The following is a 72,089-nucleotide window of genomic DNA, read 5'->3' on the forward strand; positions in this document are numbered from 1 at the left end:
ATGTTCAGTTCTATTTTTCATTGGGGGTCCGGGAGAGTAATAACCAAATGAAACCAGATGAGGTGCACACCTCCAGCCTCCCGCTCTCGCTCCCTCTCTCCTTCCACTTTCTTTTCCCCCTAGTTCTCTGCAAGCCACCATCCCACCCCCCCCCCACCCCCCACCCCCCAATCTCCCACCTCTAGTACATCCTAGTCAGAAGGTGTAATCTGATGCTTGGTCAGGAAAGTGAGTAAATAAAGCTTTTCCCTGGATGGGATGTGAGAAAAGGGAGTCATCAGAAATGCTACAGGTCCATTGTATAAAGATGAGGCCTGCCCCGCAGCTTCTGCACCTCTTCATAGAAAACTATGTCAGAATGGTCACAAACGTCTCCGCACCCCATACGCCCTCTGAGAATAGGCATGGCTGAAAGAACTGCACGTACATAGCAAAGGCCCGGGCTGAGCACAGTGTCTGCATGCTGCTGCCTGACTACACACATGGTGATTAAAACCCCCAGTGGATCAGACCTTTCTTGGTACTTGCCCCCAACTTCCATTTCTTCCCCTAAGGCAGAATTAATTATTCATGTATGCCCCTATAATATTGTCCATAGAACATTGCCCATGTCGCGATGGGCCATAACTGGTGCATAATGTCTTCCTTGACAATTTCTAAGCAAGTCTGGGACTCAGCTTTGTTCACCTAAGATTGCCGGGGCAAACAGCACGGCACTGGTGTTTCATAGTGGGTGCTCAGCCAGTGGTGGCCGAGTGAATGAATGCTATGTCCAACAGAGAAAGATGCCAGGTTTTTACACTGCCATTTGCATCATGTGTATTTTCATTTTGCTGTCTTCAAATTGTGTGATAAAAGTAGAAAACATTCTGTGATGGTGACAGAATTCCATATTCTGTATTCCAGAAAATATGTAATGATAGCAAAACATTGAGCGTGTTTAACCATTTTTACTTCAGGAGCTTGGCAAGATGGCTACATGTGAGGTTTCTTTTTGGAGGGGGGTAGTGAAGAATTTAATATATCCTCTGCAGGATTCCCCTTTTTTCCCTGATGGAAAAAAAATATATAGCTTTTACTTATTTATCTCTAACCTTTGTAGTGCTCTATTTTTTCAGCTGGTTCTTCCTATCCAGGTTCAGGGTCTAAATAGGGGGTTGTCCAAGGTTAGCTAAAGCCCTGGATGAGAATGAGTGTTGGCATCTGTTCCTGCGATTATTTATTCTGGGGCTATGCCAGGTCTCTGGGGATTGGAAAGATTCCCTATCTGAAGCTACTTGGCTACAAAAACCCTTCCTCTAGCCTTTGCCAACTAAAACACAGTATGAGCAAATGTTGTGTGGCAACTGGGTATAAACACAACAGTTGGAAGCTTCAGAAAGAAGTTTGGATTTCCTGGTTAAGTGTATTCAATGTTAAAACAACAATAACAGTGTTAAAAACACATTTGGGGATTGTTAGAATGCCTTACCCACTGATTCTCATTATTACTGCTAGAGACTCACTGAGTGCACTGATTTCTCCAAAACGTGTTTCCTTAGGGGCTGTGTCAGACGCTGTCTATACAGACAGGGTAAGGTGAAGGAATGGATAAAAATTAGCTCCCAAATTAAGGCAGATGCAACATTTCTTACCTATGCTAGTGTGGGACAGTGCAAAGGGTATGAAAGAGAACTGGATTCTTCTTCTGGCTGGCATACCTTAAAAGCTCAGGCAAATAACATGTCTGGGCCACAGTTTCCTTAAGGGTAAAATGGGCAGGTCACTCTAGTAATCTCTGAAGTGTCTTCTAGCACTGTAGCTTGGTGGGCATTTCTGACCTCTAAAATTGACCAAGTGTCATCACCCCATTATATCTTAGTAGAGAGAGCAAAGGCTCTTAATTTTTAAATCATAGCTTTTGCGTATTGGCATGAGGACACAGGACTGCACGAGTTTTTCACCCAGGGACTGCCCAGTGGTAGAAGGATCCTACCTTAAATTTCCTGAACCTAGGCTCCACTTGGCTTCTCTGCAGGAGGGAATGATTGTTTTGCCCAGAGAGTGCGTTATTGACATTTATCAGATAAAAGAATGGACAAGAGATGAGAAGAGAGAGGAGGATAAGGGAAAAGAGGAAGATTAAAGGGTAACTGGTTCTGAAAATGAAGAAGACTGAGGTCAGGGTCGATATTTAATTGGTATGCACAGGTACAGCCTCTTATTAAAAGCTAAAGTACTTCTGTGCTGGTTTGTAAGTAGTCATTGCCACAAGTCCCCTGAGTGCCCCATTGCCATGCCAGCTGTCCCTGGCACTTAGTTATTCTGCCTCTCCAATGGGACCCTTTCAGGACCTGTCCTAGGATCCAGCAAATGTAGGGTTGACTCCTCGCACTGCAGGGGGCCTCTGGACTTTACCAAAGGATTACCTCTGTCGCAGTTACTACTGATTGGTCAGCACCAGTTGTTAATAATATCATTTCGGGTTGAAAGCATTGTACATTTGCATTGTGATACTGGGCTTCTGTGAATGATGGAAGAGCATGCAATGAAGGAGTCAATGGAAGGAGAAAAAAGCAGAAACTGCCCGAGGGAGGTGAACCAAAGCAGATATACAAGAGATGAGCAGTAGAAGTTACTCATCGCAGCTATCAGTGTCCAATGCAGCTACTGTGTCACCTAAAAATACCTTCTTGCTTTCTGATCTAGCAGTAGGAGAGAAAGGAGGAAAGAGGGCACAGAGGAGATAGGTAGGAAGGACCAGCTGCCCACAGAGATACAGAGGTGAGATTGGTCAGGACCTGACTTCAAACATACCTAGTGGTCCTCAATAGATGTTGGGGTGTGTGACTCCCCCTTGGGACTCACCTGGGAGGCTCAGGTGGGCTGGCGGAGCTCAGTTACAGGAAACATTTGTATCAGTTGGTCTAGCTGGCAGTGGAGTTGGGTAGGGGCAGCACTCGTAATTGCAATAATCATTTCAGCTCTCTACATGCCTCATCTTACTCAGTCCTCACAAGACTTCTGAGAAGTAGGTACTGTCATGATTCCCATTTTACAAGCGAGGAATCCAAAACATTAAGATAATTTATCTAATGGCTGTAACTAATAAGGAAGGGGGTCAGGATTCAAATGCAACTGTATTTTCCTCCAACGCCTGGATTCTTAGCCACTACTCCATTGGCTTGCAGGGAGATAATCTGGCCATTTGTAATTCAGAAGCTGCTCAGATCTGAGAGGGATCCACGGTGCCATCACCAAGCCAGACCCCCAACCAAGTAAAATCATATAGTAATGACCACTAATGGGCCATTTTCCACATTGCCAGAGACCTTTGTCCAAGCGACATCATTTAGTATTTGTGATTTAAGCATAGGATGTGCCATATACACACAATGGACTGGACTTTCTCAGGATTTCAATAAGCAAAATAGGAACTATTCCCCACTGTCAGGGAGTGAGCTTGAAAGATTAGATATATTGTTCTTACTCTAACCCTACCTTTACCTCTGTGGATAAAAAGGAGCACTTTCCAGATGCAATTCAGATTTATGGGTAGCATAAAGCCAGTTACTCCAAAATACGATTTGCCTTTATCATCTGCTCCAGCTTTTAAGTATTCCTAGCTCTTTACCTATGTTTATCCATCACCCTAGTTTGGTAAGCACCACCCAAGCATGCTGTCAAGCACACAGCCCTTTAGAAATCAAGTAATCGAAGTAAATGTAATTCTCCTAACATCAACTAGAATAATAAGATCTGAAAGGTCATAATGGTAGCAGACATGCTTTGAATAATTGCCATAGATGCAGCACTGTGATTGAGTCAACTAAACCGGTATCAGTTAGGGTCCTAGGGAAAAGAAACTGTTTCATTTTCTTGTATGTTCTAAAGCACCTTTAAATTTGGGTTTGGTTCTCAGGCACACTGTGTTATCATTACCTGCCTTACGCAAAGACACAGAAGGAAAAGAAACTTCAAAAGTAGAGGAAATTAATTTAATTTCTGCGTCTATTGTGGTCTCATGCTTCTGTCATAGGAAAACCATAAATTTCCAACATGCATGTTGTGTCCATTTCCTTTAAGCACATCCAAGTAGACAAACATTAGAATGCATATCAGTGTAGCTGTTAGGTTACAAACCAGACAAAATATGTAACAATTTTATATATTTTATATGTATAACAATTACATAGGTTTTTATTGTAAGTAGATAATTTAATTTTACTGTTTTTTACTTTTTAAATTACAAAATAGTTGATATATATCACTTCTTGGCCTTTTGGCTAAGATCAAGTATAAAACAGTTGATACAAAAAAAATACATATGATGTAGGCTAGAAAGCAAAATAAAGTGAGCATCAGTGTAGCTGTCACAGAGTTTAAGAAATAGGACACTGTCAATCGCATTAAAGTCCTGTACGTCTCTCCTCAATCCCATCCCTTTTCTTTCTTGGTGAACAAGACAGGAAACTTACATTCTAATTGAGGAAGGCAGATAATAAAGAAATGAAGTAGAAAATGTTCCATAAGTAAAGTGTTTTACAAAGGATTAAAGAGATGCCATTTAAGCTGAGATCTGAATGAAAAACAGGGAGTCAGACATGAAAATAAGGTGGAAAAGCATTCCAGGTCAAAGCATGAGAAAGCGCCCAGACCCTAGGACAAAAACAGGCTTGGCAGTAAAAGGCCAGCCAGGTGGTTGGAATTTAGGGAGGTGCAGTTGAGGTAGTCACAATTAAGAAAGGTTCTTATAAATCGGGGTAAATAGTTTAGAATTTGTTCTAAGAGCAACAGGCTACTATTGGGGGAGGAGGAGTTAAGCAGGGAAGTAACATGACCTGATTTATGTTTCACAGATACCTGTGGTTGTTATTTAAGGAATGGAGACAAGGAGTAGACTGTAAGCAGGAAACTGCCAGGACCAGAACTGGTAGTAATGGACACAATTCAGATTTGTAATGTATTTAGGAATGGAGTCTACAAACCTTGTTGATGCCCCATATGTGCGGAATAAAGGAAAGAGAAGGTGATGTTGATATTTTTAACTTGAGCAACTGAATGGATTATAGTACATTTTAAGAACTGGAAAAGAATGTAGAGGCAAGGAAATTTTGAGATATGTAAATCACAAGTTTTCTTTGGCTATGCAAACTTTGAAAGACACCTATAAGATAATCACATTTGGCAATTGACCATACAAGTCCTTGCATGATTGTTCAAAGTGAGTCTCATTCCTTATATAACATAGTCGAGAGTACTGTGATCAGGATACATTATGTGGTTGGTAAATTTTCTTAGCCATTTCCTTGAAGTCTTATTTCCAATTGCTATCTGCTTACTAACTACTCAGTCATTCACCAAATGTTTCCAAACACTCATTATGTGGATGAACATACTGCTGGCAACTAGCCCATTGCAGGATATAGTTGGTGCTCTACAAATATTTGTACATAATTAAATGGATGGATGAATGAAGGAATGAATAGGCTTATATTCTATTGAAGCTTGAGTTTTCAAGGAGTGGATAGTCTAGTGCAGGAAATAAGTGATATATTTTAATAATTAAAAGGCAAAATAGGACAGGTCACAGTGGCTCAGCAGGCAGAGTTCTCACCTGTCATGCCAGAGACCTGGGTTCATTTCTCAGTGCCTGCCCATGTGAAAAAACGGCAAATTAAGAAGTGGTGAGTTGAACAGGAAGGATACTATTAATGATTTGTGGGAGTTCAAGGAAGTAAGTGGATTCAGGAAAGGCTTCATTAGAAATGTGGTATATTCACATGATGGAATACTATACAGTAATAGTAATGAACAAAGTAAAACTACACTTAACAGTGTGCATAAATAACAGACATGTAGTATTGAGCAAAATAAGCCTTTAAAGGAGTACACACCATCTGATTCCATTTAGATAAAATTCAAGAAAATAAGAACTAGTCTATGGTGTTAGCAGTCAGGACAATGGTTCCCTTGTATGATAGTTTGAAACTGTTGTGTGCCCTAGAAAAGCCATGTTTTTGAATCTTGATTCTATACTGTTGGGTGGGATCTTTTTGATTAAGTTGTTAGTATGGAGATGTGACCCACCCAGTTGTGCATGGTACATTTTGATTGGGTGTTTTCCATGGAGATGTCTCTACCCATTCAAGGTGGGTCCCTTACTGGAACCTTTTAAGAGAGGACCATTTTGGAAAAAGCTTCAAAGCTGACACAGAAAGAGACATTTGGAGATGCAGAAAGCAAATGCCCCTGGGGAAGCTGTTTGAAACCAGAAGCCAAGGGACCAGCAGATGCCAGCCATGTTTCTTCCCAGATAAGTCTTTCTTGAGTCAAGGTATCTCCCTCTGGATGCCTCATTTTGGATGTTTTTATGGCCTTAGAACTGTAAACTTGTAACTTAATAAATTCCCTTTATAAAAGCCAATTTCTGGTATATTGTATTTCCAGCAGCATTAACAAACTAAAACACTCTGTGTAGGGGGTTAGTGACTGGTAGGGAGCCTAAGAGAAATTCTGGGAATTCTGGTCATGTTTTGTTTTACGTTATGTGATTTTTATGAGTGTGTTCACTTTCTGAAAATTCATTGATCTGCACACTTAAGATTTGTGAACCATTTTAATGAATTTTATGTCACGAATTAGGAAGGATCTGAGATTTTACCCTTCTTGCAAGTCAGCCCCAGTTTTATGGTTGTAGGCAGAAACATGATAACACTGGGTTAAGACAAAGGAATAGGCCACTTATAGCCCAGCAAAGCAGCATGAGCTTCATGTCCACTCGGGCTCCCATTACTTCTCCTTCCCCAAGTCCCCCAGGTGGATGCTGCACATTGCAGTGAGTTTGCATCACAGCTGTGGAACCCCAAGCTTAAGGAGCCTGAATCTTCCATCATGGCAATAAACAAACTGGCCCTATCTTGGGATTGGAGGAAAACATTATCTTGTTTATACTGGACAGTAAACAAGTCTGTCCTCTACTCAGGAGGTTGACACTATCTTCCAAGGCTTTTCTTGATACAAACGTCCTTGAAAAGACAGTCTAGAACAAAAGTTGTCAGGGCCTCTTTGCTTGTAAGACCTGAAAAATGCAAGAAACCCCAGAGAGTTGTCTCCCGATGTGGTATACTTCCATCAAAAGTTTGCATTAAAATGAAGTGGTATTTTACGTAGGTCTTACTTGGGCATGATGAGATTGAAGAAAAGTGATTTTTATGTAAGAACAGTGAGCAGTTGAGTTTGAGTAGAGTATAGGGTTGTCCCTACCTGAGGAGATTTCCAACATGGGAAGGTGAGTAAAATGAAACTCAAATTGTCAATTTTACTGTCTTTTTTACTGCTCAGATAAAGGTTTGTAGAAGGTAAAAAAAATCATATTAAAGAATGAAACAAGATTTTAAGGAATCATCTGTGGATCTCATTTATCCTTTTCTCTACTCCACAACTGTGCAAAAGTTTTGATTATTTAGAGCTGAGATTTAGAAAATGTTTTCATCATAATATGTGCACAGTTCAGAAGATTTTATTTTGAAAGTAACTAAGAAATGCAGAAAATAATAAACTCATATGCTTTTAAAAGATTTTTACTTCCATAATTGAAATTTTTAAACCAAAATTATATTGATCCCAATTAGCTTTACTTTGAAACACAAATCTCTAAATTTATCTTGTGTTTACAATAAAGCTAGATGACACAATAACATTTAAGCAGAAATGTGATGTACTTGATGTTAGTATTTCTTTAACATTTTCTCTCTGAACCATCCATTTTTATGCTACCTGGGTAAGAATGTGGAAGTGAATATTAAAATCCCATATCCATATTTTGGTGCTGATGCTGCATTTTCACATTTTATGATCTATCTTGAGCTGTTTGATTGAATGGCAGTCTGCTGCTTAATCAAGAGCCACGTGTTATTGTATATAAGTGCATGTATTATAAAAGTGAATGTAAAATTAATTTCAGGATATATATGTTTAATTACACAGCCTTGTGTTACATATCTGAATCAAATTGTGCATTGCCTTTTAATAGCTTGAAAAAGTTTGGAATTAATTTAAGCAATGAAGCTTGGGATCTTCTTAAGGAGGCTTTTCTCAGATCTTAACTCAGTTTTTGAAGTTGGGTCCTTTGTGTTTTCTTCCAGTTTAGCCCTTGAGGTTGGGAAGTAAAGGGATTTTTAAAATATATATATATATATTTTTTTTTTACATGGGCAGGCACCGGGAATCTAACCCGGGTCCTCTGGCATGGCAGGTGAGCATTCTTGCCTGCAGAGCCACCGGGGCCCACCCTTAATATATATTTTTATTGTGAACCTTAGCAAACAAACATTCGTAACATTCAAACATTCTATACATATTGAACAATCAATGGTTCACAATATCATCACATAGTTATGTACGTAAATGGATATTACATCTATTAAAAGTTTGTTATGCACCAGGCAATCGGATAGATGTTTTACATGTATCACCTCATTTTAAAACCTAACAAATATCCATAAAGTTAGTGTAATCATTCCTATTTTATTGATGAATAAACAAAGGGTAAATTACTTGTGAACACTCAATGAGTAAGTGGTGGAATCAGGACTTGAATCCAGAGCTGTACAACTCCATGCTAAAATTATTTTTCAAAATAAGACTTTCATATTGGGTGGAAACAAAAAACTGGAAGGATAATGTATACCATTAGGTTGGCAATGATGGGATTAGAGGTCATTTTTAATTTTTCGCTTTGCCATTTTGTATTTTCTGAATTACTGAAAATATGTAAACATGTCCCTTTAAATGTGGCATAGGACTTGAAGTGACCTTGAGAAGTCATTCAAATTGTTACTATTAATGCCAAGGGTGCCACTGGGCTGTATCCATATGAAGCCTCTTGGCAGGGGAAGCTTGGTCCTGGTGAGCTTCTGGAAGTCAGAACTGTGAAGTTATTCCTGGGGCCTGTGGGTCATAGGCTCATAGCATGCCTCTCCCAGGGACAGCAAAGGGCAAAAATTTGGTCCAAAAAGGAACCAATTCAGGGTTTCATTCCAAGCTGGAAGGATTCTGATGGGTGGACTTCAAGTGGGTTGAGCGTTACTAGGTCATGTAAGCAAACCCCACTCCCCACCACCACACTTTAAAAACTCACTCCAATAGTTCATGAAAATCATCTGGAGTCATTTCACTTACTTCTCTAATGAAGGATAGGCTTGCTGTCATTTAATATTTACTCATTTACTTTATATATATCCTTGTAATAGATCATTTGGATCAAGATTCGAGTGATCATTTTCCCCTTATACATGTCATTTTTCTTAATATTTCTGTAGTTAGGTTTAATTTTCCATATGAAGGCATTGAGATAGAAAGACCAGCTGAATGAGTGTTGCAGATGCTGTGCTGGGCTGCCCAGGTTCCCCCTTTTGGACCCGGGCATCATTTCCCTCAGTTGCCAGGAGCATCATCTGCTGGCAGTTCACAACTGAGACCCTCCAAGGTTCCACGCCTTCCTCAGGGGCAGCCCACAGTGGAGGCCTGGACTGTAAGTGGGTACAAAGCCTGGTCCCCTGCTTCAACCTGGGGAAATTTCTGAAGGGCCACCACACTCCAAACTACCCCATAGGATTAGCTGAGGCTTCTGTTTGCAACCTCACCACAGTTCAATTTCTCCTACCCAGTGCTGTTTGCCTCTGTCCCTTAAAAGTGTTACTTTCTAGAGCACTCACTGACCAGCCCTCTGCTTGTGAAGCTGTCACAGAGTTTCTTTCCCAGAACCGACCTCAGACAGAAGGCTACCACCTTCATCTGCAAGCCTGAATCTCCTATGTACTCGGCTTCACCATTCTCCCACTGGTGACCATAGCAGAGCATCTAGAGGTGAATATCACATTAACTGCACCAAGCACATCAGATTCCCAGGTGGCTCTGCCTTCTTCTTCTTTTTTTCTGGGTGTGGCATTTATTCTTTAAATAACCTCCAGTTGTTAGTTTCCTGATGAAGCCTCATTATTCTGACATGTAAATAAATAATTGATGAGCCAGTGAAGGAGAGAATCTCTGTCATTACAGGAATCCAGGTGTAAATGAATCGGGGGATCCAGTTGGTAAAATCCACTCACAGGGAAAACATTAACATTTTAACACAAATGTAGGTGACCTGATTTTTAAAAAAGATTGTTATTAGAGAAATTGTGGGTTTTTTTGTTTTTAATGTCTCCCTTCTTGAAGGGCCCAAGTAAGGAGTTAGTCACACAGATTCACACAGCGAATTTGCTCAGAAAGGGTCTACAAACTCTATTCTCTAAGCCCTGGAGTCAAGAGCCGTACTGCGTGGTAACTTCACCTTGTCAGCAGTTTCTATGGGGTGTGAATACAGGGGAGACTGTTGTGAACCCAAGCTCAAAGACCCTGGGACTGATTTCTTGGACTCTGGAGGTCATGGGGGGCTGGTATTGACAGGTCACAGCTGAGCGTTTTCTGCAGTGGGGGCAAAGTGCAGTAGCAATGGTGAAACAGAGCTCTGCAGTTTAGGACAGACATCATTTCTTAGATGACCCTCTATCATCCAGCACCTGTCTTTTGGCTTGGGTGCCACCATTAGTCACAGACAAGGATAATGTGGAACTGAAATAGACCCACCTGCTCTGACTTGAATTTGCAAACACCACTGTGAAGCTCACAAACACTGACTAAGTTAAAAGGATGAGACGGCCTGAGAGGACCCCACAGAGAAACATGCTCTCTCCTTGTAACAAGTCTCTTTCTGGAAAAATATTCCAGAATTAATTGCAGTTGGAAAATTTGGTCTTGTCATCATGTTTAGCAAAGATTCTGGAATTTAACTGTCCATGTGGGGAAATTCTTTTCTTTAACCTCACAATGAGTTATTTTCCTCAGCCCTCCAATGACTGTTACACATTTTCTGGACCTCCCGGCCCCAGAACTCTCTCTAGCCACACAATCTGCTACTCACCAGCCACTCTAATATAAAAGAATGATTGACTTAAGTGCAAAGACTCCAGGAGAAATATCTCTAAATATTTTCCTGGGAGGTGAGTTCCTATCATGCTGAACTTGTTTCTTGACTTCTCTCTTTGGTGTTCAAAAAGGCACAATATGAGGTAATTTCTTTCAATCAGTAACTTAGCCGCATGGGAGTGAACTTTGTAGTTAGCTCCTCTGGTAAGGAAGGATGCAATGCTGTTTAAAACCAGACCGTCAAAATAAGCTTTTGAACAATCTAAAAAGTCAACCAGTAACTCTTATGTTAGCAATATTTATGTCAAAATTGAAACACACAACCATCTAACTTACTAGATATCCCACTATTTTGGCTATTAGAAAGCTCACAGCCAAATTTAATGTTTAATTACAATAAAATACTTATATTTTTGTGATAAAATTCCTCAACCCAATATACCATCATTCTACCTGCCCAGCACACAACAGCTATATAATTAAAAAAAATATTTTTAGGAATATTCCCGGAGTACAAAACAGAAAGCAAAGAAACATTCTGGAAACTTCAACTATTTCTGTCTTGTTCCAATATTTTAAGGCTGATGGGAGGAGGCAGGTTGGCCATAAGCACATAGTAAGTGGGCAGCAAAGAGAGGGACGATGTTCGGTTTAGCATCTCTCCAAAGACCAAGAATTTGGTGTTAAATGATTGAATATGATTATATATATCCAACATAGAAAAGATAAGAGTCTGTTTGATGTGAAATCTATTTTCCAAAACTGAATAGCTCAGAGTCTCAAGCAGTTCCATCAGACAAATTGTGTCCTCAATCTTCTTTGAACTGCTGGGTTTAAATCAAATTTAGATATAAAAGGTTTCATTTTACATAACCTATGTTTAAAGCTTCTATTGAGTCTTCAAAATGATTTGCTGCAATGCATGTGCGTTTGGTATGAGTCCAACTTCTTAACCTGTCTGTAGTTTCAGTGATAAAAGTTCACATAACTTAAATAATATGCCAACATCGAAAGCCCTCGGGCTAGTTATCGATCTTCTCCATATCTTCTGAATGTTCGGGTAAGATGAACTGAACCTTTATAAAAACTGACATTAATTGGTATGATTCTTTATATCAATACCTCAATCAATTTTAAAATATTCTGCCATACTCTGCATATGTTGGAATCTGAGATAAGGGAATATATCTGTCAAGATAATATAGGTTCTTGTGTGGTAAAAATATAACCTTACATCCCAGTGACTTAACACAATGAAGGTTTATTTCTTATTCATGTTAAGCTCAGTGTGAGTCTTCAGGGTAGCTGCCCTCCATGCTGTGACACAGAGATCTAGACTGTTTGCATCTTAGCTTAGAGCTCCACCATCTCAACACGTACTCTTCTCTGTATCATGGCAGGAAGAAAGAAAGCCAGAGAGTTGCACACAGCTCTCAAATGCTGCAGCCCAGAAGTGAAATGTGCTTATGGCGCCTTGCCCAGGTCCAATCACACGGGAGCACATGGATACTCAGTGAGCAGGAAATGTCTCTGTCTCAGGGGATGTTTAGCATTCTGAGGGAATGTGTAAACTTTTTGCATCTGATTCTATGAAATTGTAGGTTCTGTTAATGTCACTGTTTCATAAAAAGATCTTATTTACAGTATCATGTCTATATAACATCCATGTTTCAAATTATAAATATAAAAACAAGACTGTATGCTTGTTTCATAAACTACCTCTCCCTGCCTTGCTTTTCATAAGTGTTTCTTGTTGTGTGGATGCTAAGATTATTTTGGGGTTAAGGTATTGTTTTATTGGTTGTGTTGTAAGAGTCAAATCTGCACCCCTTAGGCAGGAAATCGAATTTTACTCCAATCAGAGGCTATTCATGGGAACATGTCCCAGAATCCTAACAATTGTTTGAGGAAGATGCAATTCTCTTCCTTCAAAGGGAAACCAGTGCTGAGAGGAGTTGCCCAGGGAGGCAGTTTGGTGAGAATGTTTTTCTCAAAGTGGGTGAGACTCCTATCTCCTGTGTGATGAGAAGAAGGATGGCAATAAGCAGATGAAGGATTGGGTAGTGCAGATCCCAGGTAAGGGGCTACTAGGGTGTATGACCCTTAGGAGTAAGAATATAAGACTAAGGGATAGGATAGGCATAGGGCCTATGACCTTGGTTTTTATATAAATTGTTGGAGAAGCCTCTGAAAATTTCAGCTAGTCTCAGAGCTCTCAGAGGAACCAAAAGCTTGGTTTACCATTGGTCCATCTTTTAGAAAAGAGGCAAAAAGTCTTGTTAGTTTGAGTGAAGGCTGGAATAAAAGAAACAAGAAAACCTCAATGGAAGATGACATTCTGAGAGACAAAGGCAGGACTCAGGTCATTGAGTACAGCTAGATACATCTAAGAGAGTGGACAAGAGGTGAGATTGGAGAGATGAATAGTGGCAAGATCATAGATTTGCTTCCATAGTCAGCATTCAGATATTGTGGGATCAAAACAGACAACACAGGGATAGATTTTCCTCTTGGAAAGATCAGCTGAGAAGCTATTATAGCAATGCCATCTAGAAATGATGATTTCGTGAAGTATGGCTGTGGTGGAGAGAGAGATGAACTATTTAGAGATAGTCTCTATGGGATTTGGTGAGTTATTGAGTGATGAGAGTGAGTGGAATGTAAGTGAGTTGGGGATCACTTCTAGGTTTCAAGCAGAATGATGCACTATAATCCCTGGGAGAGAGCAAAAGCAAGCTGAATGTGAAAAAGGTAATGGGTCTGTTCCATGCCTGGTGAGTTTGAGATATTTATAACATAGAATAGATACTCAATAATTATTCCTTTCATGTGTGAGTATTCTTCACTCCTTCAGAAAGAAAGGTGATGCCCATTTTTCAATATCTGGAACTTACACAGGAGGAATCATGAGGCTTTCAGAGTAGTGTCATTTATCCATTAGAAATTAAGACCATAAGGCCCAATTTTCATATTCAAAGTTGTCCTCTACTAAGAGTTGGAGGCACTAATTAGCGCTCATACCTTAAAGCTGAGTTCTGCCCCTTGGGTTAGACCTGCTGGTGTTGACGGCTTGAATCACAGCCAAGTTCCCTAGACTCTTTGGACTCTGGCCTTTTACTAGCATCCAAAAGCTGGGGTAGACCTCTAACCTTCCCCTAATGAGCAGATCTTATGCACAGTCCCAGCCAGCCTCTCTTCTGACCCACCCAAGGTCCCACAGCACAGGAAAGTCATCAGACTGGCTTCCTTCAGCAGTGATGCAGACACTGCCTCTGGGCATTCACACACAATCACTTTTCATGGTTGGAAATCATTCCTTCTGAAGTAATGTCCATCAAGTACATTAGGACTATCAAAATATATTGCTGTTCTTCTCCAGATTTCAGTGAGACACCTAATTCAGTGCTTGGTACATGAAATGTGCTCAGTCGATGTTTGTTGATTGAATAGAATGAGTGGTAAATAAATTAAACTGGAGACCACTGAAAAAACAAAGCTCTTTCTGCCGTGGATACACCATGGCTCACGTGCTTCTGGTTTCTCAATAGTCCCTACTCCAATGACACGTAAACCTCATTTACTGATGAACGCAAATTTAGTGGTGAACACAATTTTCACTAAGCTTTGGCTGGAAATAGCCAAATTCATCTTCTTTCTGTCATTTAAGACTTCCACATGCATGTATCAGAGGAGACACTGATAGGTCAAAGCCCATCTTTGTGACACAACTTCCCCCAAAATGGTATGATAAAGCTTCTTTTTATGGGTATAGAAAACAGCAGGAAAAGGAATAACACATTTTTAATTAGAAACATTCCTATTTACTTTTAATTTAATTCAGCTGCCCAGCAGCCATGATCAGATTTGCATCATGATGTATCTTTAATGCTATCCATTTTCATAAATGCAAACTTTCCTGAATATGGTTCTGACGGATCCTGACATTTTAAAATATGTCCTATTGTCCTTTTCTGTGCGGTAGACCAAGCATAGAGTGTTCACTCTTATATCACTGTCACCATACTATCAGACCAGATGGCTACTTCATCACAGAATCAAGAATTAGGGATAATTTATGCTGTTCCTTGCTCTAGAATGTGAAAATAGAAAGCATTTGCTGCACACGTACACATGAAAAGCAGCTCAATCCTGCAGCAACAGTCTCATCAAAGGGCATTTGGTGCTGTGACTGCACTGCCTTCAGGGACCGATTTCTTTCCAGGAGCCGTGAGCTCGCAGGTCACGGAGAAAACTGTTGAAGCATGCGAGTTGATGCTTCAACCCTCGTAACCAAATTAAGCCTCTGCCTCTTTGTTAAGGAAAACAAGTTGCAATAAAACAGTTCTAAAATGGGAAAGATTATATCTGAGCCCTCCATTGTTCATATTCAAGGATTTCTCCCCTTCCTAGGGAAAAAAAAAAATACGAATGTTGGCTTAATATTCAGAGCAGTTGTTTTTGTGTCTGAACATTAAATGTTAGAAACGGAAGAGCTATTTATCCTCAGCCTGCTGAAGAGAACAGTGGAAATTTCTCTTTATTGGTCTATAAATAAACAAAGTCTGAACACACCCTTTATTGGGAGAAGCCACAGCAACTCATTACACAGACCAACTGGCTCATCAGAATTCCTTTATTTGATATTGTCACAAGCATGCAGATGGTGACATAGACAAAAGATCGTCTTTTCAAACAATAAAGCATATTTAACCATAGAACTAACTAATATTTCCTATGTGAAAGAAAAATGCATATAAAATCATACGTGTTTCTATTTAACAGGTGTTATTGTTGAGGAAACGCTAGGTGAATCAGTGAAGTATCATTTACTACAAACTCTAAAGAGTCAAATCAAATGATTGCGGTTTCTTTGTTGTATAATCACTTACATCAACAAAGGGATGATTCTCACTCTGAGTATTTTATATGTGGAGCATTTGGGCTTTGTCTAACAAGTACCCCCAAACAACTGTTTAATTCAGTAAAAAACAAGACAAAACACAATCACTCCCCAAAATATCAGTTAAGATGCCTGCTGGAATTCTACAGAACGAAGATCTGTTCACATGAATGTTTTTATATATATCAATTATTTGTGGTGGTGAGCATGTAGAACGGCCATTGAAAGTGTCTCAATCAAATGGGTAATATAATCCGTCCTTTCTACTTGAATCTGTATAATATGTTCATGTATATTAACTTTTTAAGATCAGATATTCTGCAAAAACAGACAGCTACACTAGGGAAATTTAATTGTGTAGGCAAAATTAAAAGCCTATCAGTGTGAAAAGTGAGAATAGACAGAAAGCTTAACGAATTGGAAAGAATAACAGGCTGCTAGCAATAATCACCTTCTCTTTCCAAAGAAGGAACAGAATCTGCCTGTTCCCTTGTATGTTATTTGAGGCTTATCCTCATCTTAATGATGATACCCCTTCATCAATATCTTGGATTATTACCAGTGTCTGGGAGAAATTTTATTGGCTGCTGCAGTTCATTGAGAATTAATTGATATGACACACTTACTCTACATGAACTTGGAAAAAAGTCTATCGAGTGAGTGATTTAATTCCTTTTATGTTAATTATAAATTATGCCAGGAAACACTATTACGGATGGACCTGTTTCCAGCTCTCGGATTGCATGTGTGAGCAGTTTGTACTTCTGACACGTTCTGGATACCCTGACTTTGACCGACTAACCCCTTATGAAAGGCATTCATTTGGCATTCTCACCAATATTTGCAATGTGGCATGTTCTTAGACTAATTAGGCCAGGAAGAAGCAGCAAAATGGCCCACTTATCTTTATTTGCAATTTAACCAACATTATGAGAGACAATCTCCAAAGTGTATAGTTTAAAATTTCTTGCACCGTGTGTATTTTTAAATCATCTCATGTTTCGTAAAACTGAAAAAAATAAGTGGGTGGGGGAGCCTGTCCCAAATCAAACCCAAAATGAAAGATTACCTTAGAAAGAAAATATAAAGAGCTACTGGTTGCACATTAAGACGGCATCCTGCAGACTTCTTTATTTTCATTTCCTGTTCTATATTGCTGATGAGTAGATTCCTCTCCATTCTCCCTGCCGGTGAGCGTGCACTATTACTTTTATTAAAAGAAGTCCATCAGAATAGGGGTAGTTGTCATGCAGGAGCAGTAACTCACATAATGGGAGATGGCATTTCTTTCTACTCGTGCTGGTCCGCTGGTTCTAATAGCAACCTGGAGCTCAATTTCCTCCTCGAGAACATTGCATTTCATGTGGAATGTCAATTATTAAAATGCAGTGTCCCGTGTCTTACTTCTCACTAGATGAATTCATTTGCAAAACTTGCTAATCTATGCAAATGATTCTTAACCTATAACTGCCTGGAATCTATTTCACCTTTTCTAGCTTTTGGCAGCTCGGAACCTAGATGAGGGAAGGAAATCCATTAAGGCAGCATTTGTCAGTTCTGTCATCATCATATTGGTTATCAAGTTGTTTAAAAACAAAATAAAACACCAAAACCAGATAAAATGTGTTATTAAGTGGAAGCCGACAGCTGGAGCTAAAATATCTAGAGATTAAATTAAAGATAAACCCGGATGAGAGGATCTGATACCTGCATCTCCTGACACTTCTGAGTAATGTTAGAAGCTAATGACCTCTTCTCTGAGAGAAACTAACTGGTTAATAACCCAAGGAGGGTCTATGAGCCAGTGACTAAGATAGATACAGGTAACAGTGAGATAAGAAATTTCTTTTGGGAGTAAAAACCAAACTGGCCTGGGTTTTAATCAATACAAAGCACAAAAGGAACGGTATAAATATTATTTTTAGTCATGGTTACCCATGAAAGACAAGGCAGCAAAAGAGGGGTGTTTGTTAAAAGGGGCTTGCGTATACCTTGTGGGTTTGTGTGGATGTGCAGATACGTGGTGTGTAAGTGGGCCTGCCTGATGCTTCTGTGTCTGAATGTGTGTTCCCGCACATCCATCCAAGTTTGAAGCTTTCCTTTGAATGAGTTGGGTTTTGGATGTGCCTATGTTGATGGCACCATATTTTAATCTACAGTTAAGAAAAGGCATTCTGCAATTTTTACTCCATGGGCCTCGATTTAATGTCTGTTTTTATGAACGGAGTTGAAAGATAGTTTTCTGCAAGCCTTGGAGCTGTTTTTCTTTTTCCTTTTTTGAGTTCAGGGGAAGGATTTCATTCCTGGCCTGGCTCTTGAATCCGCAGGAAATGGATACATCGTTTTTATTTGATGTTCTTCATTCCGGCAAGTTTATGAAAACCAATGAGCAGTTTAAGTTAGATTAGCTAGGGAGCAGCTGATTACACCCTCTGTGTGTGTGTGTGTGAGTGCACGTGCATGTGTGCATGTGCACGTGAGAGAGAGGAAGATGCTGTTCGGGTGAGCTCTAAGATGAGCTCTACAGCCTGGGCCACCGATACAGCATCTATCAAGAAACCCCTTCAGGCCCCTGCATCCCACAACCCACCCTCCCCTGTCCTTGGAAATGCCTTTTGCCTGGCTCCGCGTGGACTCCACCTATCCGCATTTGTGCTACACAAACAGTCCCTGTCATCTTTTCTTCTAGCTGCCGTAATTTTCCTCTTTAAGCGTCCCAGTAGTTACAAAGTAGGGACATTTGTTGTGGATACTGGAATGGTTTCTCCCAACTCCACAATGGATTCCAATTAAAAGGAACAAAGGAATCTGCCATTTGTAAAATCGGCGATTACCACTCCAAGGGGCCGGTCCAAACTTCAGAAGAAGAATAAGAGAGGACATGTTTCGTCACTTGCTTTGCTCCCAGTTCTTCAAAACTACCTCTTTAAATCTACTGAGGAAGATATTGCTTCTGGCCCACAGGATGCCAAAATGACTTGATTTATTTATGCAGCGCTTGGCAGCCCATAGTCCAGATTGTGGCTGAAGCTGAATTTTATGAGCCTTCCCCTAGAGAGTATATTTTAAAATTACAGTAAAAATATATGTTTTGAAAATCTTAGCCATGTTTGGCCCAGACTCAAGCCCCAAGAAAGATGGTGATTGGTCAAGAAAGATGGTGATTGGTCTAAAGAATTAATAATGGTAAGAACTCAGCAGGTAAAAATTTTTTTCTGAGAGTTTAGGAACGTGTTAAGACTTCATTTGGGAAAAGAAAAAATAGTATTCAAATCTGAATGCTTTGATGTTCTTGAATATGACCTTTTCTGTTTGTAGCATCTCATCTGGTTATTGAACCTGCTGGGCTCCTATTATGATCCAGGAAGTATTCTAGGCCAGAGGACCGTGGTGAAAGAGCAGAAACTGTCCCTTCTCTTCTGGAGCTCCAGAGGAGGGAGATGGATGGTAAATAGGTAAATAAATACTAGATGTACAGAATAGTTTCAAATCATGTCCCATGTAATATGGAGAGGCTTTGGAAGAGGGGACTAGTTAGACTTTGGGCAATCAGTGTGGGCCTCTTGGAGGAGGTGACCTGTGAGCTGAAACCATCTGAGATACTGTCAGTTTGCATGTTTGCCTGAAAGGATAACTTCTCTAACACCAAGTACGAAAAGTATAGGATCTACCCAAACAAGGCAAGTTTACTTCTGCAAAGATAGAGGTCAAATGAAAAATATGATATCAAACTCAAATGAAAGGATTTAGGACAGGAGACAAGAGTTGAAGACTAAGGTGGTTGGGCAGTGTGAGTGGTTCTAGAAGCAGCTTTGTAGTTCAGCATTGTGGATTTAAACTTTGTGTTGTCAGTGATTAATTGTGTAAGACAACCCGAGTTTATAAGGTTGGAAATAAGGCCAAAAGTGCAGGGTTTTTATCAAGAGGTAATAAAAAGTGATGCAGCAAGGCTAAGAACTTAAAATCCTGGTCAGTCTTTATTGAGAATTATTAATAGTAATACCTCATACTCTCATGCCACTTTATACTTTTTTTTTTTACATTCACATTTTTTATACCCACTGATTTCCACAACAACCCAATAAGGTATTACAGTCCTCTATATTAGATGAAGAAAGCAAGTCACAGAAATGCCATACAGCTTAAAAACGATGCTACTGTTTCCTCCACCACAGTTAACGATTTGCTTATAGATGCAGGCACATCAGGGTTTTAAAGAAACATTCACACACTGCCCTTGGAGCCGGTTGAAAAGTGAAGACTTCTGGTAGTCCTTAATTTTGTTTTTAGCATTAGCATTTTTAAGTGGAGTTATGTCTTCAAAGTGTGCAAATAGCCAATTAAATTAGCAAAATTTTAGGGGGAATGCTGGAGCTGGTCGCATCTACCAAAAAAGAAAGACACTTAAAGCCCTGGTTTGTGTGGAGTCAAGGAGACAATGACTCAGATGACTAAACTGATTGACTGTTGAAAGACATAGACTGGCTCTTATTGCAGATACAGTGGAGACAGATTCTTTTTCACTTAAATAAATACTGAAAAGTAAAGGTTAAAGGTAGGCCTGGGATTGTGTCTAAATTTAGGCTGGATGCTATCAGAGGCCTCCTTGTAACTGTTAAAAAGCATAGCCAGGAACAACCACTCAAGCTGAGGCTCACATGTTAGCAATTATAATCTAGACGTTGCTTAAGAATTGCTGGCCAAGAAATGAAAAATTAATAATTCAAATTAAATGCACTTAAATCTTATTAATATCTCTTTTTGGTAAACAAAGGCCTTTTATCAAAACATAAATTTTTAAGAAATTCATTACTTATAAAGGACTAGATGTAATTGTTATCATGTAACATTAATTGAGTGTCAAAAGCATTTAAATTAATTTATTGGGTACTAATAATGTACAAGGATATTGCATCGAACGTTAGACACTTTTCTGCCTATTGAATTTCCAATCATAATTCAACAGACAGACCCAACTCAACACTTTTAAGCTGACATGAATCTATCACCAGTAAACTTACTATTAGTCATCTTTCTTAAACAACAATATTTATTGTATAGCTTCCCCGCAATGCATTCCTTTTAAGTGAGATTGCTTTATGACAGAAATATGTGGGCATATGAGTGCTTTTCATTCAAGGTACTTAAGCATAAATTGAAATAAGGATTAAGGTAATTTTGTTGCCCCAAAATATTGAGGGGGAGAAGATTCAGTCATTTCCTACTAGTCATGCACACAACTACACACCATACTGAGCTGGTCTTGAGGGAAAACTTGAGTATGGGCAGACTCTCTTCTTATGAAGAATCCTCTTGCCTCATTCCAGCACATTACACTGTGCTCCTGCAGTATAATGATGGATTCTGGACCCACTCATGCTATGGCTCCCACCCTGAGGTCATCTTGGGCAGGCCCAGGTCCATTTGCATTCTGGCAGAAGTAACCTCAATTCGAGCTGCAGTCGGCTTGGTTTCATTGGATTTCTGGATCTCCTGGGACTTCACAAAAGATCTTCCCCATACAGAGGCAATAGCCTTTGGTTCCTGTTCTACTCTTTGGGACAACACTGAATTATTCTCATTCCTCTTGCACATGATGCTGGTTTCTTTGGTTATTTTAGAAACCTTAAGTGGAAGAACCAGCGGTGCCAGGAGTTCTAAACAGGTGGAGCCAGGAGTTCTAGGCAGGCGATTTCACAGCATGAAAGCAGAGGTCTACCTCTGGAGTAGGTAAGAGCTGGATTTGAATGTCAGCCTCACCACTTTCTGTGTGAACTTAGGCAGTTATTACACCATGCTTTGAGCATCAACGTCCCTATTTGTAAAATAAGGCCTACTTCATAGGATATTGTGAGAATTAAATGGGAAAAATGGAAAAAGAACACAACAGAAAATGTCTAGTAAGTGCTTAAAACTGAGAACTCTCTTACCTCTCGACTCTTGAGGACCTTCCCTTATAAACATACCCTGAGCTTATGCATCCTTGCATCTCACAGATACACAAAGCGGATTTTATACCTCAGTTTCCTCAGGCTACATATTTCATCTGAAATTTCTAAGCGCTTCACTAAGACAGTGGAGTCTTCCTCTAATGCCATCCTGGAATATCTTGCTGTAGACATTTTATAAATGGAAGAGGATAGAAACAGTATTCACTCCCCTGAAATGGGGTTTAAGTTGAACTCACCTACCTTGTAATATAGCATATGGCTTAATGGGAAATGGGGCCTCCACATATTATCCTCCAAGGTGATATTAAATTCCATTTTGCAGTTAGGATTTAGCTTGGATTTCTTGCATACTAAGGCTGCATTCGAAAAGTAAAATATTCGGCTAACAGTCACTGAGTTCTGTTGAATGTCATGGAAATAATTGAATTGATTTAATTAATTCATTATTTTCCCCTCATGGACAGGGCAGTTCTGCCACTTTCACAGGAACAGAGGTTTGGTTCCTTTTAATTAATGTGACTTCTTAGAGGCAGGATTCTGAACAGACTGTGAGTCCTATAGCACAGTCTATTTTCCTAACAGCTATCTAGACAGGATCAGTGTTACTTGAAGAGTTATACAATGGAAGAGGGGGGAGTTATAGGTAATCCCTTCTTCTGTACTAGCTTGAAATAAAAATTAAATGGGCCTTGAGCGCTTGTGAATTGCAGTGTTTCATTGGGGCCATGGAACACTAAGTGAGGCTCAGAAACAGGGTGTTAATTCAGGCCTAATCATTTAATTCCACTCTAGTATGTGCCGTATTTATTGCCCTCCTGGATCTGTTTTCTATGGCCTGATAAAGAGACAGTGAATCTCTGAAGCTCAGTCAGGGACCGTTTTATTTATATCGTTAGTTAGTCCAATAAAAGCACTGGCTTCAGTTTCCTGCTGTTATTTTCTGTTTTGTAGCCCTGTCATTAACTATGAAAATGCTGATGGGGTTTTCATCTCCTAGGCTGGGGTTGCTTTGCGGTTGAAAGGGGGCTTGTAAGGAGAGTGTGAACTTTCCCTTAAGTGTGTTGGTGTTGTGCAAACTTACCGACATCTCTTAGGGTGAATTTATGCATTTCAAAGCTGTGATTCTGTTTGTAAAACCAGACATCTCTTTAAATTGTTTAAGCAAGCTAAGTGCTGCTCTCCCCAAAGTGAAAATAATTCTAGTTTCACGCAGAAGGAAGCGGACTGTATCTGTAAAGTTGCTTATGTGTGTCAAGGAAAGGAGACGTGATGAAAAGCAACAACAAACCCATGCAATCAGGTCTCACTGCAGATCCTCAAACTATATATAGGTACATGGCTAGTTTATTGATTGTTTTCCTAACCATCTCTGAAGTGTTATGGAGAGGACCAGAAAAAGAAAATGATAGTGGAAAACAAATTTATAGAGGTCACTTAAATTAATGATACGGCAATCAGAAGATAATACAGGTGTATTAACATAACTTACTGTGTAATTACTACTGTTTCCAATGGAGTTAATGTGTAGTTATCCATGTAATAAGAGACATTATCTCATAGAAGATATGCAATTAGTCCACGTCACTGGTGTGTAGTGCGCGAATGAAGCAAATCATCACTGTTGTCTCAATGCTAAGAGGTTAGGGCATTGTGAGGACTGATGGGCCTCTTTGTTCAGACAGATAACTTTTTTTAAGTTTATCTAAAAGCTGTTATATTCAGCAAGAACATGTGAAAAGTATCAGTGGCTTCCAAACCTATGCAGGTATTTAGATATTTAGTCAGCATTACAGGTTTTTGTATCAGGGAAATGTGGTTGAATTTATGAGAACTAATTTGCCTGAAAGTGTACACATTGATAATCAAATGTTATCATAGTCTCACTGAAAGATAAGAAATGAATATTCATTCATTCTGACAACAAAGATTGGTTGACCGCCTCTAAGGAACAGGGACAGCTTAAAATTTAGGTCATGCCTATGGATGATCCTAGGAATCTTGCCTGTTCCAATATGGCAGAAAGATGTGGCCTCTTTCTCTAAGCCAACTTGGCAGGTTAACTCTCGGACCCTCCACTACATGGGACATGACTCCCAGGGGCGTAACTCTCTGGCAACATGCAACAGAAATCCTGAGATAAGCCGGGACCAGGCTTCATGGGAATGAGAAAGCCTTCTTGACCAAAAGGGGGAAGAGAGAAATAAGACAAAATAAAGTATCCGTGGCTGAGGGATTTCAGAATCCTGCAGGTTATTCTTACGCATTATATAGATAATCCCTTTTTGGTTTATGGTGTATCGGAGTAGCTAGAGGGAAGTGTCTGCAACTGCAAACTGTTCCAATAGCCTTGATTCTTGGAGACTGTATAATCATACAGCTTTTACAATGTGACTGAGTGATTGTGAAGGGGCATCAGATTGGGTCTGATGCTCCTTTTATCCAGAGTATGGACAGATGAGTAAAATGAAATAAGAATAAAAATAAATAAATAATGGGAGATAAAGGATAAAAATTAGGTAGATTGAAATACTGTGGGTCAGTGAGAGGGGAGTGTAAGGGGTATGGGTTGTATAAGTTCTTTTTCCTTCTTTTTATTTGTTTGGTTTTTTTTTTTTGAAGTGATACAAATGTTCTAAAAATTATCATCATGAAGAATATACAACTATGTGATGATATTGTGAGCCTTGAGTGCATAATATGGTTGGACTGTATGCGTGTGGACATTTCTCATTAAAAATATTTTTTAAAAACCCTAAACTTATAAGAAAATATAACAAAATAAATGGAATCAAATTGCATGACTAAAAAGAAAGACAGATAGAAATGGCAAAAAGCTGAATCAAATGAACAAATCTGTCTTATTCTCCTACATACAGAGAGATATACCCCTGAGTTGTGGGACATCATTATTTCAGTATTTACAAAGTCCTCTTTTGCTCTACCCCAATACCGTCTTCCTTAGCACGGGGGAGAGGGCATGGTGCTGTGATTGGAGATATCTGAAAATAACCACGATAACACTTAACCCTTTAGAATTTGCAAATCCCTTTCTTATACATAATCATATTTGACTCTTCCAAACAACCTTGTGAAGAAGGTAGGCCAGGTAGTTCCATTTTTTTTTCCCCAGGTATTTCCATTTTACAGATGCTGTGAGTCTCAAAGAGCTCATGTGACAAGCTCATGTGTGGTAGTCAGGTCTTCTCATTGCTAGTCAAGTCCAATTCCACAAATACAAATTGAAAGAAGCTATGTAAAAGAACAAATGGCCCCTCTCACGTCCTTGCCTTTTCTAACTTTGCATGTTTCTGGGGTAAGATTCTTTGTATAAATATGTGGATTTTAGAGAGGGAAGAAGCTGAAATGATAAAAAAAAAATACTTCAAAGAAGATATGGGGTGCGAACATGGAGGAAGTCTGGGGAGATTGATAAAGACATTTGAGGCTGATGGAGTGGAGGGGAAAGGGAGAGGGCTGGAGAGTTCAGGATACTGAAGGCCTGCAAGTAGCCCATATGCCAGGCCCAGCACAAGGAAGAAGTGGGAAGAAATGGTATTCGGTACCCAGATGGCAGAGGCCTCCAATGGAGACTCAAGAAGGAAATAAAGAGCCACTGAGAGTTTTGGTAAGTTTTTGTGAGGATTATTCTAGTCGTATGCAAGAAAAAGTAGCTATCGTTGGCAAAGACACAAGTTAGGAGAGCACAGCAAACGTCCAAGAATGAGGGAGAACCTAGTACTGCTCAAGAAAGTGTACCGCAAGGATTTAATAATTCTCTGTTGAATTAGAAAAATTATTTTCAAATGTTGTAAAACACTCAGTAAATCAGTTGCAGCTGCTCCCTGTTCCTGAGAAATGGCCCCAAATTAAACCTGGTTCTCAGTAGATATGTACAGTAAACTCAGGCAATCATCTATAATCCAGGGCAATACCCTATACTTAATAGGTGCTCAACAAAATTTTTTTATAATATTCATGAAAATATTATCCAAATCAAGCAAGAAAAAAATCATATTCCTCTGGATACCTACCTTTCTCAGATTTGTGTTAAAAATATGATTTATAAGCATGCTTCAACTCTTCCAGGTTATTTTAAATGAACAGATGTCGATAGATGCTAAGTTTAGAAGTGAGTAAAGAATTTTTTTTTTTCCTTTATGATCTGAGAGACATGGAACACAAAAGAATAAATTCAGTATCTTGAATTGAGTCTAGAATCTTTATTATGGATGATTCCATAAAACTTTGATAACTTCTAAGGGCCACATTTTTAATTAATTACATGGTTTTAAATTTGCAAACTTCAGTATTCCTAGACAGCCTTGAGCAAAAGTATGAACTAAGACAAATTAGCCTTTTAGAAATTCCCAATTCTTCGGTATAATTTATCACACTGAGTGGGTAAATTTGATAAACAGGAGTCTTAACATCTCTGGGTCTCAGTTTTCTCATCTGGGGAATCGGTATGATAATAATAAGGCCTACTCTCACGGATAAACTTACAAATGCTAATTACTATTCTCATTCATTCCCTAGTCCCTTCTGTGTGCCCCAGCTTGCTGTCGCATCCAGTACTCTCCTAATAAGTTCTGGGTAGCACTTCATTCTCCCCTCGCCCACATTAAAAATGACCAGTCTTGAGTTCTAACTCGATGACTCAGGGCACTCATTTTGGCTAAGTTGACCCTAATTTTGGCTAAGTTGACCCTACTGCATGCCAAAGTGTTAATGAATGTTAATATATCTATTTATCAACCTTCTCCGACACTTTTTTTGCATTTTAACAGGGTTTAAAAGCATTACACCAAACAGTGAAATGGTGTTCATTTTTGGTTCCTCAGTTGGCTAGTAAAGAAAATTCTGGTGGAGGAGAGGGAAGGAGGACTTAAATCACACCTTCACCTAAGGCAGACTCGGGAGAGCCTGTCTTCCCCCAGCTACATCTGCGGCCCCATAATCAACAATGATATGGCTGCTCTAGCCACAGGCTTATTTCCCATACCCTGGGGCTGCCCAGGTCAGTCCTATACTCCAGAAGCACTTTTCTGGTTAATAAAATATGTCACCCTGGGTTCAGCAGCTGTGTGTCCTCTATGCTTTATAGCAAAGGGCTGCATCCTGGCATCTAATGTTCCAGCTACAGTAAGGACTCACGGTGTCCTCCACCTGCATTTACAAACACGGACATTTAATCCACAGCCGGGCTTCCCATTGCTGCAGAGAGCTGCACAGCAAACCTGTGTGATAGGCTCTTTCCACTCAAACCAATTGTGGCACTTGCTTCCCTCCACGCTTGGAGTCTACCTACAGCTGTGCTTACTGAAGTGAGACTGTAATTTGCTACAGCATGCCAGAGTATTAATAGACAATTATTTATTGCAAATCTGAACCATTTATACTGTTTACTGGCTGACACAATGTAAAATTTTGATCCAAATGTTAATGTGTCCATGACATTGCATAATTCTGTTCCATGCCACGGTTTTTCTCTTCTAAATGAATCGAATTTGCAGTACAAGGAAATGGCATTTTTAATGGATGAATGATTTACAGCCTCAAACTTATAAGGCTATTATTTGTGTAACTAAGGGAGAATAGACTAATTGCAATAACACAGCAAATTAGACAAATTTAGGATTGTACTGGGAACAAATTCATAGGGAGAAAATGAATATACCTTGCAAGGTTCCTAAAGGGTAACTGAATAAATCTCACTTTAGCTTTACAGGGCAATTGTATTTTGGGGGGAAATCAGGTACTTCTGAGGCCAAACAGACTTATAAATATTCAATTGAGTAGAACATAGATAAAAATTACCTCTTCATAAAGAACCATATGTGGTGGAGAGAGCACTTCCAATTCTCCAAATGTTTACTGAAATTGCCTACACAAATGTTTTCGGCAGTTGGGTGAAAACAAAGAGCTTTTATAGTTATGTGGTTTTCACAGAAAAGACACCAATTTTAGCATATTTACCTTCTATTTGTTGAGCAGCACATTTCCGAGAAAGAATGATTTCCTAATGGAGATCTTCATGATTTTTTGAAATAAAAAATATGCAACAGCAAGAATATTATTTCTTTCTTTCTGCAGTATTCCTCTTCTGTTATTTATATTGATCCCTGTTATTCTGTTACCTCTGCCCGCAGAGAGATTGTTAAGATACAAAGTGCCTCAACACAGCTCTTATCACATCTCTGAGAACAACACCCAGTGTATAAGCACAAGGTCTTTCAAAGTGAAGATTCCTTCAGTATTTTAATCCATGCATCACCCACAAATTAGTGATGAGAGAAGAATGTTTACTGTGTGTGTGCGTGTGTGTGTGTGAGTGGTTTAAGGGTAAGTCTGTGCATCTTTTCCAATTATATGCAAAATGTCCTCCCCAAACGGCAGTAGCCTCTTTCTCGCAGGCCTTCGGGATCACTTCCTGGTTTTTCTTTCCTGCTTCCTGCCACCAATTATATCCTTCCAGTTCATTTTGGAGAATTTAGCTGGTCTTTCTAAAATGTCTTCTTACCCTTCCCCTGCTGAAAATTATCCCCAGAATGGTCAGGATAAAATGCAACATGTAAACATTGAACCTCCTCCTGGATGCCTCTCTACCTCCCCTCTTACTGGTCCCCTCTTCTCCTCCCTGCTTCTCCCCACAGAAGATCCCTCACCCTACACAAGAACACGAAGCTCCAGATGAATTATAATAATTGGAACAGGCCATGGACTTATCTTGTATCTGGCAGCCTTTGTACATCCTTCTTCCCTCTGCTTATGATGCCTCCCTGTTCTCTTTACTTGGCTCTTACTAATGCGTCAGGAATAGTTCAGATGACATCTTCTTGGGAAGACCTTGCTTACCCTATCATAGCATTTCCATGCCTAGTGGAAAGTCCTGAAGCTCCTGGAGGGCACAACTTGTCTTTTGGACTTGGACACAGAGTAAATGCTTCATAAATAAATGAAATGTCCAGTGAATATCTATTTTGTCCCAGGCACTGAACAAGGCCCTTTGAAGGACTCAAAAATGGTTTGTCAAGTGGTCCCTTCTCTCAAATATAATGATAGCTTTTAATTCAGTAGGGGTGATATAAGAAACACAGAAACAACAAAGCTTAGTCTGATAAGGGCCACAAGGAAACTGAAACTTGCTATAGGGTTTCAGAAAATTGAGACTCATTAAAAAGAAATCATTATCTTCTCTTTGTTCTCTCCCTTGCTATCTCTCACTTTGAAGACAAGCAGACCTGAAATTAAATCCTCATTCAGCCACTTATTAACTGTGTGATCTTGGACAATTTACTTTATTGAAGCTTCAAATGATTCACTGTAAAATAAAGATAATATTTACTTTACAGGGTGCTGCGAAAGTTAGGTGAGATTGTGCAAAGGGCCAAGTGCAGAGAAAAGTTTCCGCAAATAGTTCTGGGAATATTATGTCAAGACAATGTGCTACTTGGCCTCTCAGACCCATTCACTGTACATCAAGGTATTAGAGTTCAGTAGCTCTCATTTCACCTATTGAGAAGTCTTAGCTCTATATAGAAAGTAGTTTTTTTTCTCAAATTAGACCAGAGTACATGCAGGTCCTTCCAATATTGATTGTAAATTAACACTTGGAAGTCCTGCCTTGCTATCAATGAGCTATAATTTGGGTCTTTTTGAAATTATAAGGATCCAAGGATAGAAACCATAGCTTCTGTAGGTAGTCAATGACTTTTTGTTGGCTTTGAATTGGAGAACTATGAACATCTGATTTATTTATTCAGTTCTTGGATAGACCCTCTCACTATATCCATCCTTTCTTCCACAGATTTCCACCTACAATGGAGAAATGTCAGGGCAAATGGAAAGCAGGATCCAACTCTAGCAATTTAGACAAGTAGTGGTTGAAATTATATCAGACTTTGGTATTAATTTTATGGCCAATGCCAGGTTAAATGACCATATGCCATTGCTATAACTTACAAGATAAACAAAGCCAAGGCTACTGTCCATTATTTTAACAGTGGAAACAGGTGTATAGAGTGCTTGAGAATTGAGGTTGCAGTATTAGACTGATAAAGTTGTGTGATTTTGTTCAAATTACTTACCTTTTTAAAGTCCAGATTTTTTAACCATACATGGGGATTATAAAACCTATTTCATAAGATTGTTTGGAAGGTCAAATGATGTCATGTATATATATATATTTTTTTATTAATTAACGGAAAAAAAGAAATTAACCCAACATTTAGAAATCATACCATTCTACATATGCAATCAGTAATTCTTAACATCATCACATAGATGCATTATCATCGTTTCTTAGTACATTTGCATCGGTTTAGAAGAACTAGCAACACAACAGAAAAAGATATAGAATGTTAATATAGAGAAAAGAAATAAAAGTAATAATAATAGTAAAAAACAAACAAACAAACAAACAAAAAAAAGCCTATAGCTCAGATGCAGCTTCATTCAGTGTTTTAACATGATTACTTTACAATTAGGTATTATTGTGCTGTCCATTTTTGAGTTTTTGTATCTAGTCCTGTTGCACAGTCTGTATCCCTTCAGCTCCAATTACCCATTATCTTACCCTGTTTCTAACTCCTGCTGGACTCTGTTACCAATGACATATTCCAAGTTTATTCTCAAATGTCTGTTCACATCAGTGGGACCATACAGTATTTGTCCTTTAGTTTTGGCTGGACTCACTCAGCATAATGTTCTCTAGGTCCATCCATGTTATTACATGCTTCATAAGTTTTTCCTGTCTTAAAGCTGCATAATATTCCATCATATGTATATACCACAGTTTGTTTAGTCATTCTTCTGTTGATGGACATTTTGGCTATTTCCATCTCTTTGCAATTGTAAATAACGCTGCTATAAACATTGGTGTGCAATTGTCCGTTTGTGTCTTTGCCCTTAAGTCCTTTGAGTAGATACCCAGCAATGGTATTGCTGGGTCGTATGGCAATTCTATATTCAGCTTTTTGAGGAACCGCCAAACTGCCTTCCACAGTGGTTGCACCATTTGACATTCCCACCAACAGTGGATAAGTGTGCCTCTTTCTCCGCATCCTCTCCAGCACTTGTCATTTTCTGTTTTGTTGATAATGGTCATTCTGGTGGGTGTGAGATGATATCTCATTGTGGTTTTGATTTGCATTTCTCTAATGGCCAGGGACATTGAGCATCTCTTCATGTGCTTTTTAGCCATTTGTATTTCCTCTTCTGGTAGGTGTCTGTTCAAGTCTTTTTCCCATTTTGTAATTGGGTTGGCTGTCTTTTTGTTGTTGAGTTGAACAGTCTCTTTATAAATTCTGGATACTAGACCTTTATCTGATATGTCGTTTCCAAATATTGTCTCCCATTGTGTAGGCTGTCTTTCTACTTCCTTGATGAAGTTCTTTGATACACAAAAGTGTTTAATTTTGAGGAGCTCCCATTTATTTATTTCCTTCTTCAGTGCTCTTGCTTTAGGTTTAAGGTCCATAAAACCGCCTCCAATTGTAAGTTTCATAAGATATCTCCCTACATTTTCCTCTAACTGTTTTATGGTCTTAGACCTAATGTTTAGATCTTTGATCCATTTTGAGTTCACTTTTGTATAGGGTGTGAGAGATGGGTCTTCTTTCATTCTTTTGCATATGGATATCCAGTTCTCTAGGCACCATTTATTGAAGAGACTGTTCTGTCCCCGGTGACTTGGCTTGACTGCCTTATCAAAGATCAAATGTCCATAGATGAGAGGGTCTATATCTGAGCACTCTATTAGATTCCATTGGTCGATATATCTATCTTTATGCCAATACCATGCTGTTTTGACCACTGTGGCTTCATAATATGCCTTAAAGTCCGGTAGCGCGAGACCTCCAGCTTCGTTTTTTTTCCTCAAGATGTTTTTCGCAATTTGGGGCACCCTGCCCTTCCAGATAAATTTGCTTATTGGTTTTTCTATTTCTAAAAAATAAGTTGTTGGGATTTTGATTGGTATTGCATTGAATCTGTAGATCAATTTAGGTAGGATTGACATCTTAACTATATTTAGTCTTCCAATCCATGAACACGGTATGCCCTTCCATCTATTTAGGTCTTCTGTGATTTCTTTTAACAGTTTTTTGTAGTTTTCTTTATATAGGTTTTTTGTCTCTTTAGTTAAATTTATTCCTAGGTATTTTATTCTTTTAGTTGCAATTGTAAATGGGATTCGTTTCTTGATTTCCCCCTCAGCTTGTTCATTACTAGTGTATAGAAATGCTACAGATTTTTGAATGCTGATCTTGTAACCTGCTACTTTGCTGTACTCATTTATTAGCTCTAGTAGTTTTGTTGTGGAGACGTCATGTATATTGACACTTATAATTAACACAGTAAGAACTCAATACATTTTGAATGTTTCTATTATTATCTTGAAGGTAAGTTAATGGAATGGAATCTGAGATATTTTTAAATACATTAAGTTAAGGATGGCTGTTTGAGAGAGAAGCTTGGCATTTTTCTTCAACTGAATACCTAGCCCCATAATCATTGGACAGCGCAGCCTTGCCTTCCTCCAGACTGCCTCCTCTGTCCTCTCCACCCCTGCCCCTGGCCCCCTCTCTCAGATTGTCAAATGACAGAGAAAGTGTTAACACATTCAAGAAACAGGATCAATAGACACCCAAGGTCCTAACTAAACAGATGCAAATCTAAAGTTTGGATTATTTCTAAAAAAATCAGTTACTGCCTTCAGTGGGTATGACATTGTCGAGTTTTGCTTTCTTTGCTCTCAAGCAAAATTAAAAGGTGGAAATATTATTAAAAAATAAAAGGAAAGAAACATTGTTTTAGGATCTGTTACAGAAGGCCAGGCAAGCTGTTTGGCTCAGGAATCAGCATCTGAAAAGTGCCTCAAACCAGATTTTGAGCATTTTATCCAATACAGTTTATCCCTATAATCATGAAGACAGGCTGATGGGGTTGAAAGAAGACACACATCAGACAGCCTTCAAGCTGGTTCCCCATATTTATTCACAAGGCTTGCAGCTTACTATGAAGAAATGTTATTTACATACCATTTAAATATCTCTGGAATAACACAATTATCTCGCATTAGCTATTTTGTGTTCAAGGCATTAAATTTGTTAATTTAGTAATTTGAAGTATACCACAGGTTTTACTACCCTATTTAGAGATGTCTTCATTTTTAAATACTTAGATCCTCTAAAATTAGAAATGTCCTACTATCTTAACTTCTGAGAAGTCATGTGTTTCTAACATACTCCTCTGGTTAATGCCTGATTTTGAACAACAAGGAAAGTTACCCCCTTTTCATACTAAATGCACTTATTTTACTTTTACATCTCATTCAAGAAGAACAGCTATAAACAGGAATATATGGGTTGAGAGCTGGTTTTTAATTGTGTCCAATGGAAGAATTCCTTGGGAGTCGTGTAGGGCTGTGTCACTGGTATACATCAAGAGGAATTCAGATTTTATATTATTTGTTCTAAAGCAGAACATTTTACTTATTATTCATAATACATGCTGAAAGCAGACACCAAAATGGCTCATTTGGAGCCTTTTTGTGCTCACCCGCTAATGTACATTAACGCCAATACACATTCTCTATTACAGATTCATAAAATGAATTTGCATAATATTGAAATTATAATCCCAAATGGGTAGTAAAAACCCTTATGAAAAATTGTTACTGCTCAGCTACTATACACTGGCTAATTTTTAATATTCAGCCTCTCAGCTGCAAGTAAAGATGGGGTTTTCTTTAAATAAAAATCTTAGGAGTTGGAGCCTGGAATCAACTTACCCCTCTTTTAAACAGGTTATTTTAAGGAGGAAGAATATAATATTTCAAATGTTAAACAGTTGCCTTCACAGTGATTCTGGTCTTTTTGTAGGCTGATGGTCTTGGCTTTTTTAGATGAGGTCAAGAAGTAGCTCTGATTTAACTGCCTTGCATCAGCAACGGAACGAGGGTCTCCTGACCCCCCAGAGAGCCTCCTCCTTATCACTGAAGAAGCCCGTTGGAGAAGAAGTGAAGTGGCTGAGGTTGCAAATATTCAGTAGAACACACCAAGGGCCACTGTTTGTTGAATGCCGTCTATGTACTCGGCGCTGTGTGGACTTTTGAATAAATTCTATCAATGAAGCCTCACAATAATCCAGTGAGGTAGATATATTATCCCCTGTGATGTAACCGAGGTACGGAGAGGTTAAAACATTTGCCACGCTCTCTCATCTCTCAGGTGCAGACCCATATTTAATATTCTAACTGCTTCAACCAACAAAGGTGTTAAATACAGATGCTTGATTCTTCAAACATTTCCACAGCGGTGTTTTCAAATAATTCGCAGAGTTCTAGATGAGACTTGCTAGAATTAATGCCACCGAGTCACGTTTCCACCAGGTCCTACTATCGTAGACCTTAATAAGAGGAACCCTGATGGGCTGAACGCTAGCCCTCTGGCAAGTGGGGCCCAGGCAGAGAGGCGCACCACGCTTCCTCTATGAAACTGACCATTTCTAGACCATTAACCCCTCTTGCATTTCCCTTGGTCCTAGACAGAGTTTACCTTCTGGGCAACCTCAAGCAAAGCCGTAGGCAGAGATACATTATTCTACTCAGTCCACACTAGACCGCTGCAAATTATGAAATAAGGAAATGTTCTCTGGTGCTCTCTTACCAGACTCTACCTCCTTCCTCCTTTCCTCTTTCTTCTGAAATTCACAGCTTTAGAAGGGAGAAGAGAAAACCAGTCACATAAGCTGTCATGGCCATCTAATCTTGGAGCTTCCTGACAGAACAGAGTGGAAACCAGGAATAAGACAGAATAAACCCTCTGTCTTATTTGGGGATTTGGTTCTGGGAAGGGGCTTCTTATTTCTTCCTCATCATTTATTTCATTTTACTTTATTTAATTCTAATACATATTATGGACACCTAATACAAAATTTGAACAATAGTTCACAAAGTTAATTTTTTATACTATGGAAAGTGTCTCTCTCCCTTTCCTTTTTTTAAAAAAAAACCCATAGTATATTATACATGGTATTCTGCACCTCCCTAGTATATCAGTATCGTAGAGATCCTTTTTTACAAGGACATATAAAACTGCCTTTTTAAATACAGATATGTCATAACTTATTTAATCAATTGTCTTTCCATGGGTATTGAGGTTGATTTCGATTATCTGCAGTAATAACAAACATTGCTGCAATAATCACTAATGCATGGGTCATTTTGTAACATGTGAATAGATCGATAAGATCAAGTCTTAGAAATCTAACTGCAAGGACACAGGGTATGTGCACTTTTAATTTTGGGAGATTTTGGGAGATTATCCATCATAGAGATTGTACCAATTTACACCCCCCTCTTCCATCCACCACCAACAATGCAGGATAGTGCTTTAGTTTAACCTTTTTTATCAAGAGGTTCTGGTAACCAGAGACTACAGCGTAAGATGAGATTGGATTCAGAGGAGGGTAGGACAGAGGCCTGGCTTGGTGGATGGCAGCTGGACTGCAGGCCTGTCCTCAGGTGCACGAGGGAGCAGGAGGCCTAGAACACTCTTGATGGGCTCATTCTCTTCTTTTCAAGCTACTCTGAAACAAACCCAAATATTTGGGTCTCCTGTCTGCCGTTAAAAATCTCCAGGAGGTAAATTCCATACCCTTTTTGGGTAAATTATTTGGGCTTCCCACAACTCTTCTGAAAGTCAGAACATTTTTTCTTATGTCTAAGATAAATCCTTCTTGCTTAAATCCATTTGTGAAAAATGGGTGCTAACATTTCCCCAAAGCAATACAAGTTCGACGAGGGAGACAACACGGCGCTATAATTTCAGGGCCAAAATACGTATCCACCGTTTTTTTTTTTATAAATAGTATACTTGTCCTAAATCATTTTAGAAAACTTTAGTGCCTAAAACGGATAGCTTGAGCCCTTTAACTTTACTCCATATTTACCTATGGATTTTACAAAGACTGTGTGCGTGTGTGTTTGTAAATTTTGCAATGCTCTCTTGTTTTCTTCTCTTATATTGTAATCAGAGAAATTGTGATAGTTTCTCAGTAGGTGCTGATTAACATATAGCTTTCTTAACAACATTGCCAATATCACCTCTGCCAAATGACACAGTGTCACTGTAAGTGAGTTATTGGTAGGTCATTTCTGAGTGTATCTTTCTTCTGCTGTTTAGATACAGAGCTATTTTAGGAACATTTGGCATCCAAAAAACCCCAGCATTGTGCAAATTAAAACATCTGCTTATACTGTGACACTCTCATTCTTCAAAGGTTAGTTGGATTTGCGGTTGCTTTGTTCAACAAGACTGTTCTGAGAGCCCAAGGATGCACAGTTAATAATTGAAAAGATATGTTTGACAGAGCCATGGGGGAGAAACTACCCTTCATATTCAGACCAGCATTAACATTTTTATAGAACGAGATTGCCTGAGAGCTAAAGAAGGGGGAAAAACGCCAGGAAAATAAATGTGAATCTATTGGTCACTGGTCTTCTCCTACTGATTTACAAGACACCAACCAATGACTCTGCTCTGTTACTTAGAACTCATCAGTTTGCTCTCAAACTGGCATTTCTGATTTCTGCTGTGGTTAAAGACAGCAAAGTAAACTCTGCTTCCAATAGTAAATAACACAGAGTGTTACTCTTTTCATTCAAACAGGCTTTAGATCATAGCAGACAGCTACAACCAGGCTACATTTAGCTACATTTGTCATTGCCATGAATGCAAAACATGTAAGGAATCTGCTCCAAATGGGCCTTTTTCCACCTTAGATGTTCTTCCCTCCCGGACTCTGGCTGGGCTGCTGTCACCCATCGCTGTAATGAAGGGCCGAGATGCCTGTCGTAATGTTAGCGCTTCCTCATTGGTCTGTTTATTAACACAGGTCATTGGCGCCAGGTAGCAGATTGTACACTGGAAGTCTTTCTGTATCTCAGGCCAAAGACTGGTCATCTCCCTGGGCAACGCAGAGATAACACATGTCAGGGGGCCGCAGTGGCTGTTAAGCCAACTCATCACTCACCTAGTCCCACCAGCCCGCATGGCCCCTTCTTGTTACAGCCTTTCATTGCCATTCCAGAAGCTGGCAGACAGAGCTGCTGGGAGGGGAGGAGAGGGTGAGGAGAGGGGGGAGTGCGTATCACATGCAGTAAGAGGGGTTTGAAGAGGCAGGGACGAGCAGGTGAACAATGGCTCATTTTGAACCTTGCAGCTGGGTGTGCGTTATTTCTCTATCAGGGACCCTTTGTTAAAATGTCTTGCCCAGCTGTTTGTGTGCGTCGGTGGGGGGGTGCTGGTCTGAGGCAGGAGATGAATTCTCAGAGAGAGCAGAGTTACTTCCTAACTAATTCGTGCACAAATTGAGGTAAGGCACTCTCATTGGAGACCTGCTGCAGGAAAGCTACATGGCTCTGAGATTTATTTTCCTCCTGCCAAGTATATTATTTCCAAACTCGCCTTTTCAAGATCTTGCGAATTCCCTTGAAAAATGATTTAACAATTTAACGAAAACAACAGTGAAACAAAAGCCATGTTGATGAGGGACAGAGGTAAGGTTGGGTTTGCAATGAGTGACGAGCCTCGTAATGAGGTGTGCAGCTTTGTATATTAGGCAATTTCTCTGCGGTACTTTTCCAGATGTGATGGAACGCATTTATTTTTGTGCTCATCTGAACTGAAATAATACAAATGAGATACTAAAAAGATATCATTACTTGCAGAAGTAGGCAAAGAATTTAGAATCCCAATTCTGTAAGTTAACAGCTGTGCATGAAGCAATTCAGAACTGCTTCAAGTCTGCAGGTTGCCTGGGAACCTCTGTCTAGCTCGTACGGACCAGCGATGATGTACGTGTGATCCTGCATGATGATAGTTCAAGGCTACTTTATTTCAGGAAAAAATAAATAGCTGGTAGTAAGAAGTCTGTCTCCACCAAAAGCCTGCAGTATGCTGAATACAGTCACTGCAGTAGAGCAATAAAACGGGATGAGTTTAAAACTACCAGATGGTACCCTGTACAGTGCCTGAAATAAAATGGAGAATTAGGGTGCCCTAAGGTGTGCAAAGGAAAGGCAATTACATGAAATAAATGGGCCTCAGGCCTACAGGATGCTCAAGTATGCTACACAGGAGACAGATAGTACATCTGGTGAACAGATTTTATCACACACTGGAAGGCCATAAAGCAGACCGTTGAATATCCGATCTCAGTCTCACAATGACATTTTACCTGTGTTGGTATTCAGTGCTGTTTATTTTAAAAGGTGCTGTAATCTCAATGATGTGTTTTAAAAGCCTCCTTAACATTGTTTTCTACTCTTTTTTTTATCAGACAGATTGATACAATGCAAGGAGAGTCTGTGGACAAATAACCACACTGGTTGCACGCGATCATGTTTTTATTTCATTTCTCTCATTGCTGATGCGATTTTAGTAATAGGATTACACTTGTCAGCACTCCCTGTTTGAGAAAACGCCAACATATTTTTAATGCTAGTTCCCGCATCTCCATTCCATTGTCTGTAATCTCACTACAGTTTCTCTCGCAGACCCCAATCCCCCTTTTTCTTAATGTTCAAAGAAAAAGAAATTTAGGTGGCAGGGCTATGAGAATTTGTTGGCACAGAGTCCTTTTTTGTTTCTCCCTCCACAAGCACAATTTTGCTTTCTGTTTGAAAATGATGGGGCTCCTTTTCTACTGTTAAAAAAAAAAAAGACCGAGGAATACATAACATTCATTATTGTTTTAAGAGTTACTGTAATAAAATCCTCTCAGTACTTAAAGTTAGTTTTAGTATCCCTCCTAGGATTCATCCTAGCTTTGATAATTGGGTAATTGCATCCCCTCCCCCACCAATAAATATTTTCACCCAATTAAGTTTAAAACTATAATAAATTTTAAAGAATTATAGTCTAAAAATTCATACCCTAGAACCAATATTAAGTATGAATATTTATCTTAAGCCTTTGAGCAGTGCAGGCGGCTTTTATGCATTCAGACCTTCTTTGCAGAGTTCCCCCTTGAGGAGACGCCCCCAGCAGCATGGCTTCTCTGTGCCCTGGGTGGGAATGCCAGGGACTGGAAATGACTAGAACTCTTCACTGCCAGTATGGTTTTCAAACAAGCAATCCTTTGCCTCCACATTCCCTTCTTTCTGTTTTTCCTCACAGCTGCATTCATCCATTCCTTCATTCCTCCGTCCAGCAACTTCTAATTGAACAACTAAGTCCGTGCTCAGAGGTGAGGTTGGGGATAGAGTGCAGCTCAGGAATGACAAGGCAGCTGCTCACAGGAGCTTACCTCCCATTCCCTCCTATTTGCTACACAAAACAACATATCCAGATAGATCTTCCAGAACTTATTAGAAATTAAGTCCTCTAGTGCCCAAGAGCATATAACATCAGAGCCAAAGGGCAAACTATGTGGTATGGGGCATTAACCGCCTGGTTCAGATGTGTAGTGAATGAGGAATGCACCCAGAAGACAATCCAGGAGTCCCTACTTTGAGGTTCACTCATCAGAGCCTCACCAAACCTCCTGTTCCCTCTTTAATAAAATAGAAATTCAACCAAGAGCTTTTGGTAACATCAACCTCTGGAGCCAAAAGCAAAGGCAGAAGCTGAGGTCTGGGAGAAGGGAAAAAAGAGAAACTTAGTACAGCCACAGTGGGAGTAAGAGAGACAGGGATTTGATTACTAGGGGAAGAAGAAAACACAGAACAAAAAATGGGTGGTTCTAACTGGGCGGGCACACACAGGAGGGACCCTGGTCCCTGGGGAGAGTGTGAGGTCTGAGACCTTCTCATCCCTTCTCATCTCTTGCTTGGGACCTTCTGCCTCCTTTCATCCAGTCTTTCCCTTCTGCCTAAGCCAGTCAATTCCATCGCGCTGCCCAAAATGCCCAGACTTGGCCTTCCCTGGACTTCTCCCTGCCCTCAGCCAACAACTTCTGTCCATCTCTACCTGTTACAGTGCGGAGGAAGCACATGGCGGGTTTGGGTGCCCAGATACTCATATTTCAAAGGAAAGATGATGCGAGAACAATGGCTAGGAAGCCCCAAAGCAGTGGCATATCTCCAGGTAATGTGGTTTTATGTGCTGAACGTTATTAGTGACGAATATGCCAACGACAGTGTTAAGTTGGTGAAAAAAAAAGATATTTAGAAAAAAGCACAGTTTTTAAAGCTCTATATTAGTTTCAAGAAGTTCTGAGGCCATCAACAGAAAAGGTGTTTTTCAAATTTCAGGATCATAATACATGAAAAAAAAATCAGAATTTAGTCACATTTGTTCTTCAGAAATCTTTCTGGCTGGTGGTAGTGGCAATTAGGTTTTACCACGTGGAAATGGTCTAATTCCTGGAGCTCAACAACTGAGCTGGAGTGAAAATCAATCTGGCGTTTGTCTCATTACATCATATGCAGAACTGTAGGAGATGATGACACTATTATTTCATGTTTTCTTCATAAAGTATTCCAGAAAAATGTTTCTTTAGGGGAGTAAAAAATATACATTTAAGAAAACAGTCTATTCAAGCTAAGAGCAGAAAAAGATGCCAGGGAAGAATCTGCAGAGACTCTTTTTTGTGTCTGGATCCAATTTTTACTGTGTTCAGTGTTCTTCCCATCAGTTTTTGATAAGCAGTACAAGCATAAGTTGCAGGCAAGGGGAGGGGGATGAGGGTGGTGGTTGTATGTTTTTAGGAAGCTATAAGGGGAAAGGGTATGGAGGAAAGAGATCTTGTGAAGTGTGCAAGTTTGTTTCTCCTTCTTGTAGGGCAGGTTGGGCTACAGGTGGCTGCTTGCTGGTCTCTGCCAGTTTGGGTGTCCTTTTCCCTACAGGTGGGGTTAGCTGGAAGAAGGGATCAGACCAGAATGAACCAAAGTTCCAAGGAGACCCCTAAGTAAAAGTAACCTGAGCAGGTGTGGAGAAAGGTCATTTCCATGGGGCAGTCAGCACTTGGTGCTCCAGGAGAGAGGCTGTCTGGTACTTAGTGAATTGGATGCAAGATGTCAGCATGTCCGTGCTACCCTGCTCTACGTGCAAAGGGAATTGTTTCTGACTTTCACCAGCGAAGCGCTAAAACATGATGAATAAAAAGAGCGTGAATGGGTCTAACTCCTGCCTCCATTTTCTAACTTCTCTATCTTTCTACAACAATCTCTGTGTAAACGTGGATGAATTATTTCAACTCTTTAAGCCTCGGTTCTACACTCTATAAAATGGGCATGAGAACAGTAGTAGTTTCTTAAGAGGTTACAATATGGAATAAGTGAGATAACAGCGTAACTAGTACATTGCCTGGCTCATAGTAAGAATTCAACAATTTTAGCTGGTATTGCAAATCATAATAACACTGTAGACGAGGTAAATGAACTGTAAGCGCAGAGAGAAGGAGGAGAAAATGAGCTTCTCTTTGGGGAATTATGGAAAAGCATCAAGAAGTAGCTAAGAAGAGAACAGATTTTGAAGATGGCATAGTGTCTGGGGACAATATCCAGATGGTGAGTAATAGAATTAAATTGGTATAAAGTTCTCTATCATTAAGGATCCACCTTTCCAAGGGATGGAAACCCCTTGAGATAAGCAGGGGCACCTGTGTGGTAGGTGTAGGAGAAGAAATCAGGAACCATTTTAGAGGCTGGGTTGGTGACAGTCAGTGGTGAGAGTTGCATGGCAACTGACCCAGTAGTTGTTGTTTGAAGTGAGAGCGGGTCCATCACTAGCATTGCACACGTGGGCATAATAACAAGGGAAGTTGAGAGATGGAATAACCTGAAGGCAAATGTTGGCTATAAGGAAGGAAATCAGCCAGGACCCCTGTAGGTTCTGACCTCAGGGATATTGCCAGTGTCATCTGAAAGACCTTTAAGACTAGAGGAGCCATATGGTCTCAATATGCGGATGAAGGATGGTGCGAATAGAAAGGGTTTGTGCTTGTAAGAAATTGGTGGCAATGAAGAACAGGGGAACCACCTCAGGCGGCCTGAATGAATATAAATAGCATCAGATGCTGGAATTAATTTTTTAAGGTGACAGAGTAAAATACATTTTAATACATGGGAAAAAAATAGGAAATGTAGTATAAATATGAGACTTGATTTGACCTTGAATAATCCCAAAATGGTCTGATGATAAAAAGAATTGAAAAATAGCTGATGTGTCAGAAGGTACCAGCTTATGTAGAATGAGGCAGAAATAAAACCATACATAGAAATATTTCAATATAAATGCCATTAACTAAACAAATCTGAGATTTGTGAGGCTTAGAGATTGGCCAGGACCTTGCTATAGCCAGCTTTTCAGTACCGGATAAGAGGATGATAAAAATGGATTTTGTTTTTTAAGGCTGTAGACAGAACAGAAGTAGGGAGAGGGGAGCTAAGTAATACATGAGAATACTCCATGCATGCATAACATATTTTCATAATATTTTGTGAGAGACCTATATTCTCATCACCCTTTTCTCACTTTACTGCCCTGAATTCAGAGTTCTGTTTCTTTGACTCCATTAACTCTCCTCTCTCAAAAGTCAATTGCCAAATCCATTTACCTGTGCATATATATTCATTTATTTGGTGACATTTACTAAGCATGGATTATGTGCAGGGCCCTGTGTAAAGCACTGGGTGATGTGATCCCTGCAGTCAGAGGGTTTACAGTTTACATTTGGGGTGAAAGCAGATGCACACAAATAAATACAGTACAAGGCGGGAGATCAATATCATGTGTTCTAGAAAGACAGTGCTTTGAGGATATGGCATGTGAGGCAAAAGCTTACAATTCTCATTGGATGGGTGGAAAAGGTCTTCACTGGAGCTTAGGGCTTCAACAGTGAAGGCAGGGGTGTGAGAGGATGTTCCAAACAGAGACAGGAATGAGCAGAGATTGTTTTCAGGAAATAACAGGAAGTCCGGAGGTGGCTAGGACAGGATAGTGGAAGAAACGTCTTTCAATTGTGGAGGGCCAGGTTTTCCATCTGATACGAGGAATAGTTCTCTCTCAGCACTGTGGAGAAAGTAGGAAGCAAATAGTCCGGGGAAGAGATCGTGATGGCCTGAACTGAGGCTATAGCAGAAGGAGCAGAGAGTAGGGGTTGGGTTTGACAGGTATTGTGGAGGTAAAATCAACCAGACCGAATGACCTGTGGGATATGGGGAGTAAGGGAGAGATCGGAAACCAGGGTCCTTTTCAGAATCCCAATTCTCTTCAACATTTCTCTCCCACATGGCATTGCTTATCACTCCTGACTTTTTGAAGCTTTCTTCTGTCTCTTTTAATGAGGCAGCACTCCCCTGCCTCTCCTTCTGGTCATCAGCAATAACTTAATAGATGACCTTTGGTAAGAAATTTGACTCTTCATTCCAATGCTCGTCTCCCCAGAAGATTAAGTGATTTATGTGCCTCAGGTCAAGTTTGAGTTAAGTGGTAAGGCCAAGACTAAAAGACTTATCTACCAAGCTGAGTTCCATCCCCCGGGCAGAAGAAAAAGGGAAGAGATTTGGTTGCAGGTGTACAGATGTGAGCTTAGGGAATTCAGATGCTCATAAGACTCTCTTGGCTGGAGAATTAAATGCGCCGTACCAGCCGGCAAAAATAGTTTGAAGTTCATTCCCAAGATAGTGAGCTTTAAATAGAGATGTGATTTGGAATGGTAGACATATAAATCACCTTTCCAGGCTTCAACATGAAGCCCACATTTGAGCCAATAGACAGCAATGAGTTCTTTAAGAGCTGAAATGGTCCATCATGTCAGAGGGTATTTATGGATTTACAGAGTCTTCAGGTAATCTGGATCTCGTGCAAACATGATAAAAGCCCTCAAAATGTTTGCTCAAATAAATGAATGCTTAGCTAGCTGTTTCTTAAATTAAATGACTCAGCCATTGTTGTAAAATACCCAAGGGTTCTAATCCACATTTTGGAGTACTGTGCTCCAACATTTCTATGGAAGAACAAAGCATTTGGGGGCTGTAGGAAATCACTAACTTCTATTTTTGGTTTTCACCTGCTAACTTAACTTGTACTGCTGCTGAGTACAAGTTTTTATGGCAGACATTTCTCAAGTCATGGCTCCAGTGACAAACAGGGTGATGGGTGCAAAATAGTTTTGTATTTGAAAAACTGATTTGGGGCATAAATCAATCATTTTAAGAACCAAACATTTTGCTGGACTCTTAACTGATAGGATTTCGAAGCTTATGATGGTAGAAATGAAAATCCTGCCTGTGGAACCATTCAATTCTCTCATTCCCAGCAAGTAACTGAAAAAAATTTTGCCATCTCACAAGGCTTCTTTCTTTGAGATAGAGTCAAATTAATGGTTATTCTCTGTGTCTTCATGAAATGCTTGGTATGATATAGAATTAAGGTACTCCTTTTCACTGTTTGAAACGAAATATTTTGTAAGTTGTGGTAAATAAAGCTTTTTACAAGCAGTTAGTGATGAAACAGTCATCTGTTCCTTCCAGAGGATGTTCAGGGTCCCCAGAGTCTTCTATGTGCTGTAAGCCAAGCCAATTGTGCTCAATTCCAAACCAGAGACCAAAGATTTTCTGATTTGTGACAGTCAGGTAAGTATGATCCCATACGGATCATTGCCTTTAAAAAAATGTCCTGTTCAATCTATACTTCTTTGTGAGATCAGTATTAGAGAAAAGATTAATATCATGTTTCCTTCTTGGTTTTAAGTATTGAACTGGAATCATTTTAATACGAAGATGGCCATATCTGGAGCAAAGTTGATGGCTTGAGGAAGGCTATTGCCACCATGACTATCACTGAAGCCCTCCCAGGCAACTGCCCAAGTCTCATTAAGAGAGGTAGTGCTCTCTAGCTTACTAATATGGAGCCTAAAAGATGGAAAAATGTGTGGGACGAACAGGAGAAGCTGCACCTTCTACCTCTGCCAAATTGACCTGTCTTGCCTGCTAGTCATGGCCTCGTAGGTTTGAGGACAGAGTCATAGGACCAATCTAAAGAATCTGGTGATAAGCAACCTCAACTATTTGCTCATTAGTCAAGTGACTATTTAGGGAGCACTGACAAGCCATATATAATTGAGAGCACCCTCCACCCCCTGCCGGAGTTAAATAGAATTCCAATCAGTTAATAGAAGTATGCATTTAAAGAAAAAGTAGAGAGCTAGTAGAGGCACTAAGGCAACAGAGATGAGAACTTGATTCCAAGGAGAAAAGGAAAAAGCTGAGTTCCACCTACAGTGACTCTTCAGGGAGACTCCAGAACCAACTTAAGTCATGGAACAGTTTTCAGGTGTATAAAGACATAAACATTTCCTTGGTTTGTGAAGCTGTTTAATCTCTAGGCAACATGGGAAGCTCGTGTATGTCTTCCCCTTAAGTTTTCTTTAAATTGGATCACTGGATGAATGTTCTAGAGTGCGTAATGAAAAGCCTTCATTGAATTGAATTTTTTAGCTTCTTCATAACACTATCTTCTCATGTAGGACCATCAACTCCACTTGGACTCAAGGCTTAAGGAATTGGCAATGATGTGCATAGGTCTAAGAGATTATCCTTTTGATTCTGGCCCCAAACGTAATTGTGTAAGCAAATGGGTACCAGCAAGGACCATTGAGCAGAGAAGTGGCATGATTAGAGCTATGTTCTATGAAGATCGTTCTGGCAGCAGTGTGGAGGAATGAATTAGAGCAGAAAGAGATTAAAATCTCATGGCTTTTCATATACTTCAAGTGGGAGATGATGAGAGTTTGAAGGAGGACAGCGGCAACTGCACTGGCCCATCCATGACGACAGTGCATGGTTTAAAAAGCAACTACGGACCTAACAAACCTCCCCATTACCACTGACTGCGTCTTGCCTGCCTCAGTGGCTCTGATATCTGCACCAACTTTCTCCCATGAGAACCTCCACACCTTTCTCAGCATAGTTTACATGTCGTAATCTTGTCTGCTTCTAATAGAGTTCATTGTGTATTCCTTACCATAAGAGACTTCTGGTGAATTTACTGCTTTGGCACTGGGTTATTTTCTCATCCTCCTCCTAACTGAATCCAGAAATTTCTAACTTCTGATCCAAAAGACAGGTAGTACAGAGATAGACATTTGGCGGACAGCCCAGCAAACAAAGTCCTTCTCTTTTAGCTAAGTAAGGGCAGGAGAGGACTCTATACAGCTGAAGTCATAATGGATACACATAATAATTAAAGTAATTATGTAATAATAATTGCAGCTATGTATTTTGTATACTGAGCACTTACCTTGTACTAGACTCTGGGCTAAATGTTTTATATTTATTTTGTCACTTAATCTCACAGAAGCCTATGAAGTGGATATTCTTACTATCCCCATTTAATAAATGGGGGAAAAAAACCACTTGAATAGAGTTTAAGAAACCTTCCTAAAGTTTCATAGTTATCAGGTATTAGAGCAGGGACTCAAATCCAAATCTGCCTTATTCCCGAGCACACGCCCAGTAACCCTTGAAGAACATTGGAACCTCATCGCTTCTTACTCAGATGTTAACAATGTGGGGTGCACCCCATCATGTAAGGTCAGATTAAACCAAACTGCAGACATTTCTTCCAGTCTAGCTCAGAAAATACACAAAAAATAGCCTGCTCCAAGTCTTTGGGGACTCTCAGATTTAATCCAGCACTGAGGATTTGGATCTTAACATAAGGGAACTTATCCAAGAACCCAGACCAGATGAACTCTCTATCCACTATAGCATAGGTCCAATCACAGCCTATATGAAAAAAGAACAGGATGTACCCAGCATCCACGATGTCCTTCTTTCAAGAGTTGGTGATTAGAATCATTCCAGACCTTACAGGGACTACCTGGTATGGATGAGTTCTAGTCTTCAGTTCATGGAACTTGTGAGGTGGTAGACAGTCTTGGCAGCCTTAAGAAGAGACTCAAATGAGGTTTTGTTCCTGGGCATTGATGACATACAACTTTCAAGAGCACTAGGCACCCATCTCTGCCAGGGGAAATAGATCTATTAGCCTGGGCTCCAAGATCAAACCTTCACCTGCAGCAATGCATTGCCACCTAAAAAATCATTCACTCACAAATAGAGAAGCTACCCCTGGTCATCTGCTAATGGCATACTACAAAGAACCTTTGAAAAGTCTGATGGCTAAGGGAAAATAAACAAAAGATTAATATCCAACATTTATATGCAAGCAATACATCATTAATGATCATTATGGAGAACTTGCTTAGTTCAAATGAGGTTCCAGGAGACTGGAAGCATTTCACAGTAACACCAGTATTTATAATAGCCACCCTGGGGAACAGCAGGCCCATCAACTTGACATAGCTAATATGCAAGGTAATGGAAATAAGCAGAGGTGAAACAGAGCCATGCGGACACTGAGTTATCTTGGGAGCCAAAATCCATGTGAATAATTAGAAACTGCTCTTTTTATTATCAGAGTGGAGAGGACATTGCCGCAGACACCTTAGGTCACATTTTACCTTACCATTTAAGACGAGCACATCATGTTGCATTGCTGCTTAAAATCACAGCAAAGAGCACTCGATGCAATTGGCAGAGGACAAACAGTTTCCAAAATAATTTGAGGGAAGAATCTGTTCACGTGGTTTGGGGAAGCAGCACAACACTGGAGATGACGTGGGTGGTCTGAAGTTTAGTTCCAACCCCAAAATACTCACTGGAGAACATTTTTAAAGTTACTTAACCCCCTTTTTATTAGTTCCCTTGACTATAAAATGTGGATAATATTGCCTAACCTCCCACCTTATAGTTTGTATAAAACAAGATAGAACAGCCTATATGAAAGTGCTTTGCAAAGAATGAGAGAGGAGAAGGAAATGTGGGTGGCTAAATGAGCCTGGGAGCATGCTTGGAGGACACCAGCAGAGATTTTGCAAACTGGTGCACACGTGCATTCTAAAAGTGGCTCTTTGGTTCTAGCCCATTGCTGCCTTGCAGGAATGCAGACCTGGAGTCGTGGATCTTCCCATTTTAAAACAGTATTAGAAACAGCCTTCTTCTTCTTCTTTTTTTTTTTTTTAAAAGGCAATCTCTCAGTTTCAAAACACAGCAACTAATACAAAGTTTTCTAAAACTCTGTTCATGCCAAACAATGCATCTCCTGATGGTCTGCTTTTGATGGGTTATTAGTCTGCAACCTCTCCATAGTAGTGTAAGAGAAAGAGGACCTTTTATTAGCTGATGGCATTAATAATAATTGCGAACATTTATAGAATGCTTACTAAGTACCAGGTACTCTCTTGCACTTTCTATGAAGTAGTCCCTAGAAGTCCCATGTGACACGTAAGATGATCCCCATTTTATACCTGTAGAAAGTGGTGGAGACTATCATCGGTTAAAGTTATCTGAATTTTACGGACACTTTCATTTTTTTAAAAAATTCAGATAATGTTTCTTAAGAAAACCCTTGACTATGATCATTCCAAGGAAATGTTTTCTCAAAGCCCAGTTAATTATAAATCTTTCCTGTAAAGAAGTACAGAGAGAATGCCAACATTTCTTCTCATACACGTACTTCTTTCCAGCCTGCCCTACCCCATGGAGTTAGTGAACTGAATAAAGCTAGCAATTCATTTTTATTTAAGTGCGCAAAGCAGGGAGTGGCCAGCAAAGACAGTTTCTTAACCTATCTTAGGTATTAAAGCGAAACCTGAAGTGGTAAAGGTCATCTGCTGATTGCCAGTCCTTTCAACGTCACATGCAAGGCAACCGAGTCTAGAGAGGGCACAGTAAGATTGCACCTTCCTGTTAGTCTACATTGTACACTCCTCCAGAAGTCTTTCTTTCTGGAAAGTAATACCTGGAGGGGATCTTCAAAGATTGAAAATGGTATTTCCAAGAATACTGAAGGATGGAGAAGACACACACCCATCTCTATATATGCAGGTCACATAAATATCCAAATTATTTTTCCATTCTCTTTCCCCCTTAGTCTGCCTTTATCAACATCCTGTATTAGCATGGATACCCAGAAGTATCCAGAAGAACAGTTAAGAAGCAGTGATCTTTGTGGGACAGTTAGCAGAAAATGATCACTTGTAGGAACTGTTAGAAAAGGAATAACAATGAAAGAAATTTCTGATTACCTAAAATCCTTAGGCATAAGGGAAAAACTGTTGTTTTCCAGTTTGGGTTTGTGTTCCTACTCCTCCTGTCATCCCTATTTCCCACACTTCTGTTTTCTCTGCCTGACTAATGCCCAGCCTGCTCCCAGGCGATAGAAAGCGGTTAAAAATATCAGAAGGAGCTGGCAGATGAGGGTCCTACTGAAGGGAAGTAAGAAATGGAACCTTACCAAGGGTCAGTGTGTGGCACTCGGATGATTCCGGTCCACAGGAGTGACGTGCCTGGGTAGAGGTGAAAACAGAACGGGTAGCCCAGACGGACAGGAACCGTATGCCCATCTCCTGCCTGTCCATGGTGCTTGGGCCTGAGTCCCTTTTCTTCCCGTCCAGGCTGAGGGTTTCCCCAAGGAACTGGAGAATCAGAACAAGATGTGTGCAACCCCTGAGGGAATCTGAAACAAAAGCAAAACAAGAAAAGAAGCTTCCCTTCATGTGCCCCTTCACCAAAAGGGCAGTCATTCTGTGAGGCAAAGAGAGTTCTCGTAAGGTGGTGTTTCCTTGGCTTGTGAGGGGGAATTAGTCAGCGAATTCTCAGAAGCCACAACAAAAGAAGAGACCTGTGATCATGACGGGTTGTGGGTACCCTTGAAATTAATCATAAAAAAAGGAAATGGGTAACCATTAGAAAATTCCCATGAATAGTTTACTCTGGGTCAGAGAGGAGAGCAGAACTGATGAGAAAAAACAATGAACAACACGCCTCCCCACCCTCCACCTGCAAAAGCAGCCTGTGAAGCATGTAGGCCTTCAGCCCTTGACATTATATAGCCTTGGTATGTGCTTAGCACTACGCTGGGTATTTCTTTTGAGGAACCATTAAGAGAAGGCCTTTTTCATTAAGCATCGGTACGGCATTTGGGAATTGGAGCTAATGGGGTCAGGAGAGGTTTTTTATGATCTCCAAGCTTAACAGGGGCCTTATGACCTTGCCCTTGCTCAGGAACAGGGAGAATTGTCTTGTGTAACATTCCAGAAACGGGCACCCCACAAGGTGAGGACATTTCAGGCACCTCAGGTATCAAAGAAGTCACAATGCCTTAGGACAACTTGCAGCCTGCTGCAGGCCCAAAATTAATGTTCTCTGGAGAATTAGGCCCAATTAAACTGGGGATTGCTTTGTAGTTGCCAAGTTTCATGCAACTTCTGATGGATTTGGAACGAGGAGTAGAGGCAGGCTCAGAGCAAAATGAGCTGTGTCAGGAAAGGGGAAAAAATAGATTCAGAATGCAAAACGCAGGGTTCTTTGATGGGCTGAAGAACTGACACATGGAAAATGTAATGCATTATTGACAAACACGTATGCTGGCTGCAAAAATAATTAACACCAGCAGAAAAGAAATAGGAATGAAATGGAGCAGAAAGACTTTGAAAGATTGTGAAGTGTCCGCTGAAATTGCCAAGCTAATGTCAGAGAGATGATTAAAATTTTCCAATAGAACAGGTGAATAGGTACTTAGGAGAGTGTGATGTAAACCAAGAGAAAGTGGATCATTATAGGAATCTGCACTGAGGTACTAATCAGCATTTTATGTGCAACTTTGCAGTGCACATTTTAGCAGATGGAGGAAGCTCTTAAAAGCTGATAGCTAAACCAAGTCTGACTGCCTTTCTGTTTTGTAATAACCATCCCTGGAATGGGTACTTGCTCCAAGTGAGCACTGCAGGACCAGTTCTCAGAATAAGATTTGGAAATATCAGTATGTACACAAAGTAAAGATACCTGCAAAACTTTAAGGCCAATAGAGTGAAAGGGGAAGAAAAGGAAGGTTTAAGTCTTCCTAAGGAGCAGGCTTTGAACAAATAAGCTAGGTACTCAGTAATGAGATCTCAAAGGGAAAACCAAGAAGCACAGCAAGACCAAATTGCAGACCAAACTGTATACATGCATACACACACACACACACACACACACACACACACATATCCTTGTAGAAATTGTATTGCTGCAATAACAAAAACAATTAGGTGGTGGATTGTGGGTATGTTAAAAGGGAGTAATTCTTCATGATCAGAATAACTTTTTTGCTCATTCAACAGAAAAAAGACTCTTATTTTTTATTTGTTGGTAAAACCAAATTAGAAAAAATATATATCTTTATGACCATAGGAGACAAATGAGTGATACCAAATATCACTAAAAATGCTATTAATCTACAGTGATATAAAATTACCATCTCAGCACAAAGAAAGCCTATATAATCTGAATTTCACTTGCATCATAAAAACGAATGAGAAGCGAAATTGAGAGTAAGTATGCTTTTGAGATGCTGTTAAGAGTTACACGCACTGTTAACAAATGGGGCTAGACAGACTGATGATTTACCTTGAGAAACAAATTTATAGAGACACAAAAAATTTCCGAATGCAACCAAGTCTTTGCCCTTCTCATTGGCTGATGACACTTTGAGGGTGTTTTCTCCTTTCTTAGATCCAGATTCAAGTGTGACTGATTAGCCATTGACTTTTCACCCTTTTTATCTGCTCATTTCTGTGCATTTTAGAAGTCAAAAGGAGCTTGGGGTGGGATGAGGCGCAAGGAAGAGGATACAGGTCAGGAGTTTTTCTTCACGTAAGAGAGAAGCTCCATAGGTGACGAGTGATGAGCAAAAAATGACTGTTGGCCCAGACACTAAGGGTCCCTCTCAAAATCTGAACATGGTCAACTCTCTGATAGTCTTCCATCATCTCTTGTCCAGTCCAGGGGACTGGAATACCAGCCCAATTCCAGGATGTTTTGTGAGCCTCTGGAAGAGCTGGAAAAGGGGGATGGCCAGGTCAGTATCTGACAGGAAGTAGTGAGAAGTGGCATCAGGTTGTGGGGGCGCTGGACAGGTGATGAGGATGTGGAAAAAGCAGGGCTGAGTAAGGTACAAAGAGAAATGGGAGCAGGAGGAAAATGAGTGTTTCTACTTCTACTTCCATATAAGAAGGAAGAAAGAAAGGGGGAAGGAAGGGATGGGAGGGAGGAAGGAAAGAATGGAGGGATGGAGGAAGGGGGAAAGCAGGAAAAAGAGGAGAAAAGTAAAATGGAAAAGGGAAACTTGCCATCACCACCAGCATAAACCTTTTGGGGGAAATTTAGGATTTAGAAGGACATAGGACAGTTATCAATTTGTTTCAAGGGTGGTGTGGCCCATATTGAGGTGGTCAACCTTACCAAGATGCCACCCATAAACTTGGACAATTGCTGCTAGTCAGAGACAAATACAAGGAATGATAATGGCTTCTTTTCCTTTTTGTTGGCTGCTTTGTTCCACAAAGATTTTAGCATTTATATTATAATACTACATGCACAACATGGTGTGATAAGCCAGGAGTTCTTATTTAATAATTCATTTTACTGATGGCAAAGTATCACACAGCATTAACGTCTCCTGCCCAAGATCACATAATTAGAACAAGGTTACGCCATGAATAGAATTATAGTCCCACTCCAGTCCACTGCCCTTTTCATGAAACTGAACCAACCCCATATTCCTCACGTTCCTATATAGGAAGAGACACCAGCCGCCAAAATGTGAGGATGCTGGGTGTGGCCTTTCGGGTAAGAGGAGAGGTTTGAGGCCCAGGGCCAAGTTTGTGGGACCTGAACCTTGAACTTGGGCAGTGCTGTTTAAAAAAAAGCATTAAAAAGAAATGAATGCAAAATCAGGAATGATCATTTATTTTTATTAAGTAGAGAAATCATGTCTAGTCAGAAATTTTATAGAGCTGACAAACATGGCAAATTTCAAAAAAATCTAGAAAAATATTTTTCATTAACTGAGAGAGTTAATGATGTTCTATAATGCTTGCTTCCTCTACATTTTTGCCTTCACACTCTTTGATTGCCTCTTTGTATGATAACGATTTTATAGTATTTCCTGGTACGAGGATAGACAAGCAACTCAGGCTTTCTTCTAGCATGGTTGAGCAAAATGTGTTTATTATTGATGGTTTTGAAAGGTGACTTGTAGCTTCAGTCTTATATTGGTAATACCATATCTGTGAATGCTTCAGCAGTTTCTTGCTTGAAGCCTTGGGAGACTGCCAACCCCTTACCTACCCCGGTCATAAGATCTCACTGCCCTCTTCCCCATCTGGGGGAAATTGGCCAGGTGGCCAGGAAGCTTGGGTCAGAATGGTATGGAGCAGCAAGCACCTCGTCCAGCTCCTTCTCGTTAAAAGCAAAGAAGGGTCACGATGCTCACGGTGGTCTCCTAGAAGAAGGTGTCATTAAGCCAGCAGAACGTAGAGGCTGTGCGGAGCCTGACAGCCCGGCCAGCAGCCCAAATGCCACTGCAGACCAATGTAGTTATGTCCCTAGCTGAGGCAGCGCTCCTTGTCTCCTTGCTGGGGTGGTGCTTCTTCCTGCAGGCAACTCCTGAGCCTCAGACAGGGACTCTGAGTCTTAAGCTTTTCCATCTGTGGTGACTCGGCCTCTAGTCGGCCTTGGTGGAATTGTGAAACAGAAGTTCCTTTCCAGGACCTCCATTTCTGCTTGCAGCATTTCCTATTCCTGGAGGGTAGCTATAGGGGAAATCCACAGACAGGGCATTCAAAATGTTTGGGAGCTAAAAGAAACTTTTCTAATCTATCAATAACTATTTTGATCAATCCTGTTAAAAGAAAGACTGAATTACCTTTTTTATTCTCTCTATAGTATGTTAAAAAATCATCATTATGTGAAGAAGTAATCAAAGGGTATACAGCCAGAAAAGTGTAAGAAAAAAGCATTGCAGTAGTGTGGCACGCTCACCAGCTGCAGAACCCACAAAATGCATCCCCATCCCTGGGATACCCTAAACCCTATGGAGACTTACTCTGGGCTTCCTAGTAGAGCACATTAAGCAATGCTTACCTTTTGAATAAATGCCTGGGTACCCTTAAGGCATCCCATACCTTGGGTGATTAAATTTAGATTTGAAATCTTTAAAATAAAAGTCCTCAAGATTCTAAGGACTTTAGCTGCAACTTGTGGGATGCCAGGAACCAGTAAGGAAGATATTGCAACATTGGAGAATTTCTCCTCAATTTAGTCAAAAGATGGACACACTTGTCACATTTATGTTCGAAATCAACACCAAGTTTTGATTGTTTACCAACTGTATGACCCATAACAAAGTCTTAACCTTTTTATTAGTCTTAGCTTCCTCATCGATTAGAAAGAAGAATGATGCTATGGTTATACTTAGTGCTCAGGATATAAAAGTACCTATCACAGTGCCCTACATATGGTGATTAATAAATGTTATTTCCTTCCTATGGTTTTACAATATAGGCTCGTGCATTTTACAGACAGTTTTCTATGGTGTCTTTCATCTTTACTAAATGCTCCCTTTATGCAATTTGAGTTCCTGCTGGAACCCAAGAGACCCTATTGTTCTTAGGTTCTTACTAATTCCTGAACTTTGCTTTATCTTCTACATCCAAAAACCAAACCCTGAACTCTTGCTTCCACCTGATAGTGCCTGTTTTGTGTGATGTTGACATTAATTCTTGGAATAAATGGGCCGACAGAGTTAAATCATTCTGATTCTGCTTTTTGATGTCCAGCCTTCCTAGAAAGACCTGCTACTTTTCTCAGAGGGGAAGTCTGAAGCATCATAATTTTTCAGGACTCTTTCTTCTATTCAGACTTCTCCAGCAACACATATTTTTAATTTTAGGAGTGCTTATAAGCAGTTAGGAGTCAAGCACTCATCAGTGGCCTGTACCAAAGCTGCCCATAGCTGATCAGATAAATGTGCCTGGTTATTCTGAAATCTTTTCTTTGAAATGGGTGTTTTGAGATTTCGAAGTTTGCTGATATTCAGAGATATACTTTTCCAGGCCTCTTCCTAAAGTACATCATTTTTTTCTTTTAGCTCTCAACTGCTGAATGTATCTGGCTTGTTTATGTTTTAAATTCTGTGTCTGCTCATAGAGGGGCAGGGAACTGGGAAGAAAAGGGAAGGTAAGATAGAATTCTGGCTCAAAACCAGTTGATTAAAAGGTAATGATTGAAAAAAAAAAGGGTAATAATCGTCCCCAAAGTGAACCCTATTGTAAATGATGAATATCTAATGGCACAATTGTGAAAACGCTCTTTCATGAGTTATAACACACGCACCACACTAACGCAAGTGTTAGTAGGGTGGTCTATGGTAACTCGGTCTTTTATGCCCTATTTTCATATAAACCCACAACTTCTCTTAAAAAAAAAAACAGTAGTGATTGTCTTTTAATCCTTGGCCTCACTCACCACCTGAGATAGCTGCTTTCAAAGGTGAAAAGAGATGACTAGAAATCAAACAGCAGGCATGCTGACGTCTAGACAAGCTGGTTGTGTTTCAGTGCTCAGATGGACACAATCCACATAAGCAGTGCCCTTTCTGAATGCAAAGGGAAAGGATATCAAACCACACCTTCCTGCAAATTACTCTGCATTTTCAAATATAAATAAATGAATGAGACTGCTCACGGGGATTTAAACTGAGCAAAGAGGTGTGTGGCATTAACATAGCATCTTGAGTTCTTTGGAGTCTAGAAGCTGGCTAATCCCCCTTGCTGATAAATGTTTTGATCATGGCACACACCTAATTCCAATTTCTGTGTGACATATACCAAGTTGTTCTGGTTTCTGGTAAAAACATTTTGCATATAAAGTTATTTAAAAATCTCTGATAAATTACTAAGATGGGTCCTAACAAGAAATAAATTCTTATTATGACCATAGAAGTAAAAAGACTATAAAAAACATTTGGCAGTTGGAGGAAATCTTAGAAACAATTTAATGTAATCCAGTCATTTTCTAGATGGGAGAACTGAAGCCCAAATTGCATGTGTGATTTGGTCAAAGATAGGGACAAAACCAGCATCAACATCAATGACATCTACTGGAAATCAAGACACGATGTGATAATATTTGTACACTACACTGGAATAAATTGGAGGGGATTGGGGACACTCATATGAGCTAGGTGAAAATATTTAGTACATTTTCTTTACATTTTATTATTATGATAATAAAAATAAAATACAGAGCATTGGAGATGGATATTAAATATTGAATTTATATAAAAGTTCAAAATAAAATCTTTTCCAAAAATTTTAATGAGAAAGATGAGCTTGCTTCCATGCACATAACTATTTTATACCAAGTTTTATGTTTGAAATGGCTACAAGCAATTCCTGATCAAGCCTTTTTAATGATCTCTTCAAATTCTTGATAGTCACCATTGATGAGAAACTTTGTACGCACAAGTAGGTGATAAAAAATTTAAAACCATTTTTTACAGCCATTCAGAAATTTACAACAGTTGAAATTATCTTTGAAGAATCTAAGAGCTCTTCTTTTTTATTTTCTTTGACTGGTGTAAATGTTGAAATTTCTTTTGATAATGAGAATGGATTTAACATCCAGTCAAAAATGTTTTATCCCAAATATTTCAAAAGAACAATTCTTCCAGAGACCTGGGTTTGATTCTCGGTGCTTGCCCATGCAAAAAACAAAAAATAAAATAAAAAAAGAATGGTTCTTGAGTAGGCAGAAAGTACATGTAGTGTTAGTGCCGTTGTCCTGCCGCATATGGAGACTTCATTACAAGGGTATATCTGGTGCAAAGGGACTTAAGTACCCAGAATATCTATAGGAAGCATATGAAGAAAGAGATGTGCGCTGCTTCTCCCTTCATTTTCAACCTTACTCCTTCAACCCCAGAGTTGGATTGCACATCGCACTCCTTGGGCTTCTGGAATAAGAAATGTCCTCATTTCTACAGACCCCTTCCCCCCAGTGGGTAGCAGTGAGTCTCTGGGACTGACTGCTGAGATACAAAGTGGGTAAGGAGCACCTCCCTGGCTGTGCCAATGCATTGCAGACAAGCCGATCAGACTGGCCATCTGCAGGGACTATGGGGCATGCTGCTACCACTACCTCAGGCTGCCTTTGATTAATCCTGGGCTGATGACCAACTCAGGATCTCAGTCGTCCCAGGAATCAGGGCCTGAGAGATCACTAGTTCACAATATTCTTATAACCTCTTCGTGGAACAGCAATCAGGAAGCTCTCTGAGCCCAAAGAGCTATATGTGGCATCTCAGGTCTGTAAGGACTGGACTCGAATGGATTGTCCACTGCTTAGTCTTGAGTCTCTCTCCTTTCTGAGGGTCAACTCCACTATAATCGGGCGAAAAGACCATCCTAGAGGATGGAAGCAGTGTCTCTTAAATTCTACCAATGGACTAACAAATGCAGTAGTCTCACTTCTCATGCATAAGACACAGTGTTAAAAATCCATACAGCTAGCATCCAATTGAAATTTGTATCATAAAAATAACTTAAAATGATAAATTATTACCCTTACTGTGAGATAACAGAGGTATTGCTGCCCTCTTCCCCGAAATGTCCAATGTCAATGAGAATTGTACCACTGATCACTTTAGAAACAAACATCACTATGAACAGAAAAATAAAATTAAGCAATTTCTTTTATCATTTCCCCCCCAACTCTATTCATTATCTGACTTTGCATATGCTTCATCCATTTCAATTCCCCTGGGCTGAGCAGTTTATATTATGAAGAGCCGTAGCCTGCTCTGAAAATGCCCTTCTTCTATCTTCCCTTAAAAACACACACATTTTTTTTTTCTGTGCTGGGTAAGAAGTGCTGAGTGGACAGCCCTGGCGGCTTCTGTTTATACGGTGAGCAACTGTAGCACAAATCAGCACTAAGTTTCTCTTGATTTCTGCCTGGAACAATATTATCCTGCAGGGAGCCACTCTGGGGGTCCCGAGGGTGATTTATTCATGGCTGTCATGTGCTATGTGCCTAAGAGCGCAATTTTAGCCCCCTCTGCCGCTGTCCCCACTCTGCCAGAGACTTGCACATGATGAGCAGAAGCACCCTGTGTCACCATACCCTCATCCTAATCCACATTTACTGAGTCCCTACTATGTACAAAGCCATGTGCTAAGTACAATGTGCTGAGTCTATGTGTTCAAGTACTGTGTGGTAAGTCCAGGATAGGAGAAATAATAATAATACACATTTGTTGAATATTTACTATATTGCAGGCACCAAATCAAATGTGTCACATGCATTATCTCATATAACCTCACCATGACCCTGTAAAACTATATTATTATCCCAATTTTATGCATAAGCAGAGTATTACTTCCAAGATTATGGCATCTTTATAAAAAGACTCGCGCAGATCAACTTATCTAATAGAAGTACTTTTTTCTCCTTCCCAATTCCTTGTTTGTTTTTTTCCTAATACTTCGTACACTTCTTTATTTGTTGATTTATTGGCTCACTCCTTTTTTGGTTGTCTCCCTCACTAGTATGTTATGCACCATGAAGCTAGAAGTTGTGCATCTTTTGTCCCACTGCCTAGCAGAATACCCAAATCCACAGTAGGATCTCAGTAAGTGTTGAATGAATGAAAGAAGGAAGGAACTGAGACACAGCAGTTAAGTGACCTTGTCCAAGGTCAAAGAACTAGTGAGTGACAGAGCTGGGCTTCAGTGCTGTGGTCTTAAGCACACATATATTCTCCTAAGTATATGGATAGCCCTCTTGGGGACTTGAGATGTAGGCACAGAAACCAATACAAGGAGCACGTGACCAATATACTAATAACAAAGGATTCAGAGGGTCTGCACGTGGGAGATAAGCCCTTTCCTCAGGTTTAATCTGGAACAACTTCCTGTTTTAGAATTCGGTAGATTCTTAGCTGAATATATATTGGGATTCCTGCTAAGATATATTGAACCACTGATTCGTCTACACTTGCTTACTCATCTTTTGATTTCTCTCCTCTGCTTTTCTTTGTTATTCAGGGACACTGGATATTGTGGAAATTTCTTGGTCAGACTGGAATGCAACCCGTGCAGCCCAAGTATCATTTTCCCCAGTGTAAGGTACGGGAGTAGGGTGGGGCTGGAAAATGAGCACGGGCACACTAGCTGCAGCCAGGTAGGCCCAGAAGCTACATGGCCAGACGTTCAGTTTTTCCCACTGATACTGGCCCATGTGGAAGAAGAGAAAGACTGTTGGTGGAGGGATTGGCTGTCCTACAGGGCTTTTCTCTCCTCCAGGGCCAAGAAGAGTGAATCAAACATAGTGCACCGAGCCTCAAACGTAATAGACCCTCAATAAATATTAATTGCATGAATAGATGAATGATTGATTGTATGAATAAATGTTTCATTTCATTAAGAGCTAAGCTTTCCCTTAATTTACGCTCCTTATTGTCAGGAATTTTTACTGGGAACCTCTGGCTCATAATGTTGTCAGTATTGCTGCTTCTATCTTATGGAATTTAATTATTACATTGTGATTATAATGCCTTTTACTCCTCTTTCTTGGGGTTGGGTTTCCTAGGAATAGTGACAACCAGCTACTACGGGATTTCTACAACCCGTGATATTTTAAACTCTGCAATGATTCTCACCAACATTTTTCTAAGAGCTAAAAAAGTTGCAGATGGAATTTATTATCTCTTGTTTGGGGGGGTGGGGTGGGGGTTTGGGGAGTTAGTGGGTGAGAGAGTGGGGAGAGTAAACTCTCCTTTCTCCATGTGTGGGATATCAAGGAATTTCCTGAGTTACCAGTGTATGTGGCTCACTTTCCTTATTAAGACAACTTTTCTATCTTTATCTTCCTGAAATGGCATCTCCACATCACTGATGCTGAATTTCTCTTGTTTTCTATTATGATATACATAATGTCAATGTTATCTGTGGTTAGAAAACAACCTTTGTATATTTCTAGGTAAAATTTTCATGTCTTTCACTAGACTTTTATCCTTCCTCCTTCCCTCCCTCCTTCCTTTTTTCCTCTCTCCTTCTTCTTTCTTTCCTTCTTTCCTTCCTTCCTTCCTTCTTTCTTTCTTTCAATATATATCTACTTCTCTTGAGCAATTACACATCTTTGGAAACTCTCTCCAACAAATCTTAGCAGCATTATTATGAATCTGGAAATTTACATCCAGAAGTGATGCAGTGCAATTTGCATAGAGGCCATATCTTACTGGTGCTCTCTTTAGGTAAGTTTGAGTCATCTGTTAAACCAAATACGCAATTGAGGGGAGCTCCCCCCAGCATCATCAAGATAGCTTTGTGTACGCTGACAGTGAGTATTAGGACAATTTGAATTTCAATCACATGCATAAAGAAACTGGAATGCCTCCGTGTGGCCTCATCAGATGTATATTCAAATGAGTTTTCATTAACATTATTAGCTCATTTTTTCCCCTCTTGTCTCAACCTTGCTCCAGTCTCCTTACAAAGTCTCTTTAACGTATTCCTGGGAGTGTCCAAGTACTGCCTCTTGTAGTTCACACACCATCCTCTCCAGCTTTGGGTCTCCACAGATGAGGCTGCTGGCGGGAACCTTACAGTAGCAACTGCTGCTAATGCCAGGGTGAAAACCCAGTGTATGCAGCACAGGCAACATCTCCCAAGCCCACCAATCCTCAAGGTGTCAGAGCTGTCTGGGCTCCTCAAGGAAGGAGGGGAGAATGCTCTTCACCCTAGATCTGTGTCACACCTTGATGGACACAAGGGAGCCTGCCTTGGGATGCAAGCCACAATGCCTTTCATGGCTTTTGTCCCTCATTCCTCTTCCCATCAGGTAATAACCCAGTCCAGGGAACCAGCTGCAAGCTGAGGCTGAGTCAGGTCCTCCAGTCTCGGTGTCTCTGCTCCCCTCTTAAAACTATGCAAAACAAAACAAAATAGAAACAACCATGACGACAGAACAGCAACACACTCCTTCTCCCTGAAAACAAGAGTTCTCCTAGATGCCAACATGTAAAAAGTTGTACCCAGAATCATCACTGGGCTTCCAAATTCTTACCCGTGATTTGTGCTGAGCAAGAGCACCACGTAACCGTCAACAACCCAGCCCGTGTGCCTAAGGGGCGCGGTCATGGCGGCCTCTGGCCCCACTCATCTTGGCTCCTATGCGTCCCTGCTCAGGCCGCTCTCCTCACTCAGCGCTGCCTTACAAACAGCACACAGTATGCATTCCCTGCCACCTCTACCTGCTCATTCAGCAGTTTCTGTGCCTGTCAGTTAGCGCTAGCCCCAGTTATGTTACATAACAAGCCACCTCCAAACTTAATGGCTTAAAAGAGTAATCATTCATTCCCCTTTGTACATTTGGGGTTGGTTGATCTAGGCTACATTCAGCTGGACTTGATTTTAACCTACAGACTGGGTCCAGATCTACTCCACATGTTTTTTTCTGTTTTTCATTTTTTTGTTTTTTTTCACCCTCTTTAGACCACCAGGCTGGCCATGGTGTTTTCTTCTCAAGGCAGAAGCACAGGAGGGCCGCGGCAACCGCATAAGCACATTTCCAGCCTCTGCTTGTGGCATGGCTGCTAATGACCCATTGGGCCAAGCAAATCACTGGATCAAGCCCAATGTCAGCAGAACAGGAAAGTCTACTCCCGTGTGAGGTATAGGGGGCAGTGGGGGTGGGGGGGTGGGGATGATGTCAGAAAATAATTGTGTCTCCACGATGTCCAAAGCCACATTTACACAGTCAATACACATGCCATTAGGATGGAGTCGAGATTTCACCTAAGACAGTCTGCTCTAGGAAGTTTAGATAGAAGAACACATCATGTTTCATATCGTGGGGCCACATTTACAAATATTTCACATTAAAGCACTCGACTTCTTGGTCAAGTCCCAGATGATTTCACTTGAAATAGTCATGACTCACCCAGGAGAGATCCCTGGTTTCCAAAACCAATTTAGCCTTGCTTTAAAGAAATCATTCTTTCTTTCTCCCCTTGCTATTTGTGTTGCCTGGTTATAAAAGCTTCTGTTTGCTTCCTCTTGCTCTATCCCCCATTTCCACCTCCCTGTGTTTAGTCTTCTCTCTCCGACCCAGAATAATCCTGCAGAAGTGTGCAAATTCAAAGGAAGAAGAAACAAAGGTCCCCTCTTAACCTCCTTTTCCTTCTTCTGTCTCAAATTATACATAATACATAGAATGTTTGTGATATACCATTTTCTTATCACGGGTGATGCAGCAGAGGTTAAACAAGCAAAAACAGCCAATTACAGCACTTGCCCCTTTCTACAAGGTAAGGCAAGTTACAGCTCTGTGCTCGGACCCCTACTTGCCTCTATTTCTCTGCATTCCTTTTGGTTTGAAATAGTCAGAAACTTTCCTTTACAGGGACAATGACATAGTTTTTAGCCACATATTTTTAATTCTTCAAAGTCAATATTTGCAGAAGACATAAGCACAGCATGATATTGCCTTGGAGTTGTTGATTAATCCCTTTCTGAAACTTCCTTTCTTTTCAATTTCCTTTTAATTTTCAGCTCATCATTAATCTCCTAACGGTGTGTGTGCCTGTTTGTGTGAATGTATCATCATATTGCCCCAAAGCTTGCTAAGGGCCTATGGTGAGCATTTATTTTGGATTAAGTCACCCAGACTTTCCTTGTTCCTTTCCTGTTCCATAACCAGTAAGAATAACTTAGCCTTAGGAAATAGGGACCAGCCACAGATGACTGAGAGAAGCTATGATATAATCTCCAGCCTACATCTGAAAGAAATGTTTCTTACCTGTTTAGGATGCTAAACCATCATCATGAACTAAGCAGTTCTTTGATACCCAGTTTATGTACAAAGCAAAGGAGGAATACAGACAGATGAAATGGTAAATAAGAGTTACTGTGAGTTGGTGGGAGCCCCAAATGATCTCTTGAAAAGTCTGCTTCTTGGGCCACTGAAATCCTCTTTTGAATTTCTGCACCAGGAATCTTTCCTTGTGCTAACCCCATTCCTCACCCCTATCCCAGCATTTATATTAGAACAAGAACTGGTACTAAGAAATATGAGAAAAGTTGCTCTGTAAGAGAAAACGAAACCATTTTCATTCTCTTAACAACTTTCCATTCTTCCTTTCTAGAAGTTTAAACACATTTTAATCACAAACCTGCTGGGCCATTGGTTTTTCCAACCCATCTGTTATAACTTGGCATAAGGAGTTTTCATTTTTGTGTGTCTTTTTTATATGATTGTTTGTGTAGCCTGCACAACTTCCAAGGAATGTAATATTGTTTTCCTTCAAAGTTTAGGGCTTTATTTTATTTCCATCTCTAAACATGTAAATTCTGGGCATCTTAGATTGGGATCATTCAGTACCAAGAAATTATTTGAGTAAAGGGTCTTATAGAACTTTGATACAGTGATATCATGATACATGATAGTTTCTTACAAAACCAAAAGAAAGAACTTTTGAGTCAAGGCCATCCAGCAAAACTCATGTGAAATGAAAATTTTAAGTTTTTAAAGCTTTCCGCAGGGCAAGAAGTAAAAAACAACTTTCAAACCATTTAAGGAACCTACAAGTCATTCATACAGGCTTCCCTGGGCAGAGCCTAGAATGGTTTCTGCCTGTTATTGGAAGCCAAAGCATTGAGTGTCCACGTCGACTCTTGAGCCCTCTTTATTCCCCACCTAGAGCTGAGCCCAAATGTCTCACAGTCTGCCTGTTTCTAATTCCTCTGTGCCAGCATATCTGTTAATGTCCCAAGTGGCTTCCTTTACAGCCGCATGATCATCTGTGTATTATTAACTAACCGCAAATTAAAGTCATTACTTGGTGCTTAATTTTATGTAACATTTCTTTGTAATGTGTACAAAAGAAATTTGTTTTTACAGGAGTTTGGTAAATAGCATGTGCCGTGATTAATTAGGAAATATAATAGGTCTGCTGATTTGAAATTAAATCCAGTGCAATAATTTTCTTCAAAAATAATTTCTGCAATGGCATTTCAAGTTGCATAATTCTTTATAAAAACAGCAACAAAAAGGAAAAGTACTGCACTGATGGTCCTAGTGCCCTGTCTCTGAATTATCTGTTAGATTTTACCTGGAGGTAAAACTTTATTTTTCTCAAATCTGTAGGCAATATAAGGATCAACAATATGCATGGAGCCGATTTAAATCCTTTTTGGAACAAGGTGGAATATAAATGAATAAACAGCAAACAAGCAAATCCTTACATTCTTGAGAGTAAGTTATATTCCAGTGTAGTTCACTTCCTTCCAGCTACAGGAGCTCTTCCTCTTCTCACGTACCAGGAGCATTCCCACCTCAGGGACTTTGCACTTGATCCCTCTACCCAGACACTGCTTCCCTTGGGTCTTCATGTGGCTCAAATCTCATTTGAGGCCTTCTCTGACCATCTAAGCTAAGGAAGTTTCCCTCCCCAGTCCCTATCATATCACTGTGTTTTACTTTTTCTTTTTCCACAGAACAAATTCCTCTCTGTTATTATCTGGCTTTGTGTTTGTTTATTGTGCTTTCTCTGTCTCCTATGGAAGATCTTTGAGAACAGAAACTTGTCACCTTGCCCTCCTTCTATGCCCAATACTTTGAACAATGTCTGACACATTAGTAGGTGCTTAAAAAATCTTTGTGAAATGAATGAATGGATGGCATGGCTCTCACAAGCCAATAATTAACTTTGCCTCTAGTAGAGAGAAGGCATAACTAGCTTGAAAAATTTTCTTCAAGATACAGAAAGAGAAATCCAGTATTTACTGGTTGGGTATGAGATGCATCGGGAGGAAATGAATTAAAATGTGAACAAATGAACTGATGGGAAGGGCAGGAAGTAAAGGTTGTAAATAACTGCTTAGTTTTTTTTTAACACCAAACACCAGATGAGAACTGAAGCCTTTAATCAATTGGCACCTTCTGCTCATATGGAACCAACAACCAGCTAAACTGTTCCCATTAAACTGACTTAACTAAGCCACTGTCTTTGCTGATAATAAATTAGAGGATCTGAAGATTATTTCAACTTCCATATAATTAAAACCGGATTCGTATGGCTGATGTGGCATTTTTCCCCATGTAGAGATATGAGGAGAATGAGATGAGAGCTCTATAGTGATAGAACAAGGAGTTTCTGACCAAGGGAATAAAAATGAAGATGTATAAATTTCCATATTAAGTATCATAGTATATTTACATTTTATCCTCAAAATATACTAAAATCTCTTTCTCCCCAGAATCTTGTCCCTTTTAAGGCTCTTCTGCAGCTCTACATTAAGACTGTATCGAACCAATGAGCTAGCCTAGCAGTATTAAGAGGATTTTATTTCCCATTAGTGAGTGGAGTATGGTAAAAGGAATGTTTATTTTCTGATTTTCCCAATATGCTTAGAATGAGCAGTGGTCTAGGCGGCTCAGTGTGCAATGAGTTTCGATTTACATTTGTTCAAATTCCTAATCTGCCATTTGCTAACTGTAGGCTAGAGCAAATTACTTACTTTCTCTGTTGTAGTTTCCTCATCTGCAGGGTGGGTATGATGTAACTTTGTGTGCATTAAAGGTAAAGCATTAATTTTCATGTAACCTTATCTGTCAATCTCTTTACTTATTTGCTTATTATTTTTGGATTTTAATTATAATTTTAAAAGTTTATCCACATTCCCAAGTTATAGAATAATTTACCCAGGTTGGGTTTTTCCCCCCTAGTATTTTGCGTGTTTTATTTTCTACATATAAATTTCTCACTAACTGGGAATTTGTCCTGATATATAGTACAAGGAATGGACTTGATTTTTATTTCTTTCTGTCATGGCTATCCTATCGAGTTATCCTAACACCCTTATTTAAAAGTTCCGTCTTTTCCGTACTACTTAGGGATGTCAACTTTATCATATACTAAATTTTCACATGTGAGTAGGCCTGTTTCTGATTTTTGTATTATTTTCTATTGGTCTTCCTGTCTATTCATTTGTCAGTCCAAAACTTCATTAATTAAGAGGTTTATGGTATGTTTTACTGCCTTCTTTATTGAGGGGTTTCTAGCCATTCTTGCTTGTTTATCCTTCCAAATGAACTAAATAATCAACTTGTCTACTCCTAGAAAAAAATGCTGACGGTATTTTTACTGCAATTGCTTTAAATGTTTAAGTATGCATAGGAATAACTAAGATCCTTATGATATTGAGTTTTTCTATGAACGTGGTTTATTTTTCAAATAGTGTATCTTGGGCAGGAAACGAACGGTGGCTCAGTGGTATACCAGAGACCTGGGTTTGGGTCCTGGTGCCTGCCCATGTTAAAATTAAAAAAAAATGCGTATCTTCATGAGCGTTAATAATTTTCCCCATATAGATTTTGAATATATCTTGTATTTTGTTTTTAGCTATCATAAATTTATCATTTCTTCCATTATATCTTCTGTTTTTTAACCATATCTATTGATTGAGTAATCATGGTTGGGATAGTATTTTGCAACCCCTTAATGAATTAAAAGATTTGGGCAATAATCATATACATATATGTAGGGGCCATTGGGAGCTGAAATTTTTGGTTTAGGCAAGAGTAGACACAGATGTAAGATAAATCTGTGAAGTTGAGTAAAAATCCTGTAGTCCTGAAGTAGCAGCACTAATTTATAATGTGTTTTATGTTTAAAAAGTACACACTTGCTAGTTCTACCTACTGAAAAGGTCTAGAAACAATGATCAATCCAGTAGCAATAAACACCCATACAGACCCTGATTGTGTCTCTAAATACTCTTTCCCACCAACGGGAACCAGGGTTTTTGGAAAGTTGGCAGATTCATGTCTAAGGCGGGAAGTTTATTAAATGAGTCTGGGATATCTTATCATACCAAGTAGCAAAGAAGGTGTAAAAACCTGCTAGGATATGATGCACAGGATTCAGGGACCAAGTAGAAGAGGCTCCCACTAGCAAAAGTCGGGGTAATGTGAACATTGGTAAGATGATAAGTAGAATGGATTGAAATATATCAAGTATATTTAAATCCATGAGTTCAGTAGGATACAAAAAATAGTAATAAACTCATTAATTACCTTTGAAGTATATTAGAGAACCGATTCATTGTATTCAAAAATTGGTCTCAGAATAGCCAAAGAGTCAAGCAGAAGTTCCTCCTGATAGAATTATTCTACTGAATACATGGGTAAGGAATGATAAAATTAAGATATACCATTTTGCAAGCCCCTAATGCATTAAAGGATTTGGGCAATAATCATCAATGGTTGTTAAGATCATCAAAGAGAGACAATCAGACATTATATGCCTCCTAACAGAAGTGCCGAGCAAAACAGTTGAACCTGACAATGATTATGCTTCTAGATCTAACTACCCACCTCCAGCTCGTGATGGCAGAACAACACATTATACAGCATCACAGGGATGCAATCAGTAAAATCCAAACTGTGGAAAACTCTCCAAGATAAGCATCCAGTTTCTGCAATGACAGAAACAATTTATATGGGGAAAAAAAGAGTTGGTGGGAGAACCCATAAATTAAAAGAAATTCAAGAACATATTAACTAATCATAATCAATAGCTCTCATTTGGATCCTGCCTCAAACAAATATTTATTTTTGTGTTTTTAATTAAAAAAAGGATGTATGGCAGAAACACCTCTTTGATGATATTAAGGAATTTTTGTTGATTTGGGGATATTTTGATTATGTTTTTTTGGAGATACATATGGAAATATTTATGAATTTACATTTATAGATGAAATGGGTTTTGGTTCAAAATAATCCAGGATGGTATTGGGAAGGAAACAGGAATACAGAGGAAATGAGATTGGTCATGAGTTGATAATTGTTGAAGCTGAACGAGAGGTACATGGAGATTCATCATACTAGTCTCACTACTTTATATATGTTTGAAATTTCCCATAGTGAAGCTTTTTTAAAAGCTTAAAAATAAAAATAATTAATTACTTTAGAATGAAAACAATGTAGACATCTAGAACTATACTTGACATATGGCAAATATTCAATAAATATTATTAAAATGATTAAATAATATTGCTATATTACTGGTCTTCAGACCAGTCTTCTGGGTGAACTTTGCATGGGTCTCTGGTTCTTGGCTCCCCCACCCATGCTGATTAACCTGAAATCACCCAGAGCAGCTGAAGTTTGACCCTCCATGTCCAAGATGACTGATCCACCTCCAAGACTGAACTCTGTTTCCAACGTCCTTTACCCTGGCCCAGGAAAACCTCCCATGACTTATGACTTTGACGTTCCTCTAACTCATGGCCAACTTCTGCTGCTGCCATAGCCCCCCCTGTTCCCTTACATTAGATCTCTCAGAATCGAGTCAGCTACACCTTTTGAATTCAGTGGTTTGGGATACAGACTACTCCCTCCTAAGGGCCTGAGGCCTCTCTGTACATCCTTTCCCCAGTACCCACTCCTAATAGTGCTTTTTTGGCCATGACATTCTCTGAGGTTGGACACTCGTCCCTTAGTGGAAATAGTGTCCTTAATAAATCTTTAAACTACATTTGATAGTTCAAAAATAGTAATGATGAGCACAACTTTGCCAACCCCAGAAGGATCAACACAGTGGGAATATTGCCAAATTTGGGTAAAGCTGCATCATTCATCATGTTATGAACCTTCCTTGGGTCATCACATTCCTTATCCAAGCTTAAAGCTGGTCAGTCTTTAAATGGCATACAAGGGTGGTAAACCCAAATGGAATACAGACTTCTTAAAAAGAAAAAAGGAAGAATTGGATTTGGATCATGCTATGTTAAAAAATGTCCTAACTAAGACCATTAAAGAAAAAGAACCAACCCTGAAATCATTTGTGTTTGTGTTGCCTGAACGCCAAAAAGTATCTGTTTCTATGACTTGAGTTTTAAAATGTTGACCTTGAATCAGCTCAAATGAAAGGTAAACTAAATAAGGATGAGTATAGTGTTTATGGAAGTGATGAGATAATCATAGAAACCAGAAAGGACTGAGAGAGCTGGAGTTGAGAAGTTGGGAGGGTGAAAGTCCAGGCTCAGGAGGTGGATGTCAAACCTTCCCCACCTATGTACCCTCATCACACCTTACATACCTATTATCTCGAATCTTCCCCTTAGGGAGACATTTTTGTCTAACTAAAATCTCAGAACAGGGCTGCCAACAAAGGTTAGCTATATTAAACCGTGTGCTCCAATTCAACTAGAGATTAAACAAGAGAGAAAGGAGCCGTATCTCCAAATTCAATTCTCCTATCTTCAGTTATGTTTTATGGAGAACTTATGTCATTCACAAAAAGAGATGTAGTTTCCCCAGGGAAAACAGCAGATGTACATTTTCTCTCAAGGTTATTTAATTGCTGTCAGAAAGACATATGATTACAAAAAAAACCAAATGCTAGAAATATGAAGTATAGACAATTTTAAAGTTGTTTATATAGTTGATTACAGTATATCATACAATGTGTTTATTTGCCATAAACCTGCCTATCACAAACTGTTTCTACACCTGTGCACTGCACTAAACAGCCTACAGTTTCACTGTGTACATATTCCTGGCTGTGGGAATGGCCAGCACAGACAAAAAGAAGCTTTCACCAGGAGTCTCTCTAAGCCACCTCCTATGTTCACGTGCACCATAGGCCCACGGTCTGAAAACTGTTGGTTACTAATCAAAGACAGGATAAATATAGAATTAAGAGGAAGCATTTAGAGCTGTTAAGAACCATTAAGCAGCATAAATTTATGTCAGTTAAATCTAATAAAAAATTGGAGCTTGAATTTTGTATGTATTTTTTATTTCATTTCAAGCTGTTTTTTATTGCACATTACAAAATCAATCTGTGACAGATTGGAAATGAAAAAAAAAGAACTTTTCCTTTACCCGGATAGTTTAAGAAGCGGTTTTAAAATGATAACACCTGCATGACCTGTATCTCCGGGCTTCACCTTGATAGCCCAACAGTTCTGAAAGAGAATCCAAAGGAAAAAATGTGGACCCACGTAGATGGTTTTCCCAAAGGATCAAAGTGCCACTCAGAGAGTGAGAAGCATGTTCTGCACGTGTGTTAGGTTCCTGCTAGGGTTTGTTAGAGCTACCTAAAACAACTGACCCCTGATCACAGCACAACTCTTAGTCTTTTCAATCGTCGTCGTAGTAGAAGCAACTAAGACTTACATAGGATTCATTATAATCCAGGTACTGTCCTAAATGCTTTACATATATAAAATATCAAATGGCCCTCCTTTCTTGGAGTGATTCATACTCTAAAACTGTGTAGGTAACACAGGGACGTGCAGCATCAAGTCTATATGCAATGCGTCCTTGTATAAGTCTAGAAAACTTGCTGATGACTGACCTTTCTTAGGGCATTTTTTAAGACATCATACTATATATATACTCGCGCTGGTTTGAAATGATTCTGTGCCCTAGAAAAGCCATGTTTTAGTCCTAATCCATCTCATGGAAGCACCCATTTTCTTCTAATCCCTATTTAGCACTATAATTTGGAGACTTTATTAGATTATTCCCACGAGAGATGTAGAGACATGACTCACCCAATTGTGGGTATTAACTTTTGATTAGATGAAGATGTGACTTCACAGGTAGGTCTTGATTAGTTTACTGGAATTCTTTAAAAGATGAAGCATTTTGGAGAAAGCTTGAGAGCCATAAGAAAGCCACAGATCCATAAGAGCCCATGTAGCCAGATCCCTTTGGAGAACGCCCCTGGGGAGTTTCATGAAACAAGAAGCCTGGAGAGAAAGCTAGCAGACATAGCCAAGTTTGCCATTTGCCTTTCCAGTTGAGAGAGAACCCCTGAATTTCATTGGCCTCCTTGAACCAAGGTATCTTTCCCTGGGTGCCTTAGATTGGGCATTTCTATAGCCTTCCTCAAGGTGGTGAACCAGAGAAGGAGAGGAAGGTTGAGGCAACTTCACCAGAGTCACAAGATGAGTAAGTGAAAAGCATGAAAAGAGGATATCTGTTACTTAGTGGTGATGTTTCCAGGTAAGAAAGTCCCAACTTATTTCTTTGTGCTATTTCTTACGTATCTATAATACCAAGAAATAGAGCAGCTCCTTATAAAGCGTCTTCGAAAATGGTCATTTTTTTCTTTTCAACAAGGTGATAACATAGATATTAATATCTTTATATTACAGATGAATAAACCAAGACTCAAAACTAATAAGCCTGAGGTACAAGGGTAGTTCAGTGGTTGAACTCTCGCCTGCCATGCGGGAGACCCGGGTTTGGTTCCTGGCCCATGCACATCCCAAACAAGCAAACAATCAAAAACAAACGAACAAACAAAAATTCAACAAATGGTGCTGCAATAAGCAGATATTCAGACGGAAAAAGAATGAAATGTGACCCCCCGCCACACAGTACACACACACACACACACACACACAAGAATAAGCCTGTGCCAAGGTTACACTTGTCGGAGTAGAGCTGGAAACTTAATGAAAATCCTTTGACTTCAGGCCCAGTGTCCTTGTTAATATGACATCTGCCTTTATGGTCTTTCATGAGTTTTTAGTTTGCGATGTTTCACAGGCATCTTAAATTTAACATATCCAAAACTGAATTCCTCATTATTTCCCCTAATCTTTTCCTTCTCCCGCCTTCTTTAGAAGAAAATTGGGAGTCATCCTTGACCCTTGTTCTCTCTCACTTTCCCAAATCCCATCCATCACAAAATATGGCAGTGTTGCCTCCAAACCATTCCTGTAGCTATTTCTGTCTGCTGTCTGGTTCAAGTACTCCAGACATTTTTTTTTTTAATGCATGCTAACTTGAAATGTGTCTTAAGAAGGGTATCAGGAAGACAGGGTAGTTGGGAGATGAACTAGGTTTCCTTTTAAAAATAAAGATTTTTTTCAGGAGTTCCTTCAAAAGAAAATATGGAAAAATTAAGCTTGTGGTTCACGATATTTGCTTTAGTATACTGGATAGTAGTATAGCCATTACAGTAATATCTTAAATTTGTATTTTAGCTTTTCAAAGTGCAACTAAAATCCTTTCTGGAACAAAGAAGAGTTTAAATTAAATGTGTTATAGCTTAATAACAAAAGAAACAAGTGCTTTTAAATAGAATGCTATTTTTTCTCTCACAACAAGATTTTTCAGGATAAGCAAAGCAGATGCTATTAAATTCTTACAGATTGATTTTTACAGAGAGGCAAAGTGACTTTCCTAAAGTCACTGAGCTGATACTAAGATTCAAAATACTGATGCCCACATAGGTAATTGTTTCCCAATAGGCTCTGCAATTCTTTCTGATGCATCCTCTCCTCATATTTTAATGCTAAAACAACCCACACAGTAAAAAACAGTATAAGAAATTCACTGATTTAGCAGAAGCCATGTGGCACAT

General features: G+C 39.6%; 2 long non-coding RNA genes across 4 annotated transcripts in view; one reads left to right on the plus strand and one right to left on the minus strand.

Annotated features, from left to right (window-relative positions):
* Positions 1–10,886: 10,886 nt before the first annotated feature.
* On the plus strand, positions 10,887–29,673 carry LOC143676408 (uncharacterized). The gene is made up of 3 exons (XR_013172064.1): positions 10,887–11,024; positions 19,169–19,305; positions 29,609–29,673. It is a non-coding gene; the product is annotated as an uncharacterized LOC143676408 (long non-coding RNA).
* Positions 29,674–49,118: 19,445 nt separating this feature from the next.
* Positions 49,119–72,089, minus strand: part of LOC143676409 (uncharacterized) — a 28,803-nt gene continuing 5,832 nt past the window's right edge. For 2 of the 3 annotated variants that reach the window (XR_013172065.1, XR_013172066.1), the window contains exon 3: positions 49,119–49,334. This is a non-coding gene — a long non-coding RNA (uncharacterized LOC143676409). Of the gene's footprint in view, positions 49,335–60,190; positions 60,626–72,089 lie in introns of those variants that run through there. The other variant, XR_013172067.1, reaches the window with a different exon arrangement.

This window comes from Tamandua tetradactyla, chromosome 3 (genome assembly GCF_023851605.1).
Source record: "Tamandua tetradactyla isolate mTamTet1 chromosome 3, mTamTet1.pri, whole genome shotgun sequence".
Classification (NCBI taxonomy): Eukaryota; Metazoa; Chordata; class Mammalia; order Pilosa; family Myrmecophagidae; genus Tamandua; species Tamandua tetradactyla.